Here is a 72,089-nt window from a genome sequence, read left to right as displayed (position 1 = left end):
TGACAGCGACAGTTGGCCAATCAGGTGGCGAGTTCGAGTGAGCCCGAATGATGCCGAGTGCTGCCTGACTGCAGCGAAAAAAGACGAACGGCAGCCATTGTTTTTTTGTGCGAGTGCCGTCACATCTTATTTTGGGTTATAAAACGGTCTCAAACTTCGTTTTTGAGGCACGGAATTTACTTTTAAGATATCGTTTGGATAGAATTTAGTTGTTTAACTTCATATATGTGGTCAATTAATCATGACAGAGCATATTTAAAAATATAAATTCAGAGAACCGGGAGGGGCGGGCTGTGACACGCATGTATCCGAATAAGGCAACCTATTTTGGGCATGGCGATCTCAAAAGTCCCGTTGCGTCATATTAGTGACGGAGATGGTAAAAATCCACTGCAATTGGCTGAAGGGGAAAACGATCATTGGTTGAAGGGGTTGTCAGTCAACGGTATTACTCCCGCCCAACTCCAGCCCACAGCGAATATTGCAGAAAGGTGGATCAGCCCAGACTAACTCCTGAAATCAAATGGAAATGAGATTTCCGGAGGGAGGGTTTACCAGGCTAGTAGTATGATCAAGTAGGGGACTAATTTACAAACAAAAAAAACACAAAAAGTTAATATGGCGATGAGGTTTCTGCCCGACAGATATATCACATATACTAACGTTACACTTTCCTCTCTCTTAACCCAAGGAAATGACACCGCTTGTTACTGACAAGCAAGTGTTTGACCTGGCGATGGAGTGGAATTGGATGCAAACAGATTGCAAATCGAAGGGCAACCAATCAGCTGTTCCTATTGTCCCAAATGACATACCGGGTTACTTTGTCTTTGAGAACTATAGAGTTGCAAAGGAATGCCTGGACATAACCTTTCCATAAGAGGAAATCACTACTGGATGTCTTCTCTGGATGTCTCCTCTACTGGATGTTTATTTTGCTTAATGTTTTACTACTGGATGTCTCCTCTACTGGATGTTTCTTTTGCTTAATGTTTTATGTCAAGCACACTGAATTATATTGTTCTTGAAATGTGCTATACAAATAAACTTGCCTTTCTTAATAAAGCACATATGTATACTATGTATATATCTAATAAAGTATATACTGTACACTCAGTGGCCACATTAATAGGTAGTTACACCTGTTCATTAATGCAACAACCTACTCCTCCAAACAGAGAGTGATAATCGAAAAAAAATCTGATTACATTTTACCTATGTGACAGATAGGATTGGTCGCATCGCAGTCAAAACTGCTTCTGCGTGGGTGTTTAGATGCAATGGAAAGAGGACGTCACTAAGATCTGAGCCACAAGGTATGCATGCGTCAATAACAAACAAATAATCAGTCTCACAGCAATTCCATCAATGAAATGCATTAATGTTTATTTAATGTTTGTACATGCATTCCTAAAAAGGAATTCATCCTGGTTCTAAGTCTAACTCTTCCTCAGTGTTAAATGCCTATTGCATTTCTTAAAAGGAATTTGTCCTGTTCTAACTCTCCTCAGTGTAGAAAACAACGGACCCCACGTTCATAAATAATAAGAAAACATGACTCCCCGTCTAAAATAACCAAACTTTTTGAATACCTTTTGTAACTTTAAATGCGACATCGATACGGAACCGAGAGGCATCACCTTTTGACACTGAGCCCTTATGTTCCAACCGTAAGAGTCTAATTCCTCAGGGTGAGCCTGGCCTCCGTCTCTCTCTTTCACACACACACTTTTATTACAATACTTGTGAGGACATCATTTTTACCTTTTTTTGGCATTTCTAACCTGACTGACTACACGCATGAGCTTTTAGATCTACTATTTTCTGTGCGCAACACCAGCACACAGTTGAGTACTGTATAAATCAGGCATAACTCCTACCCCGACCACTAAATACTACTCCTAACCCTACCCCCAACCTGAATCTTTTCCTAATTGTAAATCTAACTCTAAAGTCCCCAGGACTTTTTTGTGTTATCCTTGATTGATTGATTGATGTACTTTATTTAGTAAGACATGACAACAACAGTACATGGAAGTACAGATTCGCAATACAAAGTCTACTAAACTGGAAGACTCATTAAAGCACTGAGCTTGTTTCAAATAAGTTCCCCACGCACACAAATCATGATGACATAAGAGACAGACACATATACACACTACTATAGAATGTCATACAATCAGTTTACAGGTTACTGGTATGAAGAGTGAAAAATATGTACAAAAGAAGAAAGAGAGAGGGGGGGGGGGTAGGGGGGTAGGTTAGGTTAGGACATGGGTTAGGTTAGGCCATTAGGCCATTTTTCAATTGCAGCCTCCTGAAGGTGTATCTTTAGGGCAGTTTTGAAAGAGAGTAGGGTTTACACTCCTTTACTCCTTTTGGTAGGGCATTCCACATTGTTGATGAATAGCATGAGAACAAGTTACTAAAAGGGTTGGACAAGGTTTGTGGAGCTGCCTCTGGTGTTATGATCGTGGACATCATTAACATTTTGGAAGTATTTTGACAAATACAGGGGGATCGAATGTTGTGGTGTATCTTGAAGACCAGGCCCATAGCAAGTTGCTGTACTCTGTCCTCAACCCTAAGCCATCCAATCCTAGCAAAATGAGCAGGGGTTAGATGGGTTTTGTAAAGTAGCCTTACAAGTTTGTTTTGGGATATTTGGAGCCTTGTTTTTAAGGCCTTGGAGGTGTTGTGATACCACGAAGTGCATGCATACTCATAATAACCTTGTATGAGGGCCCCTGCAAGAATCTTCAGAGTATTCTTACTGACTAGATGATCAATCCTCCACAAATAGCGTGTTGTTTTGTCGACCTTTTTGATCGCTTTTTTGGCGTTTTTGTTACCAGAGAGGTTAGCCTCCAAGATAGAGCCCAGGTAGGTAATTTCGTCGTTTCTTTTGATGACATCATCACCCACTTTGATCGTGAAACTCTCTGCCTTTCTAAGGTTAGGACTGGACCCAAAGAGGATGGAATTAGTTTTGCCCAGGTGTAATGAAAGTTTGTTGTCGGAGAGCCAGATGCAGATCTTTCCCAGGTGAGAGTTTTCTCAACCTGCAGCCTGTCCCTGTCCGAGACTAGCAGGCAGGCGCGCGGGAAGTACTTAATAGCCAGGGGGGCTGAGCGTCGGGGGAACCCGCTTGAGGCATGCACGATTTTTTTGCGTTTTTTGCGGTTTCGGGTCGAAAAATGTGCGGGTTTGGGTGGGTTTTGGCACTTTTTTTCCTTTACTTTATTTCGGTTTTAGGGTTAGGGTTGCGTTATTTAATTCTCGTTCTCATAAAAAAAAAAAAAAAAAAAAAATCCCTTCCCATCACCAGGGGGGCTGCAGCCCCCGTAGCCCCCCCCTTCCCGCGCCACTGCTAGCAGGGCCTTTTAGCCTTAATGTCTGACTGTACCATGTGCTGTTTACGTTTTTGACTAATAAACTATTAAATCAATCAATCAATGACCAGGGAAATTGTCCTCAACGACTATTTCTCAAATTCTATTACTATCAGTGGTGGAAAAAGTACTCAAATTCTTTACTTAAGTAAAACTACCAATACTGCAATATAAAAATACTCTGTTTCAAGTAAGAGTCCAGAATTCTAAATTTACTTGAGTAAAAGTACAGAATTATTGGCATCAAAATGTACTTAAAGTACCAAAAGTAAAAGTACTAAAATATTTGAAAATAGCAGATCTACAAGCTCACAACGCGTCGCATCGCAACGCATTGTGAGCTTGTAGATATAAAATAGGGCTAAAGGGGTTAGTTATAGTTTTATAATATAATCATTTATATCTACAAAGTAACTAAAGTTTTTAAATAATTATAGTGGAGTAAAAGTACAATATTTGCCTCTGAGATGTAGTGGAGTAGAAGTAAAAGTACTGAAACCTGGAAATACTCCAGTAAAGTAAAAGTACCTCAAAATTATACTTAAGTACAGTACTTGAGTTAATGTACTTTGTTACTTTCCACCACTGATTGCTATACTAGTGGGGGCATGTGACCCACACAAGTATAGTAATACAAGCACGCACACACGCACACACACACACACACACACACACACACACACACACACACACACACACACACACACACACACACACACACACACACACACACACACACACACACACACCTTGTTCAGCTCTTCTATCGTTCTGATCAGCAGGGGGTTACTGGATGAGTTTTCAAAGTAAACATAATCTGTAGAGGAACAGAGAGAGAGAGAGAAAGAGAGGCAGAGAGGGTGAGAAGACGGAAAAGAAGGAAAAGAAAATAATGTCAGTCACGATTCATTCTAGAAGGCAGAACCAGACCGATACATCGGGCCGGTGTTTGACTTTTTTGACGACATAAGGTATCAGCAATTATACAGCCGATGTGTCCTGATTTTCAACCTGGCATCCTTATTTTGGGCACGTCATTGTTGTATTGTAGGCAATATTTTTGAACAGGGCTGTTATATCAAAATGTTAGTTATTTTTGCGTGCGTGCATGCGTGCGTGCGTGCGTGTGTGTGTGTCTGCATGCGCGTGCATGACCCCTGACACTGCTCCAGGCCCATTGGAGGCTTAGCTCTCCCCAGGACGTCCCCACAGACCCCAGGCTTGGTAGGGTGCCTTAGCCCTGCGTGCATCTTGGCTGAGCACTGTCTGATTATACACCACACTTGGTAGGCTGCCTGGAGCTGCAGCTATCCTCCCCTCACACTAAGCCCTACCCCAAGGCCCCGGGTGACTCCATCGAGCGGGCCTGAGATCTCACAAGAACTGATGGCAAACGAGAGGATAAACAAGGGCTTCAGATGAACAGGGTAAACCCGTACAGTATGCATGCACATTGTATTCTTACAAACCCTACGTACGTATTTGCACAGAGGAACAACATTCTCCATGATCCTGCCGCTCTGCTCTAGTCTCCACCTCCTCAGTTTCATTAAAACAAACTTGGCCGTACGGCCGTACGCTGTGCGAGGTCATCGTGCAAGCACAACACACTGGCATATACTGGTAGCCATTAAGTCCAACCCATTGCCCAAACCCGACCCGAATCTAAATATATTCTATATTATGGCACTGAGGATATTTCTAACTGTAAGCGGCTCAGCGGACATGTAAAAGTATAACTTCCATAATGTCTGCATCACTACACGAAATGGACACATTCAGTTCCCTTGACATTGCTAAGAGAGAGAGAGAGAGAGAGAGAATGGGATTAGGAGATGGGAGAGCTCATCAGTGCATGCCTGCCTACTCTTTACCCTGTATTAACTTGTCATTAGACTCTGCTGCCAACGTGACGTCTCGGTCCCGCTGATGAATGCCAAATAGGCCAACTTGAAATTGAGCAATGCCGATAGTGAGGAGCGAAGTGACGTGCTCCGTTTTATACCACCCAATGTTCATAAGAACCCAGATAAAAAGAAAAAGGTAATTTCACGCTTAATCTTAGGGACTGGGGCTCATGACAAACCAGAGAGAATGAGTGCGATGAGAACCTGATGAGAGTCCAACGATATTGGTGTATTTGGCCGTGACCGTCAATGCACCCTTTCTCTTTGGTGAAGTGGTGCCCACTGCCTATCCCTCATTCTTTCTCGTTCTAACACCACACAAACACGAGTTACGGCTGGCACTCGATATAAAAACAAGAGCCCTTCTTAATTAAGAGTTAAGAAGTTCCACTCTTACTCCTACCGACAGCAAAAGAAATACGGGAAGCTAATGGTTGTGTATATGAGAGAAGTGAGAGAATTGAGTGTGGGTTGTATGAGTGTTGAGTTTCCACCATGTGAAAAACTGAAGCCTCGTGGTGAGCAAAAGGGAGAGAGTGTGAGTGAGAGACAGTGAGAGTCTATCTGTGGGGGAAGAGAGTGAGAGAGGCCTGTAGGCACTAGGCAGCGCCACTCAGTCTCTCCGTTCCTGCCAGCCCTCCCGCCATCTCCGTCTGCATGTGCCCACAGCCTTCACTGTGCCCCCCATCCCCCGCTGCCAGCCTCGACCAATCAGCAGGCCCCTGCGCCTGTGACATCACAGTGCAGTCGAATTTTGTGAGAGCCAATGAAGGCATGTTGCTGTAGCCTCGTGTGGCCAGACAATATCACACGACACACTGCGTGGATATTAGTCTGGTCCCGATCAACGATAGATTTTTTTCTCAGGGGTGGTTACAAAAAGATCCAAACGGACTCTATTGGTTAGACCTAAACCAATCAGAGCAGTGCTTCCTTGTACGAACGAATCCGAGCAGTGCTTCCTTGTACGTCATTGCTCCAAATAAGGTGATAAGCCCGCCCACATTTGGATACTGGGCCCTGACTGGTCCCTCACAACTTCGGAGGGAGAGAAATGAAATCACCCTAACCCTAACCCCAAAAGATGGGAGTCTGCCGGGTGAGATCAAACCAGGCCAGAGAGACAGAGAGACAGCGAGAGCGAGACAGGGGTGCTGATGAGATTGAGAAAAACATGAGTGTGCTGATTGGATAGGGGAGACAGAGATAGAGAGAGAGAGAGAGACAGACAGACAAGACCGACAGACTGACTGACTGACTGACAGACAAGCCAGCAGGCTCACAAAGATATGAGCGAGAGAGAAATGGCTTAGTTGGAGAACTGAGCAAAAAAAAGGATGTGAGAAAAAAAGACCATAAAAGAGGGAGTGAATGAATGAATGAATGACTGAGTGAACAAGTGAGAAGAGTTAACGAGAGTGTAAGGAAGTGAGTGAATGAGACAACACAGGAGAAGACATTGGAGAAGGCAGTAGGCAGAGACAAGAGAGATGGGTAGCCATGTTGAAACAAACAGAGATGTGGAGCTTGAATGGACGGAACAAACTAGGAAGACACTTATCCCCTGCTTGTGGACCCCCGGGCCTGATCTGGGATCACCCGTCTGGTCAATATATTTTGATACTCAAATGTTTTATTAATCTAATATTTTATTTATTTCAGACAGATTTTTCAGCCTAGATGCCGACTCTCACGTCTTTGACTGACAACATAATAAAGATAAAATGCTAAGAAGTATGAACATTGACTGCACTAGCGAGTTCTGCCCTGCAATGGGCATGTACTGTATGCCTTTGGAATGACAAGGGTACACAATAAATCCTCAGCATTAAAGGGGGAATCCACCCATTTTCAATATTTAACTATGTCATTAATATAGCATAAAGGAGTTGTGTGGAATTAAGAAAAAAGTTCCCCCCTTTCTGTGTTGCCTTGAACTGGAGGATTGATTGTGGGTTTAACATTGTAAATTACAACGTGATGACTCATCATGGTGTAATTTGCAATGTTAAACCCACTGTAATAATTTGTAATAATTTGTTGGAACTTGACATTGTTGTACAACTAGATGACTGATTACTTTATTTCACCTGGCCTTTTAGGTCAGGTTTTTGTGATTCGGCTGGAGATCCGATGTTGATGGCGAGCCTCCCACACTGACCCAACCGGACCTGGATTATGGGGCCTAACTCCCTACCTCCACTCTGTGTGGTAGACAAAAGACAGGTTCCATTCCCTTGAATTTTCTCCCTAAAGGAGAAAACCCTCCTCCGAAAGATCCACTGACACTTACAACTTTAAAGGGCCCCCATTTTTTATTTTCTTTATTAATGAAATGAACTGTTTGTTCTGAACTATTATTTTGTTCTAATACAATCTTTAAGTTGAACTTTTGTGTCTGTCTCTAAATTCCTTGGGTTTTACACACATTGAGCTCTCCGAACCTAGTATCTATTTCTACTATCTAACAGCCGTTATCTTTGCGCAACTGGCTACAGTTGGTTTGGAAGATGTGATCATTAAAGTGAATTCGGAGAGCTCGACCGGGGAGAAACTGTCCAAATATACACTGTGTCGTACAGCCACGTCTGAGGATATTACATCGGAGGGCGGTCCAGTAGGGGCTGAGAGTAGTAGGTTATCAATACTATCTCTGATAGTATTGATTTTACCATTGAAAAAAATCATGAAATCATTGCTGCTAAGGGATATAGGAATACGCGGATCAGTAGAGTCATGACTTTTTGTCAATTTGGCTAGAGTGTCAAAAAGGAACCTATGGTTGTTTTTGTTTTCCTCTATTAAAGATGATAATAGGTGGCTCTGGCATTGCAGAGAGCCTTCCTATATATTTTAAGGCTGTTCTGCCAGGCTATACAGGATTTATACCAGAGTTATACCATGGGGTTAGCCTCTGTTGCTTTATTACCCTCTTTCTTAAAGGAGCAACAGAGTCGTCTGCGTTGTCTGAAGGGAGCCTGTGACACTATCAACAAGGTGATCGACCTGAGAGGGGCTATAAGTAGAGAGATCTTCAGTTGTGTTGGAATATACTGAGTTGATGGCTGATTGTATTGCTTCCTTAAATTTGCCCACACCACTATCAGATAGATTTCTACCAAATACATTTTACCAAATACACGTCCAGTAACCTATAGTTTCTGCCGGACAGCAGAGATTTACTTATTTTGATGACGTCATCATACAATGACATCACAACATCATCATCACAACCATGTAACTGTCCTTTTAAAATGACTTGATGACTCTCACAACTTCCACTTGTAAATTAGTTATCAGCACTGATTTGTGTTTGTGAGTGAAATGTTTCACTGGATGGTGCTTCTGAATGGAAGAGAAAATAGTTACTTCCATGGTGCTGTGGTAGTTGGACACGAGGTCTACTGCTTTGGAGGAAACTACAAGAGCAATTTTTTGATTGACGTGAATGTCTTCAACACAATGTCTCTGTGCTGGAAGATGTTACCCCCTGTGACAGCTGGAAGAGGATACTGCCTTGATGTTATAGGCTCGGGCCCGGTGTCAGCTATGCTGATCGGACATTCCATCTATATTTTTAGGAGAGGATTGCTTGATACATTTAATGTCAACACCCACAGATGGTTCAAGCCCAAGGTTTGTGGGAATGTTCCAGAGCCATACGGGCCATACTACTCAGCCTGTGTCTTGGGGAAGGCCATATATGCAATGAGGGATGGATACACTAATGGCATCTACAAGTTGGACACCACCACAAAGGTCTGGTCTTTAATTAACACCAGGGGGACTCCACCAAATGCTTCCTCAGGTTACTCTGCCACCATCATCGGGACAAAGATGTTTGTATTTGGGGGCGGGTTGGCCAACAACATTAGTGTGTTTGACACAGAGACCAACTGCTGGCTGAGCACTCCTGTACTCCTTCAGCTTCTTCCAGAAGGACGCATGGATCATTCAGCCTTTGCCTACAATGGAGAGCTGTACATATTTGGTGGCAAAGGCCATAAGAAGGACTTGAAGGATCTGTGGAAATGTAATCTAGAGACCTTCTCCTGGCAGACGGTGGAGCCAAAAGGAATAGGCCCGTTTTCAATGTATAGTATGTTATGTTGCATGGTGGGAGATCGTGTCATCTTCTTTGGAGGATACAAACGAAACTTCATCAACGACACACTTTTCGTAACGCCTGTTCGCACTGATAAACTGTTCATGTTAGATTTGAGGCCTAGTCTGAAGACATTATGCAAGCTAACAGTTATTCAGTACAATCTGGAGCAGTCAGAACTCCCACACAACATCAGGTGGGAACTGGAAAAACTGAAAAAAATGGAAAAAACGACACTGAAAGAAATGGTTTTTCGATTTGTGCGGCAAAATGTATGTCTTTATGGGGAATATATTAAACGCCGTTAAGAGTTTACTCGATTGAGTCACGTGATGTGTTCGAACAAGATGGCTGCGTAAAGTGGAGCGGCTCTCGCATCTAGTCACTATCCGCTTTATTTCATAGTAGGGAACTCGAATCTGATTAAACTTTTGTGCTAAAACAGTGCAGCGAGTATACCGGCATCGCCTGCTGCATCTCATGCGCCTTCCGAGTCCGGAAGGCGCATGGTGAGGTAGCTAGGGAGTTTGCTGAACTCACGGCGCTGATTCTGGCCAAATCGGAAGCTCACGACAGAAAGCTGGAGGAGATAGGAGTCATAACGCGGGCTACAGACGACAAGCTGACAACCTTGACTACCCGCATTACACAAGCAGAGGGCCGGTTAGATTTCTTGGACGGGGCGGTGGGTGAGATGTGCGCTGTGCCACATCTAAGGGGGACAACTCTGATGCTTTCACAATACTTGAATGGGAGACAGTAATGATGAGGTACTTAAATAAGAAGGGGTTCCCAGTGGCAGATCAGGCTGAGGAAGTTCTGGGCAAACTTATGGGGAGGGCACGTGATGTGGTTAGAGTGGGTATACGCAGCAATCCATCATTTGATCTGTCTACTGGCCCGGGTCCCATCTTTGACATACTAAAGCAGCATTTCTGTGACACAGTTTCCTCTAGCATGCCACTCGCTGATTTTCCAAGTGAACACCCCTTTGATTACTGGCTCAGGCTGAACAGGGCTATGGAAGTGACAGAAGACTGTCTGAGGAGACAGAGTAAGACATTTGACAACCCATCCCGTGAGCTTAGTGCCATGTTTGTACGCCATTGCCCTGACCCTGAGCTCTCTCATATTTAAGTGCAAGTCGCTGCAGCATTGGACAGCTGTGGAGATTCATGAGAAGCTGGTTGAGCACAGGAGAGATAGGGGACCTTCGTCTCGTCCTATGGTGGCTGCAGCTATTACCACACAACGGCAGGAAATCAGTCCAACTAAACTGCTCACTTCACGGCAACTGCCAGTAAGCCTAGCATTGATCATGTCCCTGTGCAAGTTACAAGTCAGTCCCCTCATACTCCCCCTGACCGATTTGAACGTCTGATCTCTATGTTGGAAAGGGTTCTGGAGCAGAATCCACTACAAGCTCAGACCCATGCTGGGATGGACAGTAGTCCTCAGAGAAACCAGAGGAACCGATTTAGGCCTGCGATGCCATGTGGTGTGTGCGGAGATGTTGGGCACACTATTAATTTCCACTGTAGGGCAAACCACCTATGTTTCTTATGTCATGCATCTGGGCACACACGTGCTGAATGCCCAAAGTCAGCAGCCACGCAAGCAGTAAATGTGGTGCTAGGGGAAGCCACTGATCAGGGAAACTAGTTGGCCTGCATTTGGATGGGGCGAGTGTTTGGCCTTATTCTGAGCCCCTAGATGTGATGAATGATGAGATTGAATCTGTTTACCGAAGTGTGTGTGAGGAGAGAAAGTTGGGACAGAGAGTGACACTGCAGAACATTCAGAGACTACCTCCTTATGATGACTTGTTCTATGAGAATGTCCTGCTTGGTGGCAAAGTGAATGTGAACGCCATGCTGGATAGTGGATCAACGGCTTGTACTGTGAGTTCAGACATCATGCCCCGTCTGTTACAGGAAGGAGTGTTGAGCGGGCCCTCACTGCTACCTACCGATGTGGTTATAGTTGGATGTGGTGGTTTGAGAACAAGACCTTCAGGGGTGTGTGACCTGGAGGTGGAAGCATTTGGCTGCCATGTAATAGTCCCGACACTGGTAGTCAATGGCCAAGATGATGACTTAATTATTGGGAGTAATCTGTTGAGATACTTGATTCGCCAGCTGAAGTTGGAGAGAGGATTAATGAGTGACATTCTCCTGACAGAGCACGGTGACGCCGGGAACGGCAAGCTACTGAGTTTGGTGGCAAACGTGGAGAGATGGACCGGCGGCGACGTGCCTGATAAAGTGGGAACTGTCAAAATCAAAGGTGCAGTGACTTTGGAGCCCATGAGTGAGCACCTTGTCTGGGGCAAGCTACAGAGCAGGACTGACATCTCAGTGGGCAGTGCAGTCATTATTGAGCCCAGCAGTGATAGATCAAGGCCAAGTTCTGTTCTCATTGGAAAGACAGTGGCTCTGCTGAGGGGTGATGGTTGGCTGCCTCTGAAAGTTATGAACCCGTCTAGTAAGCCTGTAACCCTGAAGCGGAACGCAAAGCTGGCTGACGCCTACCCATGCATGGCACTGGAAGAATTTGACTGTTCTGATGTTGATGTTGCTCCACAGCCCTTTGTGCAACAACAGGTGCAGAGGTCAGCTGGTGCTCAAACAGACTGTCAAGTAGGGTCAAATCTGACCAGCGACACTTCCAGCATCTCTGAGTGTGAGGGTAAAGACAGGCGGGATGAGCATTCTGACTCGGTTCTGCATGGTTTAGGTTTGACGGACATAGATGTTGACTCCTGTGACGTGTCCCCTGAGTGCAAGGAGAAGCTGCTTGACCTCGTGGCCCAGTACCACACTGTCTTCTCTAGACATAAGCTGGATTGTGGCAAAGCTACTGGCTGTTACCACCGCATTCGCCTTCTTGATGAGAAGCCCTTTCGGTTACCATACAGACGCGTTGCACCCACTCAGTATGAGAAGCTCAGACAAGCTCTGAATGAGAGGGAGGAGCAGGAGATCATACGGAAGTCCAGTAGTGATTTTGCCTCACCGCTGGTGCCTGTCTGGAAAAAGACAGGAGATCTGAGACTGTGCACTGACTTCCGATGGATTAATGTGCGCACCGTCAAAGACGCCCACCCCCCTCCTCACCAAGCTGATGCTTTGGCCGCGCTGGGTGGCAATGTCTACTTCTCCACCATGGACCTCACCTCCGGGTATTACAACGTTGAGATGCACGAGGATGATAAGAAGTATACAGCTTTCACGTCACCGTTCGGGTTGTACGAATATAATCGCATGCCCCAGGGCCTGTGCAACAGCCCTGCAACATTCATGCGGATGATGTTGAACATCTTTGGGGATCAGAACTTCTGAGCCTATTGTGCTATCTGGACGATGAGCTGGTGTTCGCACCCACAGAGGAGCTGGCATTGGAACGCTTGGAAATGGTATTCAGGCGACTCAAGTCTCACAATCTGAAGCTGGCCCCTAAGAAATGCTATTTCCTGCGGAAGTCAGTGAAGTTCCTTGGGCATGTTGTTAGTGCTGATGGTATAGCCACAGACCCAGAGAAGGTGCGTGCCATTACTGAACTGTCAGAGGCTGACTTGATGGAGGATGACAGGAATGTTCCTTCCCGCCGGAAGGTCCGTTCATTTCTTGGAATGGTGGTTTTCTATCAGCAGTATATTGAGGGATGCTCCTCCATAGCCAAGCCTCTGTTTGCATTGACCACTGGGAAGAAAGCTCCTCGCTGGAAAGGGAAGAAACGTCGCGCACAACAACGTGAACTGACTGCTGATGATTGGACTATTGAGTGTCTACAGGCATTCCATCAGCTTAAACAGGCTTTGCTCGATCAGGTCCTTTTGGCCCACCCTAACTTTGATGAGCCATTCCTGCTGTCGGTGGACGCTTCCAGTAACGGTCTTGGTGCTGTATTGTCTCAGGTGCCTGTGGGTGGAAAAATTGCCAGGCCTATCGCCTTTGCCAGCAAGTCACTCACTCACCTATGCTCAGTCACGTTATCCAGCACACAGATTGGAGTTTTTTGCTCTAAAGTGGGCAGTGTGCGATAAGTTTCACCATTGGTTGAGGGGTCATCCGTTTACTGTATGGACGGATAACAATCCAGTGACATACATACTGACCAAAGCAAAGTTGGATGCGTGTGAGCAGAGGTGGATTTCCAAGTTAGCACCTTACCAGTTTGACATCAAATACATCCCTGGTCCTAAGAACATTGTTGCGGATGCCCTGAGTAGAGAGCCCTTCGTCCAGCCCAGTGCACTCCATCGTTTGACGAGGGTGGCATATGACACTCTGCTGGCTGAGGCTGCTGCTGTGGGGCCAGGTCTGGTGCAGGATGTGTTCCGCTGGTCGACTCATCCAGTTGACAGGGCCTCTGGTGTAGAGCCTGCTGCTGGTTCCCCGTCTGTGACGTGTGCTTCCCAGTCTGTGACTCTTGATAAATCTGGTGCTCTGTCTAAACAGGAGGTGGCTGCAGTACTCCGTGGCCATAGTCAGCAAGATTGTGGTGTTGGGCCGTATGCTCTGCTGTTGCCGCAGTTTCCCCAGACGGTGTTGCCATCGGAGCAGGTTGGAGGTGGGCTGCTGTCGCATAGTCAGCTGATGGGGATGCAGAGAGATGACAGTGTGTTGAGCAGAGTAATGGCCTTTGTGGAGAGAGGGCGGAGACCGTCAAGAAGGGAGCGTGATGCTGAGCCCGTTGATGCCATTCGATTGCTGAGGAGCTGGGATAAGTTGAAGATGAGGAGTGGTGTGTTGTACCGGGTGTCTAAAAATCCTGTTACAAGAAAGACGACACGCCTGTACGTTGTTCCCCAGTCGCTCCGAGACAGGGTGCTGGAAGGTGTCCACGACGAGGCAGGCCACCAGGGGCAACAAAGGGAAGAGGAAGCTTGCTGACCGCTGGGAAAATGCAATCTACCTGGTTGTTGGACTGAATGCCGACAGTCACACCTTCAGAATTCAGCATAGCTCCTCAGGCCAGGAGAAGGTGGTGCATCGTAACTTGATCATGCCTGTGAACTTCCTTCCTCTCCCTGATGATGCCTCTGATGATGGGATGGAGGTGTCTGCTGTGTCTGATTCTGATGATTTGGATAATGAACCTGGGATGGTGGATGAGGATGCTGTTTCAGATGATGCAGTGGAGTATAGGACTAGAGCGTGGGTGTCGGATCTCCCTTCTGAGAGGACCAGTGAGGCGGGTGTAGAGGATGATGCTCGGACTTTGGACACTGAGCAGCTTGATCCAGCTCCTTGCCTGTCATTACCCGTCACCTCTGGTGCGTTGGAGGGACTGATCTGCCTCCTGTTTCCACCTTGGATGCTGCATTGTCCAGTCTATCTCTCCAGTCGGGAGATTCCGGCGGATCAGCCCCTGAGCTCGACAGTGGAGAGCTTGAGTGCAGTGGTGAACGGTCATGCACAGCCCTGTGTTCAGTGTCCCGTTGCGCCTTTCCCCACCCCACACCCCACAGCTGCTTTAGTTGGGCGTAGGGGGTCTAAGCGCAGGTCTAGAGCGGGGAGGGTGTTTAAACCAGTGAGGAGACTTATTGAGATAATGCATCAGGAGAGTGCAGTACCTGTTGGTTGAATTTATGGGTTATACTATGTGTTTTATTTTTATTTTAAGCGCGGCCTGCTTCCTGATCTGAAGGCACGCCCACTTGTAAGCCAATGCGTACGTGATATGACGAACCCCCCCCCCCCCCCAGTCTGTTCTTGAGCGATTACCTGGGGGGCGGTGGGCCGGTTGGGACCAAATTGCCAGGGCTGAATTCACAGATTTTTAGAGATAGTGATTTTTATTTTTACTTTGTGGCTCAGGCAAAAACTGAAAAACAAATTTACACAGGCACTACTGTATAATTGGAGAATTTACTACAGTGAACTCGGTATAGGGCACTGCTTCAAGGTGCTTTGCCAATGTTGTGAAACAGTGCCTCTACCTACTGTGCAGCAATCTCTGTACTGTACATCCTAAAGCAAATAGAGCTAATTCTTCCGACTTAATCTACAGTATGTCCTTCGGAAAGCTCAAATCCCCCGCTGAAAAGTAATGTTTTTATAGCACTTACTGTAGTAGGGCTGGGCGATATGGACCAAGAAATCATCTTTTTTTGCCGATACATGATATGTACATGTATGTATTTTCTACGAAGTGCTGAATACTAGTCAAAGCCACAGTGATATGTCATAATTATTGTCACAAACTGACAGTGATTAAACCATTAACACCGGGAAAGCATCTGTGTCATTTCAGATTTTAGCTATATATGAGTGTGTGTGAAAATGTGTGTAAATCTTTCAATATACATATTTTTTAAACAAATTATTTTAACTCAAATCTTTGCTTCTGGGGGTCCCTGGTACAAAATATTTTGAGATGGGGGTCCACGGCCAAATTCATATCATTTTGGGGCTCCTTGACATGAAAAAGCAACATATATTTTTTCAGAAAACTGATTTAGAGGACATTTTGTTGAATTGGCCTCAGGTCTTAATGGGTTAAGTTTGAAAATATACAAGATGCATCTACACTATATACAGTAAATACCTTATATTAGATGAGAATGCTCCCTCTGATTAAAACAGAGTACAATTACAGGTTTTCTGTTCCTGCTTCACAAAATACAGCTGTGCCAATAACAATACATGACTCTGACAAAATAGTAAAGTTTTGTACTGTGGTAGACAGTTCTTTACCAGACAAAGTATTTCCTCCTACTGTATGTACAGTAGCCCCGTACATCTCTCGCAGGTTTTGTGCAAGGAAGACTAGCCAATCAACAGCCTCAGGCTTCAAGGATGCCCTGTGGCAGATTACAATGTCACCACTGCAAGAGAAAACCCTTTCAGAAGGGGAACAGGTGGCTCAATGCTGGAAAGACAATCTCATGTTCCTTCCACCATTTTAGAGGATCTGTATCACTCTCTACACTGACTGACTGCAAGTATTGTAGTTTAAAAGTTCATTTTCAATTGCCTCCTCCTGTGTCAGTGCGGTGCTGGTGGCTGGGCTCTGCTTGAAGAAGCTTGCCAGTGACTTCTTCTTCTTAGCTGTTGGTGGCACTGCTGCTTTTTGGTCTGCAGGCTCGGGCAGGAGTCTTCAACAGGGGATCCGGGACCCCTAGGGGGTCCTCAGAGTTACTACAGGGGGTCCCCCAAATCTTTGTGTGATAAGATGTTTTTTTACATTAACCACTTGAATCCTAGTATCCCTTTTCTGAGGAGAACTTTAGCCAAAAATAGCCGATCTACAGTGAGCTTGTAGATCGGCTATTTTTGGAGTTATAGGTGTGTAGAGGGAAAAAAGAGCAGCAAAAGTTTATCTGAAACACAATTTTATACAATATAGAGGGGGGTCCCTGCTTCATCTCTCTCTCAGCTAGGGGGTCCTTGGCCTGAAAACGTTGGAGACCCCTGGTCTAGGGCACAGTGGGCACAGCTGGGTCAGGCTGCCAGCTGCCGTGATAAGCCAGCGGAGACTCCGCCTCCAAGACAGCGCTGAGTTTCAATTCATCAATCTTTTTACTTGGGATGTACTTGGCCCTGAACCGTGTATCCACAACAGGTCACTCACTAGTGGATGGATCGGCATACTTGGCATTGAGGTAATCCACAGCGCAGATCTTGATGGATTTGCGCAGCTTGCTATCGCCCTCTTAAAGTGACAAGAGGCTTGTGTTAAGAAAAGGTATAACACATGGCCGACATATGAGAGGGCGACATACTCCTCACCTGACAGAGCATCAGTTAAGTCCTGAAAGGGATTTCACACAGTGTGGAGGTAGGAGGGACTGATGAGAGGCAGGCGGATGTGCTCTAGCACCTTAAAATAACACATAGAAACACCAAGTATTTCTTTTTATTTTAGTATTTCATCAAATCTCAGCTTCTTATTATCGCTTTTGTGTCAAAGAATGTCGCCATGGTTACGGGCCTGCCCAGCTATGGGACGAACTTCCTCCCGGGTTGCCAGATCATGTGCGCATATCCCCCCACGGCTGCGTCGACCGGGTATGGTCTAGTGTATTCTAATTGATCCAACACTTTTTCCGAGGCGACCGTGTTGCGCTCTGGATTTAATCATCCTGTCGGGGGTTATTTCTCAACAACGACCGGTGCGTTGTCAACTATCCCTGCATATTACCAGCCAGTATCACATACGTATACAGTAGATGCCAAGCATGTATTGCAAAGCGATAACTCTCATTTAGAAGAAGACCCCAGTCGTATTGATAGGCAGAGACCCTCTGATCGTCTTACAAGGTGAGCCTAAGAAATGACTGACCTTTTCAAAGCTCTGCTTGCGGGTAGGACACTTGTCTAACCACAGCATGGCAGCCTCTAACACCATGTCCTCCTGGACACATTGAGATGGTCACTGGAGAGAACCTCTGTCAGTCTTTCCACAGAGAAAGAGAGGAACTCTTCCTATTGGTAGAAGGAAAGAAAAACATGAAGACACTGTTCTCAATACTTCATACTGAAGTCACCTTTTCTCCTCTGAAGCGCTCACTGGTGATGGACATGTGGATGTAGCTTATTAATATATATCCAATCAATCACTGTGACTGATTGAATGTTTCTACCTAGGTCTGGGTCCGTTGTGGTGGTGGGAGGTTGAGTATTAGTAACTAGAAAAAGTGCTCCTCCGCCAGGTCAGGTAGGTTATTGTGGCCTCCTGGTGGCGCTATAATAGGCCAATGTGAAAGGGTGCCATTTCTTCTTAGGCCTTGCACGGCAATCAGACAATGCATTCATGATTTGAGGCATTTTGTTAAAAAAAAAATGTTTTGCTAAATTAGACCTGTTGGTGGCGCTATAACAGGCCAATGTTAAAAGGGTGGCATTTGCTCCTCAACATAGTGTGAATGTGTGTGCAAAGTTTGACCGCAATCGGATGCTGCGTTCATGATTTGTGGCATTTTGTTCAAAACAAGCCACTACTGCAAACTTTAGATGTCAATCTTAGCCAATCAGGATGGAATATTAAAAATCAAACACTTCCGTCTTGATCACATGACTATAGAGATCATGTGTACCGATTTGCGTGAAATGTGGATAAAATCGGTAATATAGAAATATAGAAAAAAATGTTTTACATAAGTCGGCCTCCTGGTGGCGCTATAAAAGGCAGATGTGAAAAATGTAGGGCAAGGGTTTTTCCTTGACCTCTAGGGAGTGTGCTTACAAAGTTTTACACAGATCGGTGCAGTTATAGGTAAAAACACGAATCGGCCTGTTATAGCGCCACCATGAGGCTGATTTGAAAATTTTCAAGTGGCATTTCTTCCTCGGCATAGTGGGAATGTACGTGAAATGCAATTCCCTTAACAACAGCAGGTTGTTAGATGGGTGTATTTACCTCAAAGTAAGAGCTGAAGGAGGCCAGGACATAACGATGGCGGGGGACCTCCTGTCCCTCACAGCACAGGACCACATCACACAGGGTACTGTTGAGACCCTCCAGGACCTTGTTGGGATGGTTGGGGTCCACAAACATCTCAGCATCCAGGGAGGATAGAGGTACACTGGTCCTCCTGAAGTGCAACGACAACATCCAGAGGGACATTTATAAATCAGACAAAATAAACTACTATTCATTAGGGGTGTAACGATACGTTTTAACAACGATTCGATACGTATCACGATACTTGGTTGTCGATGCGATACATGAACGATACAGGTTACTTTAGAACGATACGTTTCGATTCAGTGATTTAGTCGATACGATACAGGACAGGTTAATTTAGAACGATACGATTCGATTCAATGATTTAAAATCGATATAGTAACTATTTATTTACCCAAAAATTCCTATGAGCTCACCAACACATAGGTTTCCTATTACTGCGTAATGTAGAGTGTGTTTTCTCATCCATCCCCCTCTCCATCTTCCCCTTACCCTCCCAATCAGCAGCAATCTGCCCCAAACCCCCTCAACATGCCCCTTGCTCTTCCAATCTGCACCATCCTTTACCAAACAAACATCCTTTACCTAAAGCAAAAACAAAATCTCACGACTGAAACATCCTTAATGTGTGATTTGAGAAACAGTGTGAAAGGTGTCCCCCACATGCTGTTTCCTAAACAATTAACATAATATGTTAAATTATTATGTTTTAGTATTATTGCTCTTGCTGTTCTACATACTGCCAACCAAGGACGCACGCAGAGGGCATTTTAAAACCGAATGGAACGCATGCATGAAAATGTGAGTACGTATGTACACACACACACACACACACACACACTCACACGCGCACACACACACAAACTTACACGCAGTCACACACACACACACACACACACACACACACACACTCACACACACACACACACACACACACACACACACACACTCACTCACATGGTCAGTGTCCAGTCTCATTCTCTTAGCAGCCTGTGGTGATTCACTCTGGCAGGCAGCATCCAGGATGTTGTCAGCCATGGCTGAGGTGAGGTGAGGCGAGGCGAGGCGGGTCTCGTCTGCAGAGAGAACACACAACATCACTGTTACTGTACATGTGCTTACACAGGAAAATACCCTGTGTTCATTTAACTCTGAGAGGGTACAAATGGAACCTTGACGGATTTTTATCGCCTGTTGATTTGTGATGTCATTCAATTAAGCCTGAGCATATTAAATGAGGTTATTGTCTTGTCATTGTGGTTAGGGTTAGATAGTTACATACAGCGGTCATTGAGCTTCCCAGTACAGCCAGCTGGCCATTGAAGCAGGATAACGTTCAATCCTGTAGCTGGAACATATTCCAGGGCTTGAACTGAGTTTCTATGCATGCATGCTGATACCTTCACGCCAAACAATGAATTATTGTCATTGAATGGTGAAATGGCATGTTAATGCATTTTCCCTTCATGTACAAATAAATACATGTTTTTACTTACACACAAACTCACACAACGTTGCTTTAGTTTAGATCCTCATTAACAATGCACATTTGGATAAATCTATATCAGTCTGTACAATGTTACATTTCGGATTTCATATAAATAAATAAATAAATAGCATTGCAAATTCCTTCGTTCTATTTCTCATTACAGAGAATAATTCAAACATCATGGTTCACATTCACGGTTTGAGCACCGAAGTCTGACATCACTGATGCTAGAGGCCGCTATCAGTTATTTTTTTGTATTGGAAATCCCATAGGCAAATCTTCATATAAGTGTTATATAAGAACTGCTCCAAAGATAAACAAATCGCCCCAGCGATATGAAGCATCAACTGACGTGAAAAAGTACAATAAAGACAATGTTTTACACATACCTGACAAAATCGCCAGGGTGACTTTTTTTTGGAACAGTTCATATATGACGCAATCTAAGATTTCCATATGGGGATTTTCAATACAAAAAAAAATAACTGTGACCCAATGTCTGTGACAGGCCATGCTAATAACCCAGGCCCAAGCCTTGTTGGTGGTTCAGGTTAGACTCCACACACTAGAACTGCAACTGCCTGCCGGTTCCAGCATCTCTGTGTGTGGCACCCTGTCCTCCAATTCATGCTGATGATCTTCCAGAATCCAGGGGCATCTCACATGCAAGGCCTCCAGGCTTCTGAGACAACCGAATCATGTTGAGACTTGTTCGAGGCAGTTCTGGATCTCACAACACATTGTGCTGGTGTCAGATATTATTCTACCCAGATATTTGAAGGTACTGTCCTAACATGGCCAGCGGTTGCCCTTCTGCTGTTGGCTACTAGTGTGGGAGGCCAGCACACGTCTGACAGATTACCCGCTTTTTGGGTGCTGATGGTCAATCCCATACTACACAGTACATGCATACATGATGTCACAGGCATGCCTTCATGCCTGTGACATCACGTCGTCTCTATGAAGTATCTATGACACACATGACTTAAGATTTGGGCAAGGTTTCAGGAGGATCTGACCCCCTTGACTAACATATTTCAAAAGAATATACTATAATTATGTGATTTGTTGGGCAGAAACCTTGTACATCCACTATAGTTCAACTTTTTATGTTGGTTGTCGCAAAAGAAGTTGTGAAAATAGCCGATTTACAAGCTCACAACGCGTCGTATCATTTTCTTGGTGAACTATCCCTTTAATGTCATGCTGTTGTGTGACATCAGACCAGAGCTCTGGTTAGCCTATATAAGGTGTGAAGTACCTTCTGACCTCCACTTCAACCCGGTACGATCTATATAAGCTATATAAAACCTATACAACTCACATGAGATACTGAGTGTGACCCGAGAGAGACGGAGACAGAGAGAGAGGACAGATCCAGCACCAACCTACACTCCATCCCCATCACGGTCCATCCACATGGGTTTCTTTGACAATGAACCGCCGCTCCTGGAAGCAGCGATGTCCGAATCTTCAGCGGTTATCATGGGAATCATCGTTGCTTTATTAGTCGCTATCCTCACCTTTATTTTCCTGAAGTACTTACACAGCAGTAAGACCACAGTAGGAGGAAGAAGTGCTGTGCTGCTGGTGGGATTGTGTGATTCCGGAAAGACCCTGCTGTTCATCCGGCTGCTGTGCGGGAAGTTCAAGCGAACGCAGACCTCCATCACCGACAGCAGCGCCCCCTACAAAGGCAGGAACGACGGAGGCGGCGGCACGTTGACCCTGGTCGACCTCCCCAGTCACGGCAGCCTTCGTCCTCAGTACGTGGAGAAGTTCAAGTCCGCCGCCAGAGCGATGGTGTTTGTGATAGACAGCGCCGTCTTCCAGAAGGAGGTGAGAGACGTGGCCGAGTTCCTTTACTTTCTGCTGACGGACGCCGTGATATCCAGGAACGCGCCCGGTCTTATCGTGGCGTGCAACAAGCAGGATATCGTTATGGCCAAATCGGCCAAACTGATTCAGCAACAGCTGGAGAGAGAAATGAACGCGCTGAGGGAGACGCGCTCGGCGGCCCTGGGCTCTCAGGACGGCTCCGTCGGAGGCAGCGTGCAGCTGGGGAAGAAAGACAAGGACTTTGAGTTCAGTCAGCTGCCCATGAAGGTGGAGTTCTTGGAGTGCAGCGCCCGCGGCATGCGAGGCGAGGAAGGGGACGCGGACATCGACAGTCTGGAGCGCAGCCTGGCTGAGCTGTAAAACCAGCCCCCATCGTGGTTCTCCGTGAGGCATCCAGGTGCAGGGTCTCTGGGACGAGTTCCGCTCCATATCAAGCATGCAGGGTTGTACTGTGAACTGACCTCAGTGAAGTGACTGGATATCTTCACAGTCACTGTGTATTGACAATTACCAGCCTTATAATTGCAGCCTGAAAGTTTGCACCCGTTATACTTTTTTTTTTAAAGGAATCAAGAAGTGATTGGTTTGTTTAGCTTTCCACCCGCCCCAAGACCAGTGCTGTTGGTCTATGCTAAATGGACAACTTAATCACATTACGTTATCACTTTCAGTGGACCCCAAACCCATTCCCTGTGAGTTAGAAGTGTGAAGTTTGAAGTCGTAAGAGAAAGGTGAAGCTGAAAGGGACAGAGACAAAAAAAGACAGGCCTATGAAGAGGAAAACGGACTAAGGACTAAAATGGCTAAGAGCGTACCTAAAAGAAATACCACGTACACCTCTAAGGATATTCAAAACCAGACGAGAAAAGTGCACCCCTCAGAGCACAGATCTCCGCCAGACCGGGTTCGCTACCAAGTGCCCACTAACCTCGTGTCACCTGGCTTTCCACCGCGGAGGAAACCCTGGTTTTCATTCTAAAACTGAGCCGTGTGATTCAGATTAGAAAAAAGGAGGGAAAATGGGTTCCAGTGGTGGGGTCCGGTTGGCGTCGCATTGTTTTTGTTTCCCCACATAATGCAAATCAATTAGTTTAGTCTCGCTACGAGTCAGAATAAAAGATGGATACACCAAATGATTATTATACCAAAAGAAACAAAATGATTATAGCAAACTAAACACATTTTAAACTAGGGGAATCATTTTGGAGGTGCACAGCGCACTTTGGTCCGCAGTGGGTTATATCTGCTCTAGACCGGATCAGAAAACCAAAAAAGGAGTCGTCCCAGGCTAAGTGCAAACACATTTTGTAAGTCAATCATAGCCAATTGGAATGGAATATGAAAAACTTCTAGCAGCAATATGTTTGTTAGGCTACAGTGATCAATGAAAGGAGGTAGCAAACTGAAGTCAAGTATTGTACATACATACAGTAATTCTTATGAGGTGCATTTTCACATTTATGCCAGCAGTATTATGATGATCTTCAGACGTTGTCATTAACATTGCTGGAGGCACAGGCAAAGAAAAAGACTCCCTAGACTCACAAGGCAATGTAACAACTTATTTTATCACATATTCATTTGTATGCAGTCAGTGTGGAGGTGTAACTTGTGTGATTTGCTAAGTGCAGTGGTGGACAGTAACTAATACTGTACTTTTTTGAGTGTCTACTTTACTTGAGTATACTTTTTTTGTGTGCGGATACTTTCACTTTGACTCCATTTCATTTCGAAGACAAATATACTTTTGACTCCACTATATTTCTAGGAAGGGAAAAAAAGGTACATTATGAATACATTATGAAACTACTTATTATGCCCAAACATAGTGAAAGTAGCAGATCTACTAGTTTCATCATGATTGATTGTTTTACGTCTAAAGTTTAATACAGCAATGTATTGATATCAAAAAGAAAATATACTTTGTAATTTGCACTTTTGAATACTTCAGTATTTTAAAAGCATGTGCTTTGAATATTTAAGTATTTTTTTTAAGTATTCCTGTACTTTAACTCAAGTACAAATTTGACAGCAACTTTCACTTTTCAGGATTAAAATTCAAAAGCAAGTTGCAGATCTGCTACTTAATTTGCGTTAATTTACGAAAACACAAAAAAGTTAGAATATGGACATAAGAGGTTTCTGCCCGACAGCAACGTTATAATAATGTACTTTGACTCAAGTACTGGAGTTTGGAACTTTGTCCACCACGGGCTAAATGAGCCTTTACAGCAGCAAGATCCTGTTGATATAAAACATCCGCATCTCCCTGAAAGAGAATGACATTTCTGTTGTTTTCTTCCCAACTATTCAGTATTCATTCATTTTAACTTAATTCAAATTATTCAACAGATCGTTAAACTCAAAAGCTCCGGGTCACTGAAAGCATCACCGCAAAAATATCGCCATTTTTCCCATATTTTTGACACTGGAGTGAAAAGAGATTCAACAACACTCTCTAAGTAATTCATGTTATGTTATAGTTAAGTTAGAGACCATTTCTCATACGTGTTTATTTTTAATTGGGAGGAGATAATCTCTGTGTAGTCAGTCATACTGGATTGATTTCACATTCAATAAAATAAATATGTATACAGAGAGACTCATCTCTTCAAGCGGTGCAAATATACACGACTTACACTTAATTTTGGAAAATCAAAACATGAAAATGCTTAAAAAGAGTAACACTATGAAAAGTGTGTCCACGGTGGTTATCGCTAGTTCTCAGTACTTCAAACATACTGTACAGCACGGCTAAGGTTCACTTTAGCCAATATTAAGCCTTAAAAGCCCTATGACACTATGGTAGAGGTTTGGGTTGTGTAGTCACATTGCCATGATGTAACCGGCAATGTGGGCGATATGTCTTCAATAGTTTCTCTGTTGATTTTCTAATAAAGATTGTACAGTGAGACAGATCTCAAAGTCACTCTTTTAGCACATCAACCAACGCAAATAAAGCAGATTCTACCAACATGTAACATTGCAAAACATAAAAAACAAAAAGTGGGTTTGGGTCCCGTCCGTGGGTGAAGTTTCTCTTTCCGTCGGGAAAATTTGTCTTTCGCTGTACTGTGATTGGCTGATTGGTATTCAGACCCTTTGCTCAGTACTGTGATTGGCTAGCGAGATGCATTATGAGATTAATAACCTATAAATATCACCACGCACTTAAAAAAAAAAAAACTTTTTTTTTTAAAGTGAGCTTCCATCACTGTGATGACCACTGTTGTTTTTAAATAGCACCGCTCACTTCACACTGGGTGTGATTTTGTTTTATTGCATATTGTTTTCTTTCTAAAAAGTCCATTCCTGTTGATTTTACTATTTGAAAATGCTGATCCACTGATCCACCCAATTCAAATAGTAAAATCCATCAAATTTAAAACAAAAACATCAATGGAATAGCTACTGGAGATATCTTGGTGAAGTTACATCATGGCAACGTAACGACACAAACCCAAACCTCTACCAATGAGTAACTGTGCTTTAACCATTTAAGCCCGACAGCGGCATACAACAAAAATAACCGATCTACAAGCTCACATAGACCGGCTATTTTTGCTGTGCAACACCGGCATACAGTACATGTATAAATTAAGCATTTAGGCCTAGGCAATTCTTTAAAAATTGTCACCTATAACGACATGCGCAAAATAGGGACGCCAGGGTTTATGAAGTGTCCCACTCTGAGCAAATAACCAGAAAACACACACTCACAAAATAAAGAATCCACCAAGTCCACCCAACAGTGTCATTAGTCCAACATACAGAGCAACAAAACAGCGTGATTCCTTGAAGCGAGGGAATGGAGTTTTCCTCCTTCACACCTGGGGTTTACATGGTGTGCTGTTCTGGGTGATTGCTTTGTAATAATCACTAAAATGCATAAAATGTCGGCGTAATTGTGTTCGAAGATCCGATAAACCGCCCCGTCTCCCCACAATAGGTGGTCAAAGACACGTTTGGCCACTTTAGTAATAAAAGCGTGAATTAATAAAAATGCGTCTCAAATCCAACAGCTGTGAGAGGGAATGAACGTTTGCCACTGGGAAGGAGTGGCTAGGCCTGGGTGAGCTTTTGTGTGTGTGTGTGTGTGTGTGTGTGTGTGTGTGTGTGTGTGTGTGTGTGTGTGTGTGTGTGTGTGTGTGTGGATGTATTTGTGTTGTTTTGGTTTGTTTGTTGTGTTTTCTGTACATTTGTGTTAAGGACCTCGCTTGGATAAGGTTATGGTTAATCTCAAGGGCTTTATCCTTCTAGTAACAGGCAGAATGAAGCGTATGCAAGGTCTAAAGAAGTGGACAGGAAACTGATAGTAATTTAAACAAGCAGGGAATATGCTGTGCTTTGAATTCTGATTTAGGATGTAAATTATAATGAGAAAGTGCAGCGCAGCATTTTATGAGGGGAGATAAGTCTCATTTGACTGTGTAACACCCTGGGAAGGCCTTTTAAAAACCCTATATTGTTATTCGACCGTATAGCCGATATTACAAGCTCACAAGGCGTCGCAAACCGTCTATTTTCACTGAATGTTTGGCCCAGAAATGGAACGCTGGCGTTCATGTGGTTAACACCAGGTGTAAATGTAATCGAGCTAAACCGGTGGTTCTCAAGGATTGTCATGTCAAGGATCCACCAATTGACCACCCTGGGCAAGACCTGGGATGTTGGTTGTCTAGGAAGTTGACAACCGGAAATGGTTGAATTTGGTGGAAGTACCGCCCAGGGAAATGACGTTGATGCTTTACAAATCTGTTAACATTCTCCGTGAATGAAACGAGTGTTGTGATTGGTCACAAAATATCGTTTCCGGGGGAAACGGAAATCCTGTCCACTCAGGATTTCCTAGACACTCACTGCATTAGGTCGTGACCAGGCTCTTCTTTTCGCAGATGAGTGAGGCTGGGACCGAGGTTACCAATTGACATGTTGCATTTGGCTGCGGACCCCAATCTGAAAATAGTGTGCCAGGGACCCCCATTAATTAACCCATTAATTCCCGAGGCGAATCTTAAACATGTTTTCTAAATCCCAACAGTTTTTTGAAAAAAAAATCTAAAAAAAAAAAAATGTTTCAAGATTTTTCAAAAATAGCAGATATACAGTACACCTGTACAAGCTCATAGCGCGGCACTCGGTGCCGTGCTATGAGCTTGTAGATCTGCTATTTTTGAATAGCCAAAGACATCTAAAGTGACACTGATGCGTTCCAGATCTTAATGTGTTAACTCATTTTCTGCCAATAACGCATAAATGCGTTTTTAGAAAAAAATAAAAATAAAATTTGACCCAAAGACCAAGGAGATATGATTTTTTCGAAGATCTAGACTCCTATCCACTTCCTTGTTAACGTAAAACTTATAAATTCTGTATCTCGGCTCCTGAGTACTTTTTTAATTTCAATGAAAAATCTCTGGCAGACAACTGCAAAAAAATCTGAAATAATTCAGGCAGGTTAAGTGTTAAGAGAACATTTAAATAGCTGGGCATCGCACACACGTTGTGAGCTTGTACAGTACATCAGCTATTTTCCACTATCTGGATGCTATAGCGATTTCTTTGCTGGGAACCCCCTGGAACCCCCTCAAAGACACCCAGACCCCCCCACTATGAGAACCACTGAGCTAAACAACCTCAATCTGGATATGAGACGCATTCCTTTCATTTCCGGTGTGAACGGGGGGGACGGGGGGGGGGGGGGGTTGGTTCTGTTGTGTTCGTCCTACGCAGCCTGTTTCTCCAGTGCGGGGGGGGCAGAGTCCTCTCTCTCCCCTCTCTCCACATTCCAGTCTCTGAGGCCTTCGGGCAGGCTGGTGTCCTCCTCGAAGCTGCCCGTGCCCTCCACAAAGTCCTCGTACGTGGACTTCTCCTCGAAGGGCCGAGGGCCCAGCAGCTCCAGCATGTCCGCCTTGTCCAGCACCTCCTTCTCCAGGAGACGCCTCCCCACCTGAGATGGACGGAAAGGAGGAGGAACCACAACGCAAGTTGACAAAAAACGTAAGTACGATCTTTCATTTCTCCTTTTCTGTGGAGTTTTTCTTTCAGGTCAAAGTGGTTAACCCGACCTGGAACGCATCTGTGTCACTTTAGGTTTCTTTGGCTATACAAAAATAGCGTGCCGCGCTACGAGCTTGTAGATCTGCTATTTTTGAAAAAACATTTAAATTTTTTTTTTTTATATATGTTTTAAAAATGTAGAATTTGGCCGGGATGTTTTCTAAATTTCAAGATTTTGAAAACATTTTAAGAATTGGACTTGGCCCTTAAAGGCCTGAGGTTCCGATTATACAAAATGTCTTCTAAATCCTAACAGTTTTCTGAAAAACGTATGTTTCTATATCAGTGGTGCTCAAACATTTTCATGTCAAGGACCCCCAAAATTATACGTATTTGGCCGCGGACCCGCATCTCAAAATATTTTGTTCCTGGAACCCCCAGAAGCAAAGATTTTAGTTAAAAATGTTTTCTTTAAAAATACACATATTCAAAGATTTGCACACATTTTCAAGATTTTTGAATAGCGAAAGTATAAAATATGGCTAAACTCTAAAGTGACACCGACGCTTTCCAGGTCTTAATGGGTTAAAGACCATCACAATGGATTACTGCCATTTCAGCCTCTTACATTGGCTTACTCTTAGTTTTAGGACCAATTATAAAATTGTGCTTAATTTTAAGGTTCAGTGGAGTTTGACCAGTTAACCTCCTGTAAATACACAATCCTCAGATCAGGGCCATCCAGGCCGTTCCAGTGTCCATACTGAAGTCTAAGGACCACTAAGGCCACTAGACAAGTTTTCTGACACGTTTAGTTTACGGTTATAATTCACAGTACAATTATCATCATACCAGGGTTTGTTTTTGCCTTCGACGAAGCCAGTGTTTTCCATTCACTTGACTCAATTAACTTGCAGAGACTTCAAACTTGCTCGATATAGATAATCCAACATTACACTATTCAGTTATTTTCTGTCAAAGTTCCACCGTCGTTATGTTTTAATGTGTGCTGCATTATTATCCTACTGTCAAGTATATAACAAGCTCATTAGTAAACTTTCCCACCCAGGTGTCTGACCTACATTAACACATTCTGGTGGAAAACAGGATTAGTCATCTGGCAGGAGAAACAGGGATGAGGTTGCTTTTTTCAGGATTTGAGTTTTTTTTGAGTGCTTCTCGATTTGTTTTGCTTTAAATGTTATGTTTTGGATCACATCCTTACAAAGCTCTCATGTCACATTCTTAAGGCCAATACATAGTCCTTCTAACATAAGAAAAGGCTGTCCAGTTCGGACGAGCTTCCCAAACTATTTGGGACAATCAGGACATCTGGGGGTGAACGAAATTGTGAACGTAACAGTTTCAAGAAGTGAACGTGTTCGCTCACGTTCACGTCAAAGAACTAGTTCTCATGAACGAATCGATCATGACCGACACATCACTAATTAGTATCATTGGCAACACCTGTGAAGGAAGTAAGGAAGAGGCCCAATTTCTTTCCAATATGGCTGCTGTGCATAGAGAGCCTATTGGCCTTTACATGTGCGTGCATTGCTGCCACAACTCTGTCATCATATATTCATTGTGTAGGCCCTCCTCTCACCATGTCCACCAGGTCCTTCTTCTCTGTGATGAGCTCCAGTGTCCTCTGGTAGGCTCTGTCCACCAGCTCTCTGACCTCCTGGTCGATCATCTCCGCCGTGGCCTCGCTGTAGGGCTTCTCCATCACCACCTCGCCCTGCCGGGGCAGGTCAAAGGACACCTGGCCCACCTTGTCGCTCATCCCAAACTGCACGATCTGCAGGACGAGGGGAGAGAGAGCAGAGGATAAGCTGACCCACAATGAAACTATAGGGCTGCAACTATTGATTATTTTCTATCGATTACTTATTCTAATAAACAATTGAATAATGAATAGAAGTGCGTTTTTGTTTTTTTTTCGCTGGGAGCTGAAAGTCAGTAGCGTTGTGGAGAACCACACTGTGGGCTGCTTGCAGTGTTGTCAAGAACCGTTCATCTGATCAACTGCATACTCACTGCACTCCCTTGGGTTCTCACATCCACCAAGTGTGAAGGTGATCGGATGAACAGACAGACATACAGTACATGTGTACAGTATGTACGTACACAATGTTTATTATTATAAAACCTACATCGATGACAATGCCCATGTCACTTTATATTCTTTGTTTTCTTTTTCTTTTATTAACTCAGTGCACGGACTGCCTGTCTGTTTACAAACGATCGGACTTCATAATGAATATAATTTTTTTTGTGACCTGTTGAAAGTTACAAAAAATACGAATATTGCTGGCAGTGGGCAATCACAGCCAGAAATAAATCTGTTAAGTTTTTATTCATTTATTTTTTTACATATTTTATATTTGCAGATAGCGCTTCACATCACGGCCAGATGAAACTTTCCCAACCCTGGCTAACTCTGGCACATTTATATTTTAATTGACATGAAACCAAAACATTTATATTTTGATGACATGAAACCAAATGGTTTCATGTCACACTCTCAAAAGTTAAATTATTGTTAAACATCTGCATTACTTAATTAAATAATTGTTATTTTGATATCTCTCCTATGGTACCAACATCAACACAGCATGGAATTGTGGACAAATCTTATGAAACGACAATGAAATATTCTAAGATTTGGGTCTGAGAGTCTAAAATCTCGGGGTCCGTGGCTCAAATGCGGAATAAATAATGGACCTGGATGTGAAAAAGGTTGAAAACCACTGATTATAAAATGGACAAAAACTGCATCTACAAGGCGTGCAGAGCAGACAGCGAGCGGTGTACCTGAGCGTAGGCGGACTGTGTGATCTTCTTCAGGTCGTCCTGGGCGCCGGTGGTGATCTTCCCGAAGAAGACCTCCTCGGCCACGCGGCCTCCCAGCATCATGCACATCCTGTCAAACAGCTGCTCCTTGGTGTACAGGTACTGCTCCTTGGGCAGGTACTGGGCGTACCCCAGACCCTTCCCCCGCGGGATGATGGACACCTGCGCACAAAGCAGCAAAAAGAAACACACACACAATGGGCCTTTTGTCCCAAACAGGGTTTCATTTTTATTTATTTTTCAGGGTTTTCAACAGTTCGCCCAAAATAGGGATTGATTACAAATTACATTTTTATTTTTATCGATTAGTTTGATTGATTAGTCCCAAATCACATACTGCATGCTAAACACTAATCAGTATGCTATTTTCTAACATACTTTTGAGTGCATACATACACGATAGTACGTTTCATTTCAGACATATTAAAGCACATGGTTATCAAACCACACAGTATGTTAGGAAAGCGCCCCATCTGGTGGCCACAGAAGTACTACACATAAATGTTCATGTTTCATATCACAGACACACTGCGTGGATATTAGTCTGGTCCCTATCAACCATAGATTTCTTTTCCAAGGGGCGGTTACAAAAAGATCCAAACGGACTCTATTGGTTAGACCTAAAACCAATCAGAGCAGCAGCTAGCTCCACTCGTATTTAGTCTGGTAACCAGATGAAACTATTCTTAACACAGAAATTAAATCTCTATTGAGGGGGGGGGGGGGGGCAGACCTAATCTGCCGAGGGCTAAAGTGCGATGCAATTTTGCAAAGGCAGATTCGCCTGGAACCAGGCTACCAAACTGCAGTAACTATGGGATTTTGTTTTTACTGATAAATTGGTTTGAAAGTGTTTCAACTGGTCAGCCAAATGAGATATCGGCATATACGTGATATTGCACTAATTGTACATCTGTTCTTGAGCTAATTGTTTATCCCCCCAAAATCACGAAGGCTAATTTGACCTTTGGGGTACACAAATAAGTTGTGTGTCCAAAAACGTAGTTACTGCACTTAAGCTTTGTAGGGCAGTGTAGCAGCTAAACGTTCCATTAACATGCCAACAAATAACACTCTAGAAGTGACACTGGTCTGGAACACTAAAAGGAGAGGTTGTGTACCTTAAGCAGCGGGTCAGCGTGCTCCAGGAACCAGCCAACGATGGCATGGCCGGCTTCATGGTACGCCACAGTCTTCTTCTCTGTAGGCTGGAGGACCTGGGTCTTCTTCTCAAGGCCTAAAGATCAATAGAAATGTCACTGAATAAACTGAGGGAAAAAAAAGATATTGCGGCTGCTGTTAGTGTTGCCATTGAGGCATAAAACAGAACGGTGGTGTTCATTTGTTTTTGTCAAGTCACAAAAACATGAGAACAAGTGACCAAGATATATCTGTAGTAAACTAGTATATCGTTGCTGTCGGGTAGAAACCTTGCATCTCCGAAATTTCTACTTTTTATCTGTTTTCGTTAATTAACGTTCATCATACAACCAGTGTTGCACGTTAACCCATTAAGACCTGGAACTGTGTCATTTTTAGATTTGAGCTAAAAAGCATTATTTTACACTTTGGGCTATTCAAAAATAGCAGATATACAAGCTCATAGCGTGGCACCGAGTGCCGCGCTACGAGCTTGTAGATCTGCTATTTTTGAAAAATCGGGAAAATGTGTGCAAATCTTTGAATATATATGTTTTTAAAGCGAACATTTTTAACTCAAATCTTTGCTTCTGGGGGGTCCCTGGAACAAAATATTTTGATGGGGGTCCGCGGCCAAACACATATAATTTTGGGGGTCCTTGACATGAAAAAGTTTGAGCACCACTGATATAGAAACATACGTTTTTCAGAAAACTGTTGGGATTTAGGAGACATGTAGAATCGGCTTCAGGTCTCAATGGGTTAAAAAAACGGTTAGGTTTCCAACCGACAGCGAAGCTTGTAAAGTAAATTTCACTGACCTCCGATGACCCTGTCGATGGCCTGTTCAAAGTGTTTAGCGCTGACAGACGTGTTGAGGTGTCTGGCGGCGATGAGCGCCGCCTCGTTGCACACATTAGCGATGTCGGCTCCTGGTGTCCATCGGTTCCGTTTTCGTTTCATGAGACAAATTGCAGAACACACATGGAAATAAATGAATGAAAGTCATCAAGGACAATGTGCTCCAAGCAGTGTTGATTTTGACAGCAAATTTTGATTTAGTTTTAGTCATGGTCTTTTGAATAAAATTCCATTTAGTTTCAGTCCTATTCTAGTCACCTGAAATGTTTTAGTTTTAGCCTAGTTTTAGTCGACTATAATATCTTAAGATTATAGTCGACTAAATCTACTAGTTAAAATGTATCGGCAGATTTTACACTTGGTTGCATGCTGAAAATAGCCGATCTACAAGCTCACAACGCGTCGCGCTGCGACGCGTTGTGGGCTTGTAGATCTGCTATTTTCAGAGCGCAACACACGAGCACAAACAAACATAAAATGACTTGTCTTTTAGTTCTACTGGATCTCTTCTCCACTAGATCCCTCACTAACATTTTAGTCTAGTTTTTATTTGTTGATGAAATTATCAATATATTTAGTCTTAGTTTCAGTCATCATAGCTTAGTTTTTATTTAGTTTTCTTCAGTGAAAAAAGGTAGTAGACGAACATTTCTCGTCATAGTTTTAGTTGACGAAATCAACACTGGCTCCAAGAATTCCTATGCATTAGTGTAAATGGCAAATAAAGTCTGTTGAATAACACAGACAAATCTATAACATATTTCCCTTGTGCTCCTCGGGGGGGGTTTTGAACGTGACAATGACATAAATGAGACGGAACTCTCTCTGGTCTTACCCGTGAACCCCGGCGTGGCGGCGGCCATCTTGCGGGCTAACCCGTCTCTGTCCATATTGGGGTCTATTTTGATTGGTCGTAAATGGACTTTGAAAATGGAAGCTCTGCCCTTGATGTCAGGTGGACCTGTAGGAAAGAACATTGTAAGCAGATGGTGGATTCTATCTATCTATCTATCTATCTATCCACACACACACACAGTATTTGAAAAAAAATGTCAATATATTGATCTACTATCCGGTGTCGTCATGTACTGTCTCAACAAAATGTCAAACCTTTATGGAGTTGTTTAATTTTAACACATCGGGTGCCGTTCACGGTCTGAACCGTGAGTTCAGTCTTTTTTCGTTTTTCTCCGCACGGGCGGGGCTAGAGCTAGCCCTGGGAGTACCCATTGTGATCCTAAGAAGGATAGGCCAAATGGATCACCGGAAACAAAAATATGGCTTCCATCCGCCTTCCTGTCTATTTCCTTCTTTGAAACGCCTATATCTCCGAATCCGTTTCCTGTGGTTAAAACCGGTCATGCGCGATGCGCGATCCCCCCCGTTGTAACTCGCAACTGAAATGTTATGGTTCCAGGCTGTAGCCAGGGTCATCGCTCAACATGAATGGATGCTTTTTTTTTTTACGTGGATTTGCTCGTCGCGGAGTCTACAGATTTAAACAGTAAAGCGCAGTCAATGGGGAGAATGCTGGCACCCAACGTAAGTTGTTATGAAAAAATGCTGGCACCCGATGTGTTAAGTGTTGATTTGAGTGACATTGGATTCAAATGAGCTAAATATCGTCTCTGTCGGGTGGAAACCTCACATCACGTCCAAAACTGTTACTTTTCAGGATTTAGATTCATAAATAGCAAAAGTAGCAGAGCTTGTAGATCTGCTACTTTTGAGTGACGCTGTAGCATGATCAAGTAGGGCATTCATTTACGGAAAAAACACAAAAGGTTAGAATATGGACATAAGAGGTTCCTGCGCGACAGCGATGATATACAGGTCAACATGGCAATGTTTTTAGACATGAATGTTTAACCCATTAAGACCTGGATCTGTGTCATTTTTAGATTTGAGCTAAAAAGCATTATTTTACACTTTGGGCTATTCAAAAATAGCAGATCTACAAGCTCATAGCGCGGCACCGAGTGCCGCGCTACGAGCTTGTAGATCTGCTATTTTTGAAAATTCGTGAAAATGTGTGAAAATCTTTGAATATAAATATTTTTAAAGCGAACATTTTGAACTCAAATCTTTGCTTCATGGGGGGGTCCCTGGAACAAAACATTTTGATGGGGGTCGGCGGCCAAATACATATAATTGTGGGGGTCCTTGACATGAAAAAGATTGAGCACCACTGATATAGAAACATAGGTTTTTCAGAATACTGTTGAGATTTAGGAGACATGTAGAATCCGCTTCAGGTCTCAATGGGTTAACATGAAGGAGGTACGCCCGGTACGGTACCTATGAAGATCTGCCGGTCAAACCGTCCTGGTCTCATGAGAGCGGGATCCAAGATGTCTGGCCTGTTGGTTCCAGCCAGAACCACCACGTTAGTGACCGTATTAAACCCTGCAAAACAACAACGGGACAGTTACTACTCAACATTCTAAATATATTACACTTCTCTTATGACAGTAGAAATCACATAGAATGAATGACATTAATTACAGCATTGGTTCTCAAAGTGGGGTCCGGGGACCCCCAGGGGTCCTTGAGGGAGTTCCAGGGGGTCCCCAGCCAAATGATAGATTAGGCACCAAATGGACCCTTATGGGTCTGTAACTCTGAGAGTGTACAAATGGAACCAAATGGACCCTATCGGGTCCATTTGGTTCCATTTGTACGCTCTCAGAGTTAAATTGACATAGATTTTACAAAATAAATTGGGGTCCAAGTGATATAAATGACATTAAATGGGGGTCCGTAGCCCTAATGCATGTCAAACTGGGGGTCCTTGAAATTAAAATGGTTGAGAATCAATGCTAGAGCCCCTTCTCTTATGGGGTCCCTGGCATATATTTGAAATGGGGGTCCGCGGGCTAATAAGTGTCAATTTGGGGGTCCTTGGCATGAAAAAGTTTGAGAACCGCTGAATTACAGTGCTGTTCTAAGGAGCCAGCACCTTGTTTGAGAGTAAAAAAAAAGAAAGTGCATTATTTGATTTAAATGGAATACATGTTTTAGTGTTTCTGTTGAGATACTGAAACACACATGTGCTCCCTGCTGGATATGTGCCTTGCCTTCACTGCACTGGCTCCACCTTTCCTCTGTTCATCTCAACAAAGATATAACATAACACAGACATTTGGAATATTTTACATATTGTACATAAATCACAAATCTTGTATGGGAGACCGTGGCACAAACCATTTTCAGATTGGGGGGGGGGGGGGGGGGGGGGGGGTCCGCAGCCAAATACATATTAATTCAGGGGTCCCTGACATGGAGAAGTTTGAGAACCACTTGTTCTATAGACCATTGGTTCTCAAAGTGGGGTCCGGGGACCCCCAGGGGTACTTGAGGGGGTTCCAGGGGGTCCCCATGTTAAATGATGGATAGGAACCAAATGGACCCGTATGGGTCTGTAATTCATAGACTTTGACAGCACTGTCATCAGTGTATGTTGGATTAATGTGTGTTTTCAGACATTTAACCACTTAAACCATCAATACTTAGTCTGCTCTTTTTTTACCCCTCTACACCAAACCTCTTAGCCAAAAATAGCCGATCTACAAGCTCACAACGGCTCGCAGCGCGAGCCGTTTGAGCTTGTGCAATAGATCTGCTATTTTTGGCTAATGTTCCACCCAGAATAGGGATGCTAGGGTTCGAGTGGTTAATGTAAAAAAACATGATCCTATCACACAAAGATCTGGCGGCCCCCCTGTAGTAACTCTGAGGACCCCCGAGGGGTCCCGGACCCCCTGTTGAAGACACCTGTTCTAGATGGCTGGTCACTTTGGCACCACACCTTAACCCATTGATACTGGAACGCATCTGTGTCACTTTAGACGTCTTTGGCTATTCAAAAATAGCAGATCTACAAGCTCATAGCGCGGCACCGAGTGCCGCGCTATGAGCTTGTAGATCTGCTATTTTTGAAAAATCGTGAAAATTATTTTTTTATATTCTTTTCCGAAAATTGTTAGGATTTTGATTTTTTTAGACGCGGCCTCAGGTCTTAATGGGTTAAAAAACGTGACGATTGAAAAAGAGCAACGTCAGCAAAGTGATGACCTCACCGTCCATCTCAACCAGCAGCTGGTTGAGCGTGTTCTCCTGTTCACTCTGACCTCCAAAGTTCCCTCCTCCTCTCTTACGTCCCACCGCGTCGATCTCATCGATGAAGAGGATGCAAGGGGCGTTCTTCCTCGCCATGGCAAACATGTCCCTGACCTTATAAGGCATGGTTAATAGTACAAACAAAAGAATAAGAATCACAACTCCCACAATCATGATAAAGACTTAATAATACTTAATAATACTAAATTATGACACTTTCAAACACAAAAGTTACAATGTTCTTCACTCAGGAAATGGTAAAGGTAGAAAAAAAACAATGAAAAACAACCATCAAACTCATCAACACTCAATTAAATAACTAGGAAAGTAAACTAGCAAATAAGAAAAGCAAAGAAAAAAAGGGATACAATCTGGTAAAAAGGAAGAAAAAGAAAACAACAACAAAGCAGAAGCAGCTTCATAAAGGTACCGGTAAGTCAAATAAATATTCATTAAATGAACTGATTTATACATTTAGTTTGCTTATCGGAACACTAACAAGTGGGCTGGAACATGTCATTCTGTTATAAGGATAATTCCTTTCCTTTTAACAGGTCGTTCATGAAAGTCCTTGCGGTCTTGTTTCCAATGAGAACCTGTGAGCAATTAGGGGTTAAGAGTCTTGCTCAGGGACAAATTTCATTTCATCGACACATATGCTGACCTGGCCTGGAATCGAACCTGGGCCAACCAGGGCCTCTGGCTCCCTAGGCGGGCTCACTAACCACTCTAAATCTCTTTTTGCCAAAATTAGCAGATCTGCTATTTTTGGCAAATGATCCACCGCAGACTATGGATGCTGGGGCTCAAGTGGTTAACAAAAGTAAATCGCAATATTTTGGTCACAATAATCGTGACATGAAATTTTCATATGGTCCCAGCCCTACCTAGCACCTGTCTAAATGTCATTTTTAACATTGTGGTGAAGAAAACAAGCCTAAGTAACAAAGACGTATGTATGAGTGGTGTGTCCTCCTCACCCTGGCTGGACCAACACCGACAAACATCTCCAGGAACTCGGAGCCGTTGACGGTGATGAAGGGCACGTTGGCCTCTCCGGCTGTGGCTTTGGCCAGCAGGGTCTTCCCCGTTCCTGGGGGTCCAGACAACACAGCTCCCTGTGGCGTGAACGGCAGCAAAATGGTTATGGTTATCTGATACCACTTTGGACGCTTAAATTAAATCACTGCTTCTCACACAAGGACCCCCCGGTTTGGTACGGATAAGGCCAGTGGTTCTCAATCTTTTCTGGATCAGGGCCTACGTGAAAATCTCCACCCATCTGACTACTTAACACGAAACTGGCTGGATTAGGCCATAGACCACAGAGAATGTTCAAATGGTACATATGGTACTTCAATGCATGACAAGCCTTCTCATCACCCGACAGGGGGGAGTTTCTCCAGTTGGACGTAGCGCGTGGTGGAAGGAACACGTTATTCCCTTTCACCAACCCCACCTAAGGGTATGGGTACTGATGACGCGGAGGAAGACACGCCCCCAGCGCCCAACAGCGTCCCCGGCGGGAATCGAATCCAGGACCTTCTAGCTGTGAGCCGACGGCGGGAATCGAACCCAGGACCTTCTAGCTGTGAGGCGACGGTGGGAATCGAACCCAGGACCTTCTAGCTGTGAGGCGACGGTGGGAATCGAACCCAGGACCTTCTAGCTGTGAGGCGACGGTGGGAATCGAACCCAGGACCTTCTAGCTGTGAGGCGACGGCGGGAATCGAACCCAGGACCATCTAGCTGTGAGGCGACAGCGCTACAGACTGCGTCACCGTGCCCCCAGCATCCCTATTCTTATCTGAGTAGAGTTCAGTGGGTTGCCAGGTTCAGATAAGAATAGCATCCCTATTCTTATCTGAACCTGGCAACCCACTGAACTCTACTCGCCCTCTCCAACCCTACACCCCCCCCTCACACACACACACACACACACACACACACACACACACACACACACACACACACACACACACACACACACACACACACACACACACACACACACACACACACACACACACACACACACACACACACACACACCTCTCCTCCCTGTTTCTGCACTTTGACTCTTTTTGCTCTAATACCATGTTTACATTGCCATTTGCACAGCTCTATCTGTATCTATGAATGAGTGTGTTTCTGTGTGCCTGTCCTCCTCGTATCTCAAGAACGGTACAACCTAGGCTGCTAATCCAGCCTGGCAGCGTGTTGCGGGTTCAAATCCCGATCCCGACAACCTTTGATGCGTGTCACCCCCCCTCCCCATTCTCTCTCCCCATTTCCTGTCAGTCTACCGTATATCTATCAATAGAGGCAGAAAAAGACAAAACGTTTTAAAAAAGGAACCGTACGACCGATGGACATCAGACTTGGCGTGTGTATCGCCCCAATGGCTTCCGCGTTAAACGGTGTAAACATGTGCGTGTGCATTTTCAGAGCATGTTTATTTTAATGATCAATCAATCGATTGTGTTCCGGCTTGGATCAACGGAACTACCATATACTTTAAATTCCTATTTATCCCTATCACAATGAAAATTTTCAAGCTTTTAGCGAAAAAAAAAAGATTTTTTAAAATGTTTTTTACATCAATGTTTTCATATTAACACATCGGGTGCCAGCATTTTTTCATAACAACTTACCGTGGGTGCCAGCATTCTCCCCATTGACTGTGCTTTGCTGTTTAAAGTTTCCGCGTGCGTTACAAGCAAATCCACGCAAAAAAAAGCATCGATTCATGTTCTGCCATGAGCCTGGCTACAGACTGGAACCATAACATTCCCCTCGCGGGTTACAACGGGGGGGAGATCGCGCATCGCGCATGACCGGTTTTCCCCACAGGAAACAGATACTTTTCAGATACTTTTACTTAAGTATAATATCTGAGTACTTCTTCCACCACTGACCTTTGGGATCTTGGCCCCCAGGTCCTGGTACTGCTGGGGGTTCTTCAGGAAGTTGACGAACTCCAGGATCTCCAGCTTGGCCTCCTCGCAGCCGGCCACGTCCTTGAACTTGACCTCGATGTTGTCCTTCATCATCTTGGCCGTGGACTCGCTCATGCTGAACGGCCCGCCCCTTCCGCCCCCGGCGCCTCCTCCCATTGGTCCCCGCCGCAGCGTGAAGAGCAGGAAGCCAATCACCAGCAAGGTGGGGATCATGCTCATCAAGAATGAGCTGTGGGAAAGGGAACGATGACAACACTAGATTAGGACTGCAAATATACATTATATTCGTCGCGATTATTCTATGGATTTCTTTTATTTTTGTTGGGGCGGTGTAAACCGCCCCCTATAAGTGAGGTTTGGACACTGACCAATCCCTGCACCGTGATTGGCCAATAGTCTACAACGCGGTCTACAACCCCTAACCCTTCCACAGTCTATGCAAATCTATACTTTTGCAAAGTCAGCCAATCACATTACAGCTAGTGTCATCACCACTAACTGTAATGTGATTGGCTGACTTTGCAAATTCAGGACTGTGATTGGCTAGCGAAACACATGACACATGTGCAGCCCTATGAATAGCAGGATGGACTTAAAAAAAACACATTTATGTTTTTTTTAAGTGAGTCATGTTGTGATGACCACACACCGCCCACTTCACACTGGGTGTGATTTTTATTAATTGAATAATCAAGTGCAATATATATATTTTTTAATATAGTGAAAATAGCCGATCAACAAGCAGAGCTTTAGAGCTAAAGATTCATACAATATGTGTCCTTGGTACAAGTCTCACATAGCCAGACAACTATTCCACAACCTCCGAATGTTATATATAGTCTGGAACTACACCTCCTGAATGTTATATAGAGTCTGAACTACACCTCCTGAATGTTATATAGAGTCTGAACTACACCTCCTGAATGTTATATAGAGTCTGAACTACACCTCCTGAATGTTATATAGAGTCTGAACTACACCTCCTGAATGTTATATAGAGTCTGAACTACACCTCCTGAATGTTATATAGAGTCTGAACTACACCTCCTGAATGTTATATAGAGTCTGAACTACACCTCCTGAATGTTATATAGAGTCTGAACTACACCTCCTGAATGTTATATAGAGTCTGAACTACACCTCCTGAATGTTATATAGAGTCTGAACTACACCTCCTGAATGTTATATAGTCTGAACTACACCTCCTGAATGTTATATAGAGTCTGAACTACACCTCCTGAATGTTATATAGAGTCTGAACTACACCTCCTGAATGTTATATAGAGTCTGAACTACACCTCCTGAATGTTATATAGTCTGAACTACACCTCCTGAATGTTATATAGAGTCTGAACTACACCTCCTGAATGTTATATAGAGTCTGAACTACACCTCCTGAATGTTATATAGAGTCTGAACTACACCTCCTGAATGTTATATAGAGTCTGAACTACACCTCCTGAATGTTATATAGAGTCTGAACTACACCTCCTGAATGTTATATAGAGTCTGAACTACACCTCCTGAATGTTATATAGTCTGAACTACACCTCCTGAATGTTATATAGAGTCTGAACTACACCTCCTGAATGTTATATAGAGTCTGAACTACACCTCCTGAATGTTATATAGAGTCTGAACTACACCTCCTGAATGTTATATAGAGTCTGAACTACACCTCCTGAATGTTATATAGAGTCTGAACTACACCTCCTGAATGTTATATAGAGTCTGAACTACACCTCCTGAATGTTATATAGTCTGAACTACACCTCCTGAATGTTATATAGAGTCTGAACTACACCTCCTGAATGTTATATAGAGTCTGAACTACACCTCCTGAATGTTATATAGAGTCTGAACTACACCTCCTGAATGTTATATAGAGTCTGAACTACACCTCCTGAATGTTATATAGAGTCTGAACTACACCTCCTGAATGTTATATAGAGTCTGAACTACACCTCCTGAATGTTATATAGAGTCTGAACTACACCTCCTGAATGTTATATAGAGTCTGGAACTACACCTCCTGAATGTTATATAGAGTCTGAACTACACCTCCTGAATGTTATATAGAGTCTGAACTACACCTCCTGAATGTTATATAGAGTCTGAACTACACCTCCTGAATGTTATATAGTCTGAACTACACCTCCTGAATGTTATATAGAGTCTGAACTACACCTCCTGAATGTTATATAGAGTCTGAACTACACCTCCTGAATGTTATATAGAGTCTGAACTACACCTCCTGAATGTTATATAGAGTCTGAACTACACCTCCTGAATGTTATATAGAGTCTGAACTACACCTCCTGAATGTTATATAGAGTCTGAACTACACCTCCTGAATGTTATATAGAGTCTGAACTACACCTCCTGAATGTTATATAGAGTCTGGAACTACACCTCCTGAATGTTATATAGAGTCTGAACTACACCTCCTGAATGTTATATAGAGTCTGGAACTACACCTCCTGAATGTTATATAGAGTCTGAACTACACCTCCTGAATGTTATATAGAGTCTGAACTACACCTCCTGAATGTTATATAGAGTCTGAACTACACCTCCTGAATGTTATATAGTCTGAACTACACCTCCTGAATGTTATATAGAGTCTGAACTACACCTCCTGAATGTTATATAGAGTCTGAACTACACCTCCTGAATGTTATATAGAGTCTGAACTACACCTCCTGAATGTTATATAGAGTCTGAACTACACCTCCTGAATGTTATATAGAGTCTGAACTACACCTCCTGAATGTTATATAGAGTCTGAACTACACCTCCTGAATGTTATATAGAGTCTGAACTACACCTCCTGAATGTTATATAGAGTCTGGAACTACACCTCCTGAATGTTATATAGAGTCTGAACTACACCTCCTGAATGTTATATAGAGTCTGAACTACACCTCCTGAATGTTATATAGAGTCTGAACTACACCTCCTGAATGTTATATAGTCTGAACTACACCTCCTGAATGTTATATAGAGTCTGAACTACACCTCCTGAATGTTATATAGAGTCTGAACTACACCTCCTGAATGTTATATAGAGTCTGAACTACACCTCCTGAATGTTATATAGAGTCTGAACTACACCTCCTGAATGTTATATAGAGTCTGAACTACACCTCCTGAATGTTATATAGAGTCTGAACTACACCTCCTGAATGTTATATAGAGTCTGAACTACACCTCCTGAATGTTATATAGAGTCTGGAACTACACCTCCTGAATGTTATATAGAGTCTGAACTACACCTCCTGAATGTTATATAGAGTCTGGAACTACACCTCCTGAATGTTATATAGAGTCTGAACTACACCTCCTGAATGTTATATAGAGTCTGAACTACACCTCCTGAATGTTATATAGAGTCTGAACTACACCTCCTGAAATCCGAGAGAGGAAACTGGCAATTCCGTTCACTAAAATATATTTTAAAATATCTTTACATTTTATCTTTTAATTTCCATTTCTGCTAAACAGCAAGCTATATACAGTGTACTTAGATGATTTTGATTAGGATAAATTTGCGCGACTGTAAAGACAAAACAGAACTTTATATTCTAATCATCAGAGCTTCCGAGTCCCAGACTGTATGACAGGAAACATGTGAACATTGTGGGAGGCAACAGTCTGGCCACGTGAAACTTGGTACAGAAGCAAACTATTATTTCCTGTTTATATAATTTGACATTATCTTTGAGAAATGGGAATATGCTCCTCGCTCAGTGAAGTGTCATTTTCAAGCGACATCAATTACTTATGACATCATCGCTACACAGCTCTATCACTGGATGCTGTATTTCTCTCTAAAGTTATTGCTACACTTATGTATTTATTTAGTTTAATTAATTTCCTTCCACAGAACATGACAGATGTGAAAATAAAATGGGAAATATCCTGAGAGAATCATTAGGCGATTCCTCTAAGTGCACTGAAGTACTTAAGGCTGTAACACCTGGCCCCTCAGACAGAATTATCATCACTGAAGAGGATGTCAGGAAAGTGTTTCGGTGTACTAACACAAGGAAAGCTAATGGGCCGGACGAGTGCAGTGCTTTTCTCCTCAAAAACTTTGCATCTGAGTTGGCTCCTGTGTGGCAACCAATATTTCAAACCTCTGTCGACACACACATAATTCCTCTGTGTTGGAACCTCACACATAAAACCATTACCCAAAATCCAATGTCCAAAAGAACATAAGGATTATAGACCCATAGCTCTCACTTCAGTGACCATGAAATCACTGGAAAGAATACTGTTGCAACATCTTGCAAGTATAACTAAAGACAAATTTGACCCCTGTCAGTTTGCTTATAAGAAAGGTTGCGGTACAGAGGATGCGGTTGTCACACTGGTCCACTTCATTACAAAACACCTAGATAAGTCTAATAAGAATCATGCAAGGGTGCTGTTCTTAGACTTCTCTTCAGCCTTCAATACAATACAGTCTGATATTCTGGTGTCAAAGATGGTACAGTTGGAACTGAATCCATACTTAATTCACTGGTATGCTTCCTTCCTTACTAACAGAGTACAGAGGGTGAAAGTGAACAAAACCCTCTCCTCAGCATTAATCACTAATGTTGGTGCTCCCCAGGGTTGTGTAAGCTCAGCTGTACTTTTCACCCTTTATACTGACAGCTGTAGTACTGAGAAATGTCTGTCTGAGTGTCGCACTGACAAGCCAGCCCAATACATTCTAAAGTACTCTGATGATACAGTTTTGATTTCTCTTTTGGATAGTTCCAGTGATCCTGGACTGCACCAACACAGAGTAAATAAGGTGGTGGAGTGGAGTGATAACAACGCTCTTATCATTAACACAAAAAAGACAGAAGAGATTGTTTTTGGTGCTCCACTAGAGATACACAGATCCCCCATTACTATTCATAGTGAACAGATCAACCAGGTATGTTCGTGTACATACCTACAGTAGGAGTAGTAATTGACCACCTTTTGTCATGGAAAGACCAGATTGAATCAGTGGGTAAGAAGACAAAACAAAGAGTCTATTTCCTTCGCCGTCTGAGATCTTTTGGTGCTAGTAGACAGATTCTTCTTTTGTTTTTCACTTCTGTTATTATGAGTGCCCTGCAGTACTGTAGAACCACCTATTATGGATGTTATTATGAGTGTCCTGCAGTTCTGTAGAACCACCTGGTATAGATGTTATTATGAGTGTCCTGCAGTACTGTAGTACCACCTGGTATGGATGTCTGTCTGTAGCTTTAATGTCACAATTGCTGCAGCAAGTGAACATTTGTTCAAAGATTGTTGGACAACCACTTCAGAGGCTCTATACATCTACGTATAATAATAGTATAAGAGGCTCTATACATCTACGTATGATAACAGTATGATAAGAGGCTCTATACATCTACGTATAATAATAGTATAAGAGGCTCTATACATCTACGTATAATGACAGTATGATAAGGTTGGCCAGGAATATCACTTCAAACACTAGCCATGCTTTGTATGGAGAATATAGGTTTCTGCCTTCAGGAAGGAGATACAGTGTTCCTACATACAATAAGGTCAAACTGAAGAGGTCCTTTGTCCATCAGACCACATTGAGGCTTAATCAGGAGTTATAAGCCAGGTGTAGGCTGAGTGGTGGACATTGCTCTTGTCTTTGTATGTCTTTATGTATGTATTTTGTATTTTGTTGTTTTCTTGTGTCATGTCAAATGTGTGTACTGTTATATGTTGCATACATGGCTGTTTCTGGGTCGCAAGACAAATTTCAGTGCAAACTGACAATAAAGTATTATCGTATCGTATCGTAGTAATTGAGCTGTTTGACATGCATCCTCTCACAGATCCACCCAGGCACAACAACCCACAGGATTGTCTAAACAGTAACTTTTGTTTACATCATTTGACATCAACACAGACTTAGGGGGCGTGTTCACAGAGAACGTTTTTTTTAGATGCCAACGCCTTTCCGCCGTGCATTTCTAGGGTCATTTTTTCAAGCATGGAAACGATTATGACAAGTATAATTATAATAACCAAAAGGATTATGAGGACATGATTGTGATTATCTCAAATAATTGCGATCAGGTGATTATGTTGTAATTGACAGGCCTAATAGAGAGAAGAGACAGGCTACACACCCATCACTCTAGAGCAGTGGTTCTCAAACCTTTTCATGTCAGGGACCCCCAAATTGACACTCATTAGCCCACGGACCCCCATTTGAAAAGATATGCCAGGGACCCCCATAAGAGAAGATTTTTACGGCTCTAGCAGTGATTTTCAACCATTTTAATTTCAAGGACCCCCATTTTGACATGCATTAAGGCTACGGACCCCCCAGTCAATGGCATTTCTATCTCTGGGACCCCAATTTATATTGTAAAACCAATGTAAATTTAACTCTGAGAGTGTACAAATGGAACCATTTCATACACTCTCTGAGTTACACACCCATAAGGGTCCATTTGGTTCCTAACTATCATTTAGCTGGGGACCCCCTGGAACTCCCTCAAGTACCCCTGGGGGTACCCAGACCCCACTTTGAGAACCAATGCTCTAGAGACAGGCACAAAGAGAGAGAGAGAAGAGAGGCTACACACCCATCGCTCTCAGAGCTGTAGACTACAGCTGCTCTGTGTGAAGGCTCCAGGCCCAGCTCCATGTGGGCCGCCTCCAGGTTACGCTCAAACGTGTCCACGCTCCCTATGTTGAACCACACATAGCTCTGTGGGGGAGGAGAGAATAACAGAGAACAGTGTCAGAACAAGCAAGTTGTTTAAGAAAACTCACTAAATAAAGCCTGAAACTTATTTTGCACTGCAGTCCTTAGGATTAAGGCAGTGGTTCTCAACCTCCTGAACTCCCAAGGACCCCCCCCCCCCCCCCCCCCCCCAAGGAACCCTGAGGGCCCCTGAACATTGAGAACCAATAATGTACAGATAGCTAGGTAAATTACAGTATGTATGGTATAGGTTTGTAATTAGACATAATATGCAGAATTGTATTACATATTTATCATACATACATGCAGTGTATTCACATTCTTAAATGGCTTCTCTTAACCACCAAATGCTTTCCATATGGTCTGCCTAATATAATATAATAGTTTCCTTAGAGGTTTTACTTTATGTTCATTTGACTTTTATTGTTTCATTGCAATATGTTTCTTTGTTATTTTTGTTTTGTTTCTTCTTCTATGACATGTCTATATTCATGTTTGATTTGTAATAGATGTGTATATTCCACATTGATGTAATTTTATCCTATGATTGTACAAATATTCCCGGAGAATGCCACTTCTCAAGTCCCTGGGTTTTTTTAGGCATTCTCCTCCACATTTTTACTGAATATTTGTGTATCATTTTAAAATCCTCTTGTAAGTGAAAATAAACAAACAAACAAACACAGAATTATATTTATATTTGCAAGAAAAAGCTACACATTTAACCCATTGATACCTGGAACGCATCTGTGTCACTTTAGATGTCTTTGGCTATTCAAAAATAGCAGATATACAAGCTCATAGCGCGGCACCGAGTGCCGCGCTATGAGCTTGTAGATCAGCTATTTTTGAAAATTTGTGAAAATTATTTTTTTATATTTTTTTCCGAACAATTGTTAGGATTTAGATTTTTTCATACGTGGCCTCAGGTCTTAATGGGTTAAATAATGAATTGTTAATCATGCATCCACACACCCCGTCTGAGGCGTCAGCTCCTGGCACCGTAATGACTCGTACATACTGTTTGTTGACAACCTCCAAACGGTCAACCTAGTAAAACAACAGTATGTAGGAAAGAAAACACACACATTAACAACATACCATTACCATATCATTACATACTGTAGCTATTATACATACGTATGATAGTATAAGTTAATTGCATGTTTTGGTATGGTGTAAGAGCACATTTATAGTTATTAATTAGGATGAACCAACGACGAGGCAAATCTAACGACATATACAGTATGAATGGTGTTGAACCTCACGTCAAGAAGCTGAGAAAAAAGCCTGTCAAAGATCTCACACACTCTCTCACAGAAGTTACTAGTTTATTTATTTTATCCTGAAACTGAGTGGATTCTTCAACATTTGTCTAATGGATTTTTTTTTTCTTGATTTATGCTATTTCATGTTCACCTACTTGCAGTACATTCTATCAGACCCTATCACATTTTTTGGGTAGCTTTTTTAACCATTTAAACTCTATATTTTCTGTTCTGGCCCCACAGTGGTGGAATGAACTTCCCACTGATGTCAGGACAGCAGAGTCACTGCCCATCTTTCGCCGCAGGCTGAAAACCCACCTCTTCAGGAAACACTACCCTTCCTCTTTGCCTAGCCTACTTGTTGTTAACTAGTTGTAGGAACTATTGTTGTATTGTTGTATTGGATCTATTAGCTCGTGCTCATTTGATTTGGCTATTTTATCTCATGTGTTTATGAAAGTAGATAGCTGATATATTGCACTTTTACCTTAGCGCTAGGTATACTCTTGGTTGCTTGTTTTTACAGGAAATGCACTTAAGACCTCTGGTGATTAGTAGTTTCGTTCCCTACCTATGTTGAATGCACTTATTGTAAGTCGCTTTGGATAAAAGCGTCTGCTAAATGACTGTAATGTAATGTAATCTAATATATACTTTGTTGTCTGTGATCCCCCAGGGGTCTGTACTTGATCCCCTCCTTTTTCCCCCTTCTACAACATATCTCTTCAGCGAGCATATCGGATCTACAAGCTCGCAAAAGGTTGCAAGCTTGTGGATCTGCTACTTTCACTGAATGCTTGCCTATGACAGGTCCAGATTAGGGAGGCCAGGGTTCACGTGGATAATCCCATTCTTACCATGCCTCTGCCCAGGTAGCGATGCACAAAGTCCTTCCAGGTAATCTCCCTGCCGGTGTCTCTGAAGTACAAGTAGAGGAAAGAAGACGAGATGCCTGCAGCAGCGATGGCCAGGTAGCGGAAATCCTTCTCATCCCATGGAAGATCACCCTGCACATGAGGAGACAAGGGGTCATTACAATCATTTTCAGAGAGAATATCTTCAGATGGAGGTCCGCACTCCACAGACAAATACATATTAATTTGGGGGTGCTAGTTAAGACATGAAAATGTTTGAGAACCACTGGTTTAACAACACTGAAACGAGCCCAAAAAACGCTTGCACCAACTACCAATATTTACAAGAGACTTTAAAGAAGAACAAGCCCAAATTGGCTCATGATAAGCAGACTTGGCAACATTGACCTGTATCGATCCATCTTGCTGTGATCACTGCCTTAGAGCTGATTGATTGATTGATTGATGTACTTTATTTAGTAAGACATGAGAACAACAGTACATGGAAGTACAAATTCACAATACGAGGTCTACTAAACTGGAAGACTCATAAAAGCACTGAGCTTGTTTCAAATGAGTTCCCCATGCACACAAATCATGGTGACATATAAGAGACAGACAGTTATACACAACTACTATAGAATGTCATACAATCAGTTTACAGGTTACTGGTATAAAGAGTGAGAAATATGTACAAAAGAAGAAGGAGAGGGGGGGGGGGTAGGTAAGGTTAGGACTTAGACAGGGGCCATTTTCCAATTGCAGCCTCCTGAAGGTGTATCTTTAGGGCAGTTTTGAAGGAGAGTAGGGTTTTACACTCCTTTACTCCTTTTGGTAGGGCGTTCCACATTTTTGAGGAATAGCATGAGAACGAGTTACTTCCCTTTGTTGAGCCAAACAAGGTTTGTGGAGCTGCCTCTGGTATTGTGATCATGGACATCATTAACATTTTGGAAGTATTTTGACAAATACAGGGGGATCCCAATGTTGTGATATATCTTGAAGACCAGGCCCATAGCAAGTTGCTGTACTCTGTCCTCAACCCTAAGCCATCCAATCCTATCAAAATGATCAGGGGTTAGATGGGTTTTGTAATTGAGGCCAAGAAGTAGCCTTACAAGTTTGTTTTGGGATGTTTGGAGCCTTGTTTTAAGGCCTTGGAGGTGTTGTGATACCATGAAGTACATGCATAATCGTAATGACCTTGTATGAGGGCCACTGCAAGAGTCTTCAGGGTATTCTTACTGACTTTACGATCAATACTCCGCAAATAGCGTGTTTTTTTGTGGACCGTTTTGATCGTTTTTTCAGCATTTTTGTCACCAGAGAGGTCAGCCTCCAAGATAGAGCCCAGGTAGGTAATTTCGTTTTTTCTTTTGATGATTTCATCACCCGCTTTGATCGTGAAGCTCTCTGCCTTTCTGAGGTTAGGAGTGGACCCAAAGAGGATGCATTCCGTTTTGCCCAGGTGTAATGAGAGCTTGTTGTCGGAGAGCCAGATGCAGATCTTGTTGAGTTCAGAGCTGAGAGTTTTCTCAACCTGCAGCCTGTCCCTGTCCGAGACTAGCAGGGCCGAGTCATCTGCGAACAGGAACAGGTTGCAGTCGCAGGCTGAAGACATGTCATTCACATATATCAGGAACAGTAAGGGTCCTAGTATACTTCCTTGGGGAACACCACAAGTCACTGGGAGGGGGGGGACTGGGTGCCGTTTACTTCCACCACTTGCTCCCTCCCTTCCAGGTAGGATCTCATCCAGTTCACTGACGTGTCATCAAAGCCTATTGCTTTGAGCTTTTTGATCATAATTGGGTGATTAACGGTGTCAAAAGCCTTCTGGAGGTCCAGCATGACCATGCCGCAATATTTACCCTTTTCGATCTCTTGTTTGATAGAGTCGTTCAAATAGAGAAGGCATGTGTCAGTGGAGTGGTTTGTTCTGAAGCCAGATTGGAATTTGTAGATTAGATTTTTCTACTACAAGATATCTGAAATTCTACCAGATTCTACTACAAGATATCTGAAACATAAAAGGTTCGACTGGAATACTTTTTTATCACCGTGGCATGAACGTCCAAGGAATTGCTTCTGGCCCGATTTTGCCAGAGAAATAAGCAACCAGGTCTATGAAAACAAGCCCAAAAGAAGCGACTATTTTCAAAGAAACATTTGGGGGGGGGGAAATTGTGGAATATTTTCCAAATCCACGCAAATCTTGCAAAACATATTTTCAGAAGTTGTTTGAGAACCACTGGTTTAAACAACATTAGGAAACAAACCCAAATAAGCAACTACACTTTAGAAAGCCCCAAAAGACGCAACCCGCAACTACCAATATTTAGACAAGCAACTTTACAGAAAAACAAGGCCAAAGTCGCTTATAATAAGCGGACATGGCAACACTGCTTCTGCGGTGTTTCATAGAGAGAGAGAGAGAGAGAGAGAGAGAGAGAGAGAGAGTCAAAATGAATTGGAATAAAAACAAGTGTATGCATTAGGTCGGGAGTGGATCACATTGTGGTGAAACATCTTGTAGTGTGATCCCACAGCGCCGATCAAGCGGGTAGTGTGAAACCTGCAACAATATATGACAGCACGATTTCAAGGAATAGCCTCTTGTAGTGTGAAATGCCTAACGATCAGATTACATTACTCCCCGACCACTTCAAATATCTGGTAGTGTGTAGAGGCTTTTACTGTAGGTGTTAGAATTGATGTGAGTGCGTGCATGTTAAAACACAACTAAAGCCTCATTTATACCTGGTTGCGCACCGGGTGTCACGCACAGAAAACATCTACATGCTTATAGATCAGTTATTTTCCGTGGGCTATTTTTTGAGTGGTGCCAACCACTCCTATATCTGACTTTGTCTGTGTGTCCGTCCGTATGTATGTATGTCCAATAAACAAACATTGATGACAACATCAATACGGGGCTCATCAAAGGCACCACTCTCTTCACACTGGGTGTGATTGTGTTGTATAGATCAGGCATTCCATGCTTCTGGTGAGATGGTTGACACATACCTTCTGCATGCGGCTCCACCAGTCTTTACCTCCTCCTCCTCCTCTCTTTCCTCCACCTGACCCCTTGCTCTTCCCATCTGCAGGTTACAACAAGTTTAGCTCAAAATGTAACTTTATCTGCACATTGAAGCAGGTCAATGACAACATCACAGGAAGAGAGGCAACTGGCACACAGGTGAGATGAAACAATCTCCCTACTACGGGATTATAATGAAATATCACCTACATAAACAAGACACAGACGAAAGCAAAATATGAACACATAAGGCTGGATAAATAGGCTCTATGCACAGCAGCCATATTGGAAAGAAATTGGGCCTCTTCCTTACTTCCTTCACGGGTTGTTACCAATGATACTAATGAAGGCTCTGTTCCATTCTGTTCAAACAGAGTCAGGGTGCTGATATTGTTGCATGTTGGCTCACTGGAAACACTCTGCTACACCAGTGGGTCTCAAAAAGTGTGGTCCAGGGTCCCTCAATGGTTCCTTGAGGGGGTTATAAATGGCCCCTTACGGGTGTGTAACTCTGAGAGTGTACAAATGGAACCAAATGGACCCGTAAGGGTCCATTTGGTTCCATTTGTACACTCTCAGAGTTATGGGGGTCCTTGAAATGAAAAGGTTTGAGAACCACTGTGCTACACTACACGGAACAGAGCCTTCATTAGTATCATGTGGTAAAACCTGTGAAGGCAGTAAGGAAGAGGCCCAATTTCTTTCCAACATGGCTGCTGTGCATAGGTACACAAAACAAGCCATGACTGTGCTCGAGGAAATCAGACCACCTGGTCTATTATGAACTATTATTATTATTATCTTATCATTATTGCTACTGTTTTACTGGTTTTATTTGGTTCCATTGTAAACATCCGGTAGCTCCTACTGTACCTTTTGGTGCCTCGCTGGAATAGAATCGTCCTCGAGCCGCGTAGCGTCCCTGGCAGTAGGACAAGAACTTTGATGGTGTGAGAGACACATTCTGAAAAACAACATGCATCCACAATTACATTATTTCCTTTGACAAACAAAAACTTTAATTCAAAGTGATCTTAAGACCTGGAACGTATCTGTGTCACTTTAGATTTCTTTGGCTATTCAAAAATAACAGATATACAAGCTCATAGCGCGGCACCGAGTGCCGCGCTATGAGCTTGTAGATCTGCTTTTTTTGAAAAATCTTGACTTTTTTTTTTTGAAAAAAATATTTTTTTAGAATGGCCTCAGGTCTTAACGGGTTAGCATTATTAGAGGATTATAATTTGGCTAGTGGAAGAGTGTAGGAAGACCTCCTTCCATCAACCACTGCAGCTTTTTGAGTTTGAAACAACGGCCACACCCTCTGCCTAAAGAAAAACCTGAAGACGATCCATTCATTTTTCTGTTAAAATGAATCGGAATGAAAACAAATGTATGAATCGCGGGTCTGGATCGCATCCTGGTGAAACGTCCTGCAGTGTGTGTGATCCCTTTGTTGGCCATCGATGGTATAGTGTGAAAACCACAGCGATATATATATGACAGACCATTTCAAGACAGAGACTCATGTAATGTGAAATACATAACGATCTGAGGACTCCCCGACCACTTTAGAAGTCCTGCAGTGTGTCGCTTCCTTAGGCAAGAAGCAATGACCTCCACCTACTATATGTCCTTACGTTACACAGGAGTGAGCATTACATTACAAAACAGAGAGCAGCTCTGTTAACCCCTGCATCCCTGTGATAATGATATATTATACATTATTATTATCATATATATATATATATATATATATATATATATATATATGCACTCGCAGTCTAAAACCTCCTCAACTCGCTCGTTCTGCTGTTGAACACTTCTCCATTCACATGAACCCATTAAGACGTGGAACGCATCTGTGTCATTTTTTGATTTGAGCTAAAAAGCATTCTTTTACACTTTGGCTATTCAAAAATAGCAGATCTACAAGCTCATATGAGCTTGTAGATCTGCTATTTTTGAAAAATCGTTATTTTTTTAGATTTGAGTTACAAAAGCGAACATTTGTAACTCAAATCTTTGCTTCTGGGGGATTCAACAGTTTTTTTGAAAAAACGTATGTCGCCATAATATTAGTGGTTCTTTTTGTCATGTCAAGGACCCCCAAAATGACATGTATTTGGCCAAGGACCCCCATCTCAAAATATGTTGTTCCAGGGACCCACCCAGAAGCAAAGATTCGAGTTCCAAATGTTCGCTTGAAAAAATATATATTCAAAGATTTGCACACATTTTTACGATTTCTCAAAAATAGCAGATCTACCAGTGCTTTTTAGCTCAAATCAAGAAGTGACACAGATGCGTCTCCAGGTCTTAAAGGGTAAGGCATATTATATTACTGTAGTACGTAACTGTTCCATGTGTTTACATAACAAAACAATACATACATGTTTAACCATCATTATCCTCTATACTACCAGCACTCATTGCCAGTGGAGTAGTGTGGTGGAGTACGGTTTACCCACAGAAACACATTGTTAATATTTTGGTGTTTTTCACTGTTTGTTTTGGTAGAGGGGATGATTTTGGGATACCAAAACCAGTGGTGGAAAAAGTACTCAGATATTTTACAAAAATACTCGGTTACAAGTAAAAGGCCTGTGTTCGAAATGTCACTTGAGTAAAAGTACAAAAGAATTGGCATCAAAATATACTTAAAGTACCAAAAGTAAAAGTACAAAAATGTTTGAAAATAGCAGATCTACAAGCTCACAACACGTCACCATGCGACGTGTTGTGAGCTTGTAGATCGGCTATTTTCAAATAGCCTAGGTATAGAATAGGGCTAAAGTGGTTAATGTATGTTTTATAAATGTAATAATGTATATCTGCAAAGTAACTAGTAACTAAAGTTTTCCAATAATTGTAGTGGACTAAAAGTATAATGTTTGCCTGAGATGTAGTGGAGTATAAGTAAAAGTACTGAAAATGGACATACTCCAGTAAAGTAAAAAATACCTAAACATTTTACATAAGTACAGTACTTGTACTTAGTAACTTGACCAAAACACACAATGAAAACAGCAAAAAAACAGCGAGAGAGCAAAGTATTTCTGCAGGTAAACATCACCACAGCACTTCAGTGGCCGATAACTGCTGCCAAAAGATGGAAATGACGGGTAAAACTTGTATTTATTGTTCTTTTATGTAAACACTAACAGAAGCACAGCCTGGGTAGGGTTACATGACGGTCAGACTTGTGACAACAGTGTTGTCACAACTACAACTAACGTTATAGACCAGTGGTTCTCAACCAGTGGTCCGGGGACCACCAGTGGTCCTTGAGGGGGTTCCAGGTGGTTCCCCAGCTAAATGATGGAGAGTTGGTAACCAAATGGACTCTTATAGATCTTTAACTCTTGAGAGTGTAAAATGAAACCAAATGGACCCTTACGGGTCCATTTGGTTTCATTTTACGCTCTCAAGAGTTAAATTATTGTTAAACATCTGCATCACTTAATTAAAGAATTGTTATTTTGATCAATATCTGCCTGTCATCTCTCCTATTGGTACCACATCAATACAGCATGGATGGAATTGTGGACAAAACCTTATCCCAACCATAACAAAACATTCTAAGTCTTGGGTCTGAGTTTGTTTTGCCTTTGAGACGGCTAGCCCGGTGATTCTCAACCTCTTTAATGTCAAGGACCCACCATTTGATACAATGTTTTATCTCTGGGACCCAAATCAAAGAACGTACTATATTGTTAGACATGATTGTTGGTCTGATATGGTCCGTCATTTTGCTTCCTATGTATTATAGGTGATTGGTTCTCAAAGCAGGGTCCTTGAGGGAGTTCCAGGGGGTCCCCAGCTAAATGATGGATAGTTAGGAACCAAATGGACCCTTATGGGTCTGTAACTCAGAGAGTGTACAAATGGAACCAAATGGACCCTTTGGTTCCATTTGTACACTCTCTGAGTTAAATTAACATTGATTTTAAAATATAAATTGGGGTCCCAGAGATATAAATGCCATTCAATGGGGGTCCGTTGAGAATCACTGCTAGTGCCGTACAAGTCTTCTCTTATGGGGGTCCCTAGCATATCTTTTCAAATGGGGGTCTGTGGGCTTAAATAAGAATCAATTTGGGGGTCCTTGACATGAGCAAGTTTGAGAACCACTGCTATAGGTAGCCTATTAGATAACAGTGAAACTATGATCAAAAGAGTCATTCTTGTACGTTCTCTAGTTATAATTCCTTGTACACGAACTATCAATAATTTATCTGGGGACCCCATGGACCCCTGTCTGGGGGGTCAATCAGTCTGGACCCCATCAGTGTTTTTGACAGCAAATTCTGATTTAGTCTTTTGAATAACACACCATTTAGTTTTAGTCCTATTATAGTCATCTGAAATGGTATAGTCTTAGTCTAGTCTAAGTCAAAGTCTTGGTCTTTTAGTCCATTGGTTCTCAAAGTAGGGTACGGGGACCACCAGGGGTACTTGAGGCGGTTCCAGGGGGTCCCCAGCTAAATGATGGATAGGAACCAAATGGACCCTTATGGTTCTGTAACTCTGAGAGTGTACAAATGGAACCAAATGGACCTGTTAGGGTCCATTTGGTTCCATTTGTACACTCTCAGAATTAAATTAACATTGATTTTATAATTATACATTCGGGTCCCAGAGGTATAAATGCCATTAAATGGGGGTCCGTAGCCCTAATACATGTCAAACTGGGGGGTCCTTGACATTAAAATGGTTGAGAATCACTGCTGGAAAGCCGTATAAATCTTCTCTTATGGGGGTCCCTGGCTTATCTTTTCAAATGGGGGTCCTCGCGGGCTAATAAGTGTCAATTTGGGGGTCCTTGACATGAAAAAGTTTGAGAACCACTGTAATGAACACTCAGTGGACCCCCTTATGCACGTTGAGAACCACTCACTGGGCCAGCCCACGTTAGCCTCAGGAAGCTAACTAACACTCATGACAGATGCAGAACTCTAAAAGCCAAAGTCTACAACATCAACAACAACAACAACAACAACAACAACAACAACAATCACACACTAAATGGCACAAAATAAAAAACGCATTTTTAACCCAGACTTCCACAACGTCTCCATCATGCAGCAGCACAGACAAAAGTTTGGAGAAAAAAATAAAATAAACCCCTTTCTATAAGTTACCGTGGTGGCGCAGCCTCCATGGCCGGGCATGGAGCTCCTTGAGGCGGCCGTGAAGCAGCATCGTCCCGCTGTCCTCCCCGCCGCGGTCAGCCTGAGCCGCACCGGCAGAGCGGCCGCCGCTGAGAGAAGCCCCATCATGAGAGACATTCACCCGGCTACTGCTGCTGCTGCTGCCCGCCGCCCAACACCCGCCGAGACCCGCCGAGACCCACCTTATAGAGTTATTTAATTAAGAGTTTGTTTTGTAACGTTTTCTTATGTTTCTCCTCTAGGAGTCTGTCTCCATTCAGCCTGAATGTGTTATTGAAGAGCTCAGTATGTAACAGCCCATAGGACATGTCATGAGAGGGTATACATGAAGACCCCAGAGGCTGCCTTTACATGTGCCTGATCAAATATTGACCGTTTTTCACGTTTATGTCGTTGACTTTGATGTACATTTTTATCAATGTTTCGTTAGAATACATCAACGAATACAATGTTGAGTCGTTTCAGCGTCGAGAAATAATAAAAAACGGTTTAAAAGATCTGTATTGCATGTGTGCGTTAAAGGGACAACTGTGTGGGGTCCTCATACTCCTCCTCCTCTGATTGGCTGAGAAAAGCTCCCCTTCCTTCCTCCGTGCCGCGTCAAGGAAGTTTATTTAAGGAAGGGACGCGCTGGACCCCTGGGATGCGCCATGACGGCTCAGCAGTTTTGATTGAATACTTTATTTAGAAGTTTGCAGAAGAAAAAGCACATGAAAGTACAGTTTAAAATACAAGGTCAACTAAATAGCTTTGAAAAGCCCATGAAAGCCTAATGTCTTGTTTCATATGGGGTCCCCATGTACTCAATTCATAGTGACATTAAATGACAGATACTGCAGTGCTTCTCAAACTTTTTCATGCCAGGGACCCCCAAATTGATATATATTTGGCCGCGGACCCCCATCTGAAAATATGTTGTGCCAGGAACTCCCAGAAGCAAAGATTTGTGTTAAAATGTTCGCTTTAAAATAAATATATTCAAAGATTTGCACGGATTTTCAAGATTTTTCAAAAATAGCAGATCTACAAGCTCATAGCGCGGCACTCGGTGCCGCGCTATGAGCTTGTATTTGAAAAATTTTGCTGGGGACCCCCTGGAACCCCCTCAAGGACCCCTGGGGGTCCCCGGACCCCACTTTGAGAACCAATGAGATAGAATACACTATGCAGAACATCATATAAACAGTTTACACCAGCGGTCTTCAACGTTTTCAGCCCAAGGACCCCCTATAGCTGAGACAGAGATGAAGCAGGGACCCCCTCTATATTGTGTAGGCCTACAATTGTGTTTCAGATTAAACTCGTTTTTCTTTTACTGTTCTTCTTTCCCTCTACACCTTTTTGACAAAAATAGCGCTGCCAGCTTGTAGATCTGCTATTTTTGGCTAAAGTTCTCCTCAGAAAAGGGATGCTAGGGTTCAAGTGGTTAAGGTAACAAAAACATCATATCTCACAAAGATTTGGCAGACCCCCTGTAGTAACTCTGAGGACCCCCTAGGGGTCCCGGACCCCCTGTTGAAGACCCCTGGTTTACACATTGGAAAATAAGAAAAATGTACAGTGGCAAAAACCTCACACCCGATGTTCGATGAAATACATGGCAGTGAATGGAGCCGGCTGGACAGCTAGTGAACAAACATTTCTGAACGATTGCGACCTTTGTCAGATAATCGGTTCATTAATATAAAAGAAGACATAATAGGTTGTTTTCTAATCACTTGTTTTTCAATGTGCATTCTGTATCATTTTATTGTCTGACAGTGCACACAATCGAAAAGCAACACAGCAGAAAACAATGTGTGATATGTCTTCCTTTATTTTCCTGCGCCGAATATTTTATAAAAGGTCTCAATCGTTCAGAAATAGTGTTTGTTCATAAGCTGTCCAGCCGGCTCTCATAGACTCTAATGTTATTTCACCAAACTTCATGGTGTGAGTTTTCCACCCAGTGCGACGAATCTGCCGGCTGGAATTGCAGGGTAGAGAAAATGACGTCGGTGTCTCTTCCTTAAACAAGCTTCCTTGATGCATGTAACACTGGGCAACACCATGCAACTGTAAGCAGTAGTGATGAATGACCGTTATGTCATGTTTATAAAACACTGATCTCACAATGACTGCAGCATTTAATAACTCTGAACCTAAAGTTAACCATATGGCTTCATCATAGAGCAAAATTATTAAAAAACAAATAGAAATAAGAATGAAATGATCAACATTATAATGATTATGATTATTTATTTATTTTTCAAAATTAGCTGATTTCCCAGCTCGAAACACCTCGGTATGCGATGCATTGTGAGCTTGTAGATCGGCTACCGGTATATTAGAACATTGAAAACACATAAAATAGGGCTTGATGCCACTTGTCTGACAATTGATTAACCTATTCGTTTTAATGTAAAAACATAAACAAAAGTTCTACATGTAGCAATCGATCACACTCTGTTTATGGACATGACTCCACTACAATGATTTGAAAGTTACTAGTTACTTTGCAGGTATAAATTATTATATTATAAAACATACATTAACCACTTTAGACCTGTTTTATATATCGGCTATTTAAAAATAGCAGATCTACAATCTCACAACGCTTGTAGGTCGGCTATTTTCAAACATTTTAGGACTTTTACTTTTGGTACTTTAAGTATATTTTGATGCCAATACTTTTGTACTTTTAACCAAGTAACATTTTGAATTCCGGACTTTTACTTGTAACAGAGCACTTATACATTGCAGCATTGATACTTTTACTTAAGTAAAACATTTGAGTACTTTTTTCCACCACTGGACAGTTCGGTGTGATTAAGGCCTCCAACTTAATTGGAAGCATCTTGTAATGTATGACAGAAGCTGAAGGTTCCTCTAACTCATTGGTTCTCAAACCTTTTCATGACAAGGACCCCCAAAATGATATGTATTTGGCCGCGGACCCCCATCTAAAAATCTTTTGTTCCAGGGACCCCCCAGAAGCAAAGATTTGAGTTACAAATGTTCGCTTAAACAAATATATAGTCAAAGATTTGCACACATTTTTCAAGATCTTTCAAAAATAGCAGATCTACAAGCTATTTACACATTTTTGCTGGGTACCCCCTGGAGCCCCCCTCAAGTACCCCTGGGGGGTCCCCGGACCCCCACTTTGAGAACCAATGCTCTAACTCCCTCTGTAGGTGCTGTAGGAGAAGCGACTCATCAGGAGGGGCAGGTGAAACCTCTGGCTGGGGTCGGTGATGTTGAAGACAACCTGTTCAACAGACAATCCGGTTTAGATCAAATTAATTAACTATAGCCTCTCACGCGTGTATTTAAAGCTGCACCATGTTAAGTGCTGACATTTTTTTTACCATTGAGCTAATAGAGCCGGTCTGCTTGCTCAGGGGATAAATTGAATCTTGACCATCAGGTCAAAATTTGTCAGACCCATGAAGGCTAGGTGAGACATGACCTTTGACACGATCTATATGTCGCATTAGAAGAGCAGGGAGACTAAATACAACCACCCCAAAAAGTTATATTGCATTAACATACTCTACCATACAGATTGGACAAAATTACATTTTATTCATTAAAAAAAAGGTACATAGTGCCGCTTTAAAATTGAAAATATTCTACAAAAACATAACAAAATAATTTGATGCCACCATGGCGATTACCTGGCACTGAAGTGGCTAATTACGCTAATTAAGCTAAATAGTTTGTAATGATACAAATGCAAGCATTACTGTGCAGAACTTACACCCACAGTATTCAAGTATATCAATAAACGTGTTTATAAATAGATTTCCTAAGTGAATAAAATATTCCTGTTCCCCTTTGGCCTCTTTGACCTTTACATGTGACGATGCTGCCACCTAGCGGCTTTGCAGGGCATTGTCACAGTTTGTTGTCACAACATTGTATTGTAAGTGAACAATTAGGTGAGGTTAAGGGGCAGGGGGGGGGGGGGGGGGTTATCGTAACCTACCTCAACATAAGGGTAGAATGACGCCTGTCCCTTGCTCTCCCAGTATTCTCCCGTCTCAAAACGCAGCTTGTACATTCCCGGCGTAAAAGCTTCGGCGGTGATGAGTCCAGGACAGCGTCCATTTTCATCTGTAGTCCTAAAACAACAGAGATGCTGTGATGTGTTGTAGTTCAACAGGACTTTTTCCTAAATAAAGTACTTAAAGCAGGGGTCTTTCAACGTTTTCAGGCCAAGGACCCCCTAGCTGAGAGAGAGATGAAGCAGGGACCCCCCTCTATTTTGTATAAAATTGTGTTTCAGATAAACTTTTGCTGCTCTTTTTTCCCTCTACACCTATAACTCTTTGCCAAAAATAGCCGATCGAAAAGCTCTGTGAGCTTGTAGATCTGCTATTTTTGGCTAAAGTTCTCCTCAGAAAAGGGATGCTAGGGTTCAAGTGGTTAATGCAAAAAAAAAAATCATATCACACAAATATTTGGCGGACCCCTGTAGTAACTCTGAGGACCCCCTAGGGGTCCCGGACCTCCTGTTGAAGACCCCTGACTTAATGGGGTAATTCACCCCAAAAATTACTTATTTTCTATCAATTACACACCCCATGAAGTATGGAATTAATGGAGATTGTTTAGTTTTTGTCGCATTCCTAAGGCAATAATTTGATGACCGGGGTGTATTTCCGGTATAGGAAACACAAAGAGTCTACTTTGTGTCTCCTACCGGAAACATTAGCATCTTTCAGCCGGTAAACAAATTATTGGCTTAGGAATGCGACAAAAACTTTTAAAAATCCATGAATTCAAGGCTTCATGGGGTGTGCAATTGATAGAAAATAAGTATTTTTTGGGGGTGAACTACACCTTTAAGTGAAAGGGTAGCTTGGATGGGGGCTTATTGCTCTACATGGGTGCCTGAATTCTCTATCTCCTGAAATGTCCTCTTTCTGTTTGCCAAAGAGCCGGAGAGACAAGTATTCAACACCTTTTTTAAACAAAGAAATAGCACATATGGGCGCGGTCACACCAAAGTTTAATTCTACCTATGAGGGCGGATTCTGCCAATGCTTTTCAATGGGAACGGAGCGGTTTGTTGCCGTTTGCGGATTTCTGCAAATAAAAACGCTCTGTTCCCATTGAAAAGCATTGGCAGAATCCGCCCTCATAGAATTAAACTTCGGTGTGACTGCCCCCCATTACACCCCCTTTAACAATTATTACAGAGAAAACCACAGCAATACTAATTTACAAAAGTTTAGTTTTCTGGGCATCCATTGAGAAAACACAATTGCTCTTCCGTACGAACACAACATGCAGTTTGTTTACTCCACCCCACAGTTGAGTAATAAGTGACATTATCTCAAAAGCAAATCATGCCTTAAATTGTCTCACAAGAAAGCAACATTAACTGCAGTGTGGAAAGTTTGACTTGTAGAAACTGGTGGGATCATTTCTGGTAAAGTTCCAGGGATATTTTTATTTAAAGTCTTCTCCTGGATATTCCTTTAGTGATACTCTTAATTGTAAGGTAGCCTATATAGCACAGTGGTTCTCAAACATTTTCAAGCCATGGGGGCAAAAAAAATGAATTTTTCAAGATCTTAAAAATCAGCTATTTTTGAATAAAAGTTTAAAATATGGTTAAAGTGATTACACATAATGTTGATGCCATATTAACTCATTTTACTGGGGACCCCCTGGAACCCCCTCAAGGACCCCACTTTGAGAACCACCGGCCTTTTTGGCAGATTTGTCAGGGATTTGAACCCTACCCCACTGTGACAAGGCTCCAGATGACCAGGTTCGAGTCCAGCCGATGCAGACTGAGGGACATTCTGCTCGCCGGGACACCGTCCGCTGTGTTCAACACATGGGTAGTCAGGGGGCTGTCCTCTGCCTTAGACATGTCTGTGTGTGTGTGTGTGTGTGTGTGTGTGTGTGTGTGTGTGTGTGTGTGTGTGTGTGTGTGTGTGTGTGTGTGTGTGTGTGTACGGGTCAAATGAGGTGAACCTACTAAACTAAACGCTTCCCTGTGACCTGGTTGTTAAAGCAAAACACAATAAAACACAATAAAACACATTAACGAAACAGTTTCTAGCATAATAGTATGTTAATACTATGTCCATAGCCTTAGCCATAGCAGTGAAGGAAGCTATTAGACCACTTAACACTTGCATTAACACAAATTGTAGCTTACATTGCCATTTATAGACTACTTAACACTTGCACAAACACAAATTGTAGCTTACATGGTCATAGTGTTATACATCTACCATCACCACCAAAAACAAAGCTTTGTGAATCAACACAGACTCTGTAAAGTGCAGCTCTTACCTCTGTGTTTTACAGACCCCAGGTGGACTTCCTCTTGACTAAAGTTAAGTTGGTTTCTGTTCTCCCCCGTCAAAGTGTTTTTGAAACAAGAAGCACTGGTTCATTATTGACATGCCCCCCCCCCCCACCCCCCCGAGGCCAGAGGTGCTGCAGCCACGTATACCCAGCATTCATTGCAAAACAAACACACTGTGCCAAAGGTTGTCCAGGCTGGCTCCAATGAATCATTACAAAGCCTCTGTCTGCTGTCCTTCTGTAGACACACTTAATTGCCATTTTGTTTTATTGTGTTTGAACAGCCTGATAGGCTACAATCATATAACGGTAATCAAAATGTCGAAGAGCACTGACTGGGGCAGCTCAGGCAATAAGCCTATTTATTAAGGTGCTACAATTAGCCTATAGCCTTGGTTCTCAAAGTGGGGTCCGGGGACCCCCAGGGGTACTTGAGGGGGTTCCTGGGGGTACCCAGCAAAATGTGTAAATATAGCATCAGAATAATTTTAACCTTTTATACTTTGGCTATTCAAAAATAGCAGATCTACAAGCTCATAGCGCGGCACCGAGTGCCGCGCTATGAGCTTGTAGATCTGCTATTTTTGAAAAATCTTGAAAATGTGTGCAAATCTTTGAACATATGTTTCTTTAAAGCAAACATTTTTAACTCAAATCTTTGCTTCTGGGGGGTCCCTGGAACAAAATATTTTGAGATGGGGGTCCGCGGCCAAATACATATCATTTTGGGGGTCCTTGACATGAAAAAGTTTGAGAACCACTGGCCTATAGTATCAGTGTACAAAGATCAGAGACTGACGTTTTCAATGCTACTGCATCTTCCTCATGACTCTGAGGAAGTCTCAAGCAGTCTGATCTGTTGCGTTCTGCTCCTGTGGAGCACCAGGTCTGCCTTCACGGCAGAGTCATAATTTCATTTCTAATAATATAACAGATATGGCCTTATCATAGCTTTAAAGGGCAAGACCACTTTGGTAGAGGTGTGGTTTGTGTAGTTATCATGATGTAACTCCAAAGGTGGACAAGAAATCAAAAATAATTGCTCCATTGATTAGAAATTGATCATTCAAAATATGCTCCTCATTAACTCACATTGTACGGTAAAACAACTCTTTTAGCCCGTAAACAAACACAAACAAAGTTGATTCAGACAATATAGAACATCACAAAACCCAGTACTGTTTTTTTTTTTTTTATAAAAACAAATGTCAACTTCCTGTTAATTTAGCTATTTTTATTAAAAAGAAAACCCGGATTGTATCCGCGGATCCGGATCTTCAAATAGTAAAATCTGCAGGAAGTTGACATTTTTATTACTGGGTTTGGTTCTATATTGTCTGAATCAGTTTTGTTAGTGATTGTTTATGTGCTAAAAGAGTGACTTTGAGAGCTGTTTTACCGTACAATGTAAGTCAATGAGGAGCATATTTTGAATTATCAATTTCTAATCAATGGAGCTTTTTTTTTTTCTTTTCGTGTCCACCTTTGGAGTCATTAGGCCCCTTTGGATAAACCATTTTAACCAATCTGTATGGTAGAGTGTGTTGATGCAATTTAACTACATCTGTATGGTAGAGTATGTTAATACAATATAACTGAGTCATTCCACGAAACTGGTACGATTTGCGGTCCCTCTGACCTTTTTGAGTGTATTGTATCCATGGGTCACCAAAATCAAATTTTAAAAGCTTTTTAGAATCAATTGACATGTTCCCTTTAGTATTGTGTAAAAATATTATATATTTTATCTTTATATCTGAAATGATCTGCCTTTTCTGCAGTAGACCACCTCCTATTTTGCCCATTTTTCATGTCCCCAATGGCCGATAGAGAGATTGGCCTTCAGATATGACTACTAAAAGTGTATAATAATCCATAACTTATATTATTCACATAAAACCAGAAATGTACTCTATTGCTAGTATGGGAAAATATGTTTTTTTGCATGTTAAATATGTCCTTAATGGTGTGGGCTATTCAAAAAAGTAATTTGTTTCCATCGATTTTTTTTTATTTTTTAAGTCCAAATCGTACCGGTTTCGTAGAATGACTCAACTATTGCAGAGGTTGGATGTGGTCTCTCTCACACTTCATTTAGACTTTGCATGGTGACAGGTAGTAATGCTTGAAGCTCAGCTCACACAAGTCAAAAATCCCCCCCTGCCCTGGAATGCCTCCCTGCTGCTGGACATAGCTAGAACTAAGCATTGTGGTTTTTAAATGTATAAATAGACTGCCATATCGTAATGAAGGGCATTTATGTTGAACCGCTTTAGCCCTGAGGTCAGCTTTAGTAGCCTTGTTTAGCCTTTCTGTCTCATAATTATACATGCAGCTTGATAGAATGCAACGCAAAGTGTGTACTAACTGTGCTTATAAAGTTAGCTAAACGCTGACCATGGCCGTCCAGAAAAAGCACACAAACAAACGACACGCGTATAGCACCGACATGACATTGGGTTTTTATGAAAATACCTTTACTACAGTCACCGTTATAATAAGTTTTACATTCAAGCCTCAAGGACAAAAAACACAAAAGCACCGAGAACAAGCTTAACCCCTTCAATCCGGGAACGCATCTGTGTCATTTTTAAGATTTCTTTGGGCTATTCAAAAATAGCAGATCTACAAGCTCGTAGCGCGGCACCGAGTGCCGCGCTACGAGCTTGTAGATCTGCTATTTTTTTTTCTTTAAACCGTGAAAATTTGAGCAAATATTTGAATATAAATTAGCTCAAATCTTTGCTTTTGCATGGGGGTCCCTGGAACAAAATATTTTGAGATGGGGGGTCCACGGGCAAATACATAGCATTTCGGGGGTCCTTGACATGAAAAAAGTTTGAGAACCACTGATATTATAGTAACATCATTTGTTTTTAAAAAACACATTTTAGGATTTAGAAGACATTATTTGTAGAACACATTTGTAGTTAAAAATGTTTGCTTTTAAAAAACATACATATTCAAAGATTTGCACACATTTTCACAATTCTTTCAACAACAACAAAAAATAGCAGATCTACAAGCTCATAGCGCGGCACTCGGTGCCACGCTATGAGCTTGTAGATCTGCTATTTTTTGAATAGTCCAAAGAAATCTAAAAAAAAAGGACACACAGATGCGTTCCCAGTCTGAATGGCTTAAAATGGAGAGGCAGAAAAAAAAACACAGTATAGAGCATAATGATGTATGTAATTATATTCATACGCCGCAGACTGGAGCGTGCTCAACTGAAAGAATATGATTAATTGCTCCTCTCAGTTCAATTCATCACATTCAGTGTGCTGTGCACACCTCTCAGCCTACACATGGCGGGTACACTTTGTGTTGTATTTTCTTTCTTTCCAGGGTTTTAAATGAGTACAATTATAAGTTAGTATAAAGCGCTAGTATTATACACAATGTATTCTTTTCAAATATCCATATTCCAAACAGACAGGTTTGTGAATATATTACAGTGACGCTATATTTACAGACATATTACAACAGCGGAGCCCATAGCTTCAGGTGAGGACACACATGATCACGTAAAGGGTTAGTTCACCCAAACAAAAACCTTTTTTCTATGGATTAGTCACCCCATGGAGACTTGAATTCATGGATATATATTTTTTTGTTGTCACATTCCTAAGACAATAATTTGATGACTGGCAGCGGTTCGGGTAGGAGACACAAACGAACGCTGCCTACCGGTCCGCTGATCATCACATTATTGTCTTAGGAATGTGACAAAAACAAAAAATAATAGGGGTGACTAAGCAATAGGAAAAAATTGAACTATCCCTTTAAACCCTCTTCTAGACCTGAGTTGGCTCTGTACTTGGTCTGCTCTCGTTTCCTTTCCATACACCAAATCTCTTCGCCAGAAATAGCAGATCTACAAGCTCGACGTGAGCTCGTAGATTTGCTGTTTCTGGTGAATGCCCCCCCCCCCCCCCCAAATAGGAGGCGTTGGGGTTCAAGTGGTTAAAAGATAAGCCCTATTAATAATAAGGGGGCGTTTTATTTGCCTTGAACTTGACATGGTGTTTTCTGAGCCAACACACCTTCCACCTACAACATCACACGTTTTAAAGCTGCAATCCAGAACTTATTTTAGTGAATAAAACGTAACTGTAACCAATCTGTATGGTAGAGTATGTTAACACAATACAACTAGTACATGTGTATGGTAGAGTGAGTTCGACTTCACCCATTTTCAACCTATCTTCATATAACTGGTCCTCACTAATACTCATGATAAAATGGTACCATTTTTTTCTACTCGGACTCTGTGTCAGAGGAGGGCTGTGGACAGTTCAGAGTCCCGTCTACCAGTTCAGCCCTGAGCTCTGGGCAGAACTACCGTACCACTGACATGAGTGTTAATGTACTTCTGACCATGATATCATGTACATGAAGCATAACCACCTCCACCTAGAATATTGTCTCCACTCATATGTGTCTTATCCACTCCTATGTGTCTTATCCATGCTGCTGATTTGATCCAGAATTCCACGGCTCCAGGTTGGGACATTAAAAGAAAAAAGGTCACGGATTGCAGCTTCCAACAAAGTGAGGGGTAAAAGGCTCTCTCTCTCTCTCTCTCTCTCTCTCTCTCGTTTACCGACAAACGACAGCTGTGCTTTCTAGTCGGCTCACTTCATAACGTGATTTCCCCGGCGACAATCAGCGGTACAGTCAGCTCACCGGTGTGGAGTCATAAAACCACACACACACACACACACACACACACACACACACACACACACACACACACACACACACACACACACACACACACACACACACACACACACACACGCGCACACACGCACACACGCACACACAGCACCCGGGGGAGGCTGTCTGTCTGTCTAAGCGGCGCCCCTGTGTACAGGCTGGGCTGCAAATAAGGACACAAACAAACAGGGCCTTTATGAATATCAACTATGTCATCAGAGAAGAGCCCGACAGCTGTTGTCACGCCGACAGCCCTCGTTAACACGGCTGTTATGAAGCTCCGTGTGGAATCCATAATGAAAAATGATACAGTCGTTTGGAGATGATCTCCCCCCGGAAGTGGACAGCAGAGTGACTAATGTTCATCAATGTTATTTGTTTCGCTAAATGCGGAGATCAGATTTATGCAAGGTCAGCCTTGTCAATCTTCATAAAACACACACACGACGGGATCTGCAGGGACGTGCACAGATAGACTCTAGGTGGCGCTAGAGCACCTGCCCTTTGCCCTCTTGACCAGAAGTGCCCTTTTGAAAAAAAGAGAAAAAAAACGTGTTTTTCAGGGGGTCCGCCAAATCTTTATGTGATATGATTTTTCTTTTTACCATAACCACTCGAAACCTAGCATCCCTTTTCTGAGGAGAACTTTAGCCAAAAATAGCAGATCTACAAGCTCACAACGCCTCGCAGCGCGAGGCGTTGTGAGCTTGTAGATCGGCTATTTTTGGCAAAGAGGTATAGGTGTAGAGGGAAAAAAGAGCAGACCAAGTAAACAAAAAAAAAGTATAATTTAGTTGAGCACCTGCATTCAAAATGTCTGTGCACGCCACTGTGTGTGTGTGTGTGTGTGTGTGTGTGTGTGTGTGTGTGTGTGTGTGTGTGTGTGTGTGTGTGTGTGTGTGTGCGCGCGCGTGTCCTACGCGATATATCAACGTCTTTTTCCATTATTACTGTACATTATCTTAAAAGCTGCCATTGTTTTATGGGATCCATAACTCAATGGGGTCAGCATTTTTTCGAATTAAAAGAGACTGACAGTGAGAGATAAATAATTCAACTATACGGTAAAATCCTGAGTGTCGATTTAAATCCGAGACCGTGCAAATGTAACCTCACAGGTCTGTGTCTCTGAGAGCGTCTGTAACGCTCTCAGAGTTAACTGAACACTCGTGACTTTACTGGGCAGCGAGACAGGGTTGTGGAGTTGGACGTGATGGACCGATGCTGTCCTTATGAAGATGGCGTCCAGTGCAGGTCGTGATGCCGGCGATCAGAGGTCGTCAGCAGCTCCTTGAAGCACCTTCCATCTGCTGATCCCAGGTTTCTGATGAGTCTAGAGAGAGGAGGGAGGGAGGGGTAGACCTTAAGAATCACAGAGACATGTGACAATAGTCTCATAGAAGTCTCAACAGGCTTTCACACAGTACTCAAATGTTTTACTTAAGTAAAAGTATCAATACCGCAATGTAGAAGTACTCTGACTGTTACAAGTAAAAGTCCGGAATTCAAAATTGACTTGAGTAAAATAACAAAAGTATTGGTATCAAAATGTATTGTTCTGGCCCCACAGTGGTGGAATGAACTCCACACTGATGTCAGGACAGCAGAGTCACTGCCCATCTTTCGCCGCAGGCTGAAAACCCACCTCTTCAGGAAACACTACCCTTCCTCTTCGCCTTGCCTACTTGACAATAAAATAAGAGTTTGTAAAACTAGTTAATAACTAGTTGTACAAACTCTTATTGGATCTTGTTTAGTCGATACACTTATTTGTTTTAGCTCTTACTCATTTGATTTTGCTATTTGTCTCATCTGTTTAATAAAGTAGGTAGCTGATATATTGCACTTTTACCTTAGCGCTAGGTATACTCTTGGTTGCTTGTTTTAGAAGAGAATGCACTTAATTCTTCTGGTGATTAGTAGTTTAGTTCCCTAACTATGTTGAATGCACTTATTGTAAGTCGCTTTGGATAAAAGCGTCTGCTAAATGACTGTAATGTAATGTAATGTATTTAAAGTACCAAAAGTAAAAGTACTAAAATGTTTGAAAATAGCAGATCTACAAGCTCACAACGCGTCGCGATGCGAATAGGGCTGAAGATTAATGTATGTTTTATAATGTAATAATTTATATCTGCAAAGTAACTAGTAACTAAAGTTTCCAAATAATTGTAGTGGAATAAAAGTACAATATTTGCCTCTGGGATGTAGTGGAGTAGAAGTAAAAGTATACCACAGAATTGGACTTAAGTACAGTACTTAAGTAAATGTACTTAGTTACTTTACACCACTGCCCACATTTAACAAAACAAGACCCCCTGACCTGGCTTAGACCCTAAAGGAGTTATATTGTTCAATATTTATAAAACCCACAAACACACTTTGATAAAACACTTTAAAAAGAAAAGTCAGAAATAGGAAAAAGAACGTTCTCAGCTTGTAGATCAACACTTTTGTGTAATACTGTAGTTTAACCAAAACCAAAACGCACATACTGTAGAAAGTAGAAATATGGAGACAACAACGTTCCACATTCTCCAGTGTCATCATGACAATCAATAAAATAAATAAATACAACCCAGGATCTGAGGTTATGGAACCACATAACGGGACAAATATGAAACATGAAACATGCCTGGCCTACTGGCAGCATGCACAAGAGATCACAGACAGACAGACAGACAGACAGACAGACAGACAGACAGACAGACAGACGCACGTACCAAAACACGTGCCAAAAAAAATGTATCGATGTCTATCAAGAGAAAAACAAATCATATACTAATGTATTTAAAACATAAGTAAAAACTATTATGCTAAAGCTCTGTCTAGTCTATAGTTTACCTGATGTCACCCAATCACATGTCATCCTCCAGGTCAGAATGATGGTTGTTTATCTGAGAGAGAGAGAGAGAGAGAGAGAGAGAGAGAGAGAGAGAGAGAGAGAGAGAGAGAGAGAGAGAGAGAGAGAGAGAGTCACAGAGTTAAATGCAGATGTGAAGTTTGTGGCCAATTAAGTCACATATCCAATCAGGCAGCCTTCATAAACACAATCTAGTTGATCAGAGCTGCAGCTGATCATTCATCTCCTGCTCATTTCCCCTGGCTGGTCACTAAGAGCTCATTTCCCCTGGCTGGTCACTAAGAGCTCATTTCCCCTGGCTGGTCACTAAGAGATGATTTAAGCCTCATAAAGGGTCAATATCACAGCTTCCTCCCCGGGCAGCACAGGCCAGGAGGAGGCTGGTGGCACTGATAACCCTACACAGTAAAACACCTTTAGTGTTCATTTAACTCTGAGAGTGTACACATGTATACCACATGGTTAGATCTGGTTAGATTCATTCCAGAGAGATCATGGAGTTACACATGGATAAATAAAAGTCAAATTGAGCAGCTTTCGAACCTAAATCCTGTTATTTTGGTGAGGAAATCATATATTGCATATAGTGCAGAAAGAAAATATGGTGTTGTCTTCTGTGTAGTGTATCTCTCGCAAACACATCATTTTGCAGTATTTTTTCCCACAATATATATAATCTCCTCAAAGTTCAAGCTACATTTCTTCTTGTGTATGGGTACATAACAGTACAAATATTTTGTTCTGGTTCCTCAGACATTGTAGCAGCACTAACACTGCTAGTAATAAACATATACTAGTAACTAGTGGGACTGGGGTTATGCAGACTTTGGGACCACAACAACTCTGCACCCTCAACGGTGGAACTCTTAAATCAAAGTCCTTTATAACTGTATAGCACTGAGCCAGCTTTCTCTGCTGCCGTTCTTCTCTGGCATGGTGTATGTAGCCCTGCCTGAAGCTATAGGTCCACCCTGGGTTATTATGGGACCCCCACGACCGCGGCTACAGATCCTAAAGCCTGAAGAGACCACAACGGTGACAACA

General features: G+C 42.5%; 3 protein-coding genes across 3 annotated transcripts; 1 reads left to right on the top strand and 2 right to left on the bottom strand.

Annotated features, from left to right (window-relative positions):
• Window positions 1-21,726: 21,726 nt before the first annotated feature.
• Window positions 21,727-22,506, top strand: LOC311047932 (signal recognition particle receptor subunit beta-like; the record flags this gene model as incomplete). The annotated part of the gene is made up of 1 exon (XM_084060884.1): window positions 21,727-22,506. The coding sequence occupies one exon, from the start codon at window positions 21,727-21,729 to the stop codon at window positions 22,504-22,506; it is 780 nt and encodes a 259-aa protein (XP_083917010.1).
• Window positions 22,507-23,572: 1,066 nt separating this feature from the next.
• Window positions 23,573-57,401, bottom strand: LOC311047738 (mitochondrial inner membrane m-AAA protease component AFG3L1-like). The gene is made up of 16 exons (XM_084060567.1): window positions 57,119-57,401; window positions 52,848-52,938; window positions 51,959-52,035; window positions 48,935-49,084; window positions 47,785-47,859; window positions 46,688-46,812; window positions 40,041-40,311; window positions 38,103-38,240; window positions 37,083-37,236; window positions 35,302-35,409; window positions 33,839-33,964; window positions 32,964-33,074; window positions 32,124-32,239; window positions 30,964-31,164; window positions 29,753-29,947; window positions 23,573-28,096 (listed from the first exon to the last, which is right to left on the bottom strand). Exons 1-16 carry the CDS (start codon window positions 57,263-57,265, stop codon window positions 27,872-27,874), a joined length of 2,310 nt encoding a protein of 769 aa, XP_083916693.1. The 5' UTR covers window positions 57,266-57,401; the 3' UTR covers window positions 23,573-27,871.
• A 2,907-nt stretch (window positions 57,402-60,308) lies between these two features.
• On the bottom strand, window positions 60,309-63,017 carry urahb (urate (5-hydroxyiso-) hydrolase b; the record flags this gene model as incomplete). Its single annotated transcript, XM_084060576.1, has 3 exons — window positions 60,309-60,398; window positions 61,119-61,254; window positions 62,884-63,017. The coding sequence occupies 3 exons, from the start codon at window positions 63,015-63,017 to the stop codon at window positions 60,309-60,311; spliced, it is 360 nt and encodes a 119-aa protein (XP_083916702.1).
• Between the last annotated feature and the right edge of the window lie 9,072 nt (window positions 63,018-72,089).

This window comes from Gymnoscopelus microlampas (genome assembly GCF_963454915.1).
Source record: "Gymnoscopelus microlampas genome assembly, chromosome: 6".
Taxonomy (NCBI): Eukaryota; Metazoa; Chordata; class Actinopteri; order Myctophiformes; family Myctophidae; genus Gymnoscopelus; species Gymnoscopelus microlampas.
Note: the sequence above shows the minus strand (reverse complement) of the source record. Positions and strands in the feature narration are given on the sequence as shown.

Bases quoted from the DNA above. Each gene is read 5' to 3' on its own strand.
- LOC311047738 (XM_084060567.1), bottom strand. From the start codon at position 57,265: ATGTCTCTCATGATGGGGCTTCTCTCAGCGGCGGCCGCTCTGCCGGTG. The intron at 33,965-35,301 runs GTACCGTACCGG...TCTTTCCTACAG, and splicing joins TGACCGGCAGATCTTCATAG to GTCCACCTGACATCAAGGGC. The intron at 33,075-33,838 runs GTAAGACCAGAG...GATGGACACCAG, and splicing joins CGCCACGCCGGGGTTCACGG to GAGCCGACATCGCTAATGTG.